A 72089-nucleotide genomic window follows, 5' to 3' on the forward strand; every position below is an offset into this window, starting at 1 on the left:
CCATGAAATGAATGATAGTGATGTTAAGTACGATGGAGCCATGATATTCTTATAAGACGATTCATAATCATAAATCTACAAGATGTAAGATAATGAGTATATGGTATGTATGCACAGACATAAGTTTGATGACGCTAGAGTAAAACAAAGCTACAACAAGACTATGAAACGAGTAATAGTAATGAGCCTATGAAGCATGTACGATATGAGATATATGTAATGTGGTCGAGCCCTCGTGGCCGAATACGATATGCTGTCGAGCCTATGAGGCCGAATACGGATAATGATAAAATGCGTATAAATAAATGCGACATGATGATAAGTTTATGCATGTGTTATGATGATGACTAGCTATGTTAAGGGCACGATACCCCCATGTGATGTATATGTATATATATGTATGTATCGAGCCCAGAGGGGCCGAGTACGTATGCCATCAAGTCTATCGAGCCCATGAGGGCCGAGTACGTATGCCGCTAAGCTCATCGAGCCCATGAGGGCCGAGTACGTATAATCCCACGCCTATCGAGCCCAAGGGGGCCGAGTACGTATACCAGTAATGCCATCGAGCCAAGAGGGCCGAGTACGTATGCTAGCGATCCCATCGAGCCGAAGGGGCCGAGTACGAATGATACTAATCTATATGAATACAAGTACGAATGATGCCAACCGATATGAATACGAGTATGCTACATGTACGATGCCGTTATGAACACGACTATGTTATATGCATGATGCTTGTATGAGCACGATTATGCTTCACGTATGATATCTATATGAGTATGATTGTGTTACATGATTATACCATATGCATCACATTCATGTGAGTACGAATGAGATAAGTATATGATATCGTTACGAGTACGATTATGCTACACATATGACGGCCGATTAAAGTACGAATATACTACTATCATAAGTGCCGAGTAAGGGCTATGTATATGCAAGGCACGTGATACGAGCATGAGTATGACAAGTGAATAGATATGAAAGGCAAGTAAGTAAAAGGTATGAATTTATGTATGCGAGCACGAAATAGAACATGGAACGTCCCCTACGGAAAAGCGGGTAAGTACTATGAAGAGAATGTTAATGTCTTCCATCTTATGTCATTTCATGTATTACCGTTATGTTTCTCCATCTTTACTTGCTCATGCTTTACATACTCGGTACAATATTCGTGCGACGTCCGTTTCTTTGGACGCCGTGTTCATGCCCGCGGGTAGACAAGGAGACGGTGCGGATCTACGGTAGCTAGCGACGAGTTGCGGAAGCCCTCCCCTTATTCCGGAGGTGCTAATTGAGACATTATTTTGTGTACATGTATTTCGGGCACGGCGGGGTCCTGTCCCGTCCATATGTTCAGTGTTCTAGTAGAGGCTCGTAGATACGCAGTGTGGGTAGTCTGGTCCCATGGCTTTTGTGTATGTGCATGTATATTATTATTTTGATAGCCGAAGGGCCTATATTTATAAAAGCAAATGTATTTCAGAAAATGCCAGTTTTACATGATTATGAGCATATAGTATGGATGATAGCAGATAAGCAGTAAAGTGAGAGGTGTTCGGTGGTTAGCCCCGGATATCCGTCGCGACCCGTAGTTCGAGTCGTGACAAAGTTGAACTTGGTGGGATGGTGTATTTATAGTGGAAATGCTGCCGAAATTTCGGTAGACAAGTGTTATCTTGAGATTCTACTTTTGAATGCTCTAATGAAGGTTTGGTAAATGTGACCAAATTGTAGATTTTGGTGAATTTGGGGCTCGAGTTCGGGGTCGTGAAAGAAGCGAGAAAGGTATGTAAGGCTTACCTCTTCTTCCTTTGTCATGTCTTAGATGTGATAGGCTCGAATACGTGTCTCGGGGACCACTCTAATTCTAGAAATCCGAGCTTGAAATTAGTTACTATTCATTCAGTAGAATTGAATCAAATGCTCATGAATAGTTGAAAGAATTTTCTAAACACCTAGAACTTGCATGAATAGGATCCGTTTACCCTAAAACTCTCGTAAGTCATGCCATGAAACGTATTATACGTAAATTGTGAACGCCGCCTCATTTGACCCGAGGTGGGCCCATTGATCCCAGATTTCCCCTTTATTGATCCGTTTATTAAACGATACGTGTTATAACCATTCTAATGAGAATATTTCTATGATGACAATGACGATGATGTTAAGGAAGAGAATATGTCTATGACGAGTATGACAAGAATGATTCCATGACTAAGAGTTTCAAGTTAAGAAATTCAATATCAGTGTGAAAGTGTCAAGCAAGTCCTTGATTTCAATCTTATTTCTTATTATGACTCTATTTTCTAAAGATTCTAAAGGGTAGGAATAAATGTTTTATAAGGCTTATGATTTTATTCCATGTTTTCTCTTAGTGTCATTTTTCCTTGATAGTCTCGCCTTATAAGATTGGTTCCTTCAAGGTGAGGCAGAGCGATCCTGATTATTCCATAATGTAATCGGGGGTTACCGACCTTACGTCACTCCGATAAAATTATAGCTTTTGACTGGGCTCAGATGCATGCTTAGGTTGTGATAATTACACCGCGCCTAGATGGCCGGGCATGTCACCGCTACGGCGGCAGCTATTGGATGATCACACCGCGCCTAGATGGCCGGGCATGTCACCGCTTATGCGGGTTGCGATGTATACACTAGGCCTAGAGGGCCGGGCACGACCACCACTAGTGGGCGGCACGAGATATTTACCCCGGACGCGGGAGGCCCGGACGCGGGCTAATGATGTTATGTGATTCAGACAGGCTATGATGCCTTATGTGACGCAGACAGACTACGTACGTATGTATGTAAAGGTAAAAGTAAGCATGCATGATTCCGCTCTCAGGGGCAGACAGCTATGGTCATGTCCTTATTTATATCCCTTGTATAGTCTTCTTATGCTACTGTTCTTATTCCGTGTTTGCTATCGTATTTATGATTCCTGCCTTACATACTCGGTACATTACCGTACTGACGTCCCTTTTGTGGACGCTGCGTTTCATGCCGCGCAGGTAAGCAGGTTGAGGGACTTGACTCCTAGGAGCCCTCCCATTGTACATTGAAGTGCTCCAGTTGTTCCGGAGACACAGTTTGCGGTACTACTTTGTGTACATATTCGGGCACGGCATAACCCGGCCCTCTCTGTTATCATATGTATGATGTTTAGAGGCTCGTAGACAACGTGTATGGTCGGATGTTTTGTGTTTACGGTTGGTCCCCTCTGATGTATATTAAGTTAGCAAAGCTAATGTATTTTATCACATTGCCGCTATGATAATATTAATTAAAGATATGACAGAAATAGTTGTGATAGTTTAGACGGCCCACTTAGTAAAAAGAGTATGATATGAGATAAGGGGTGCTCGGTACAAGTATCGGGTACCCGTCGCGGCCCTAGTTGGGTCGTGACAGAAGTGGTATCAGAGCAGGCGGTCCTAGGGGTTTGTCTACGAGCCGTGTCCGGCGAGTCACTGTACATGGGTGTGTAGCGCGCCACGTTTATGGCGGGGGGCTGCAGGCATTTAGGAAACTTGACCTTCTTTGTACTCTAGATCGTGCGATAGAGCTATGTTACCGGCTTCCATGTTCTTTTCCTAATCTGTGTTATGGTTTCGGTAAAAAAGCCGGTGAAGAGGACGGCTACGGCGGGGCCCACAAGAGGGCAAGAGGGTGGTGGAACGGGGGTGAACGGAACTACCAGCGGTAGTAGAAGAAGGCGAGTCTCACAACGAGGCTCCTTCTCAGGATTTTCATGCTCCCCGGGTCGGCGAGAGCGGGGAAGAGTTTGACCCCGTCCCCGGCGCCTCCCGGCCCCCGCGGCGGTCGGGCCGGCGGATGGCGGAGGCCGTCCGATTATTGACCCGATTAGTTGCCGCGACGGCTCGGCGGCAAGATACGGACCCGGGAGACAGGGCGGTGAGTGCAAGGGCCCGCGACTTTATCACCCTGAAACCTCCGGAAGTCTATGGCTCAAAACCAGAGGAAGACCCGCAAAATTTCATAGATGAGATGTTAAGGACATTGAGAATAATACACGCTTCAGATACAGAGTCAGTGGAATTAGCATCGTACAGGTTACGGGATGTGGCAGTTTCGTGGTATAATAGTTGGATATTTTTCGAGGGGAGCAAATGCCCCTCCCGGTTTGGCGGGGAATTCACGGAGGCATTTACGCACATTTCTTACCGCCGGAGGTTCGACGAGCTCGGGGGCGATATGTTCACCGAATCTTAAACGGGGGAATATGAGCGTCGGGGAATATAGTCTTCGCTTCAACTCGTTAGCCGGTATGCCCCCCATGATAGGCGATATGGGAGATCATGTATACCGATTCGTGAGTGGGTTGGGGCCACACTTAATCAAGGAGTGTTTGACGGCTTCACTCCGAGATGGGATGACCATTGCCGCATCCAAGCCCGTGCTCAAAACCCGGAGGAGCGACATCGGTTATAGAAAAGGAGCATTATTTGGATAGGAGTTCTAGAAAAAGGGGCCGATCTTTCGGGACCAGAAGTGAGTATGAGGGAGGGCAGGCGCAGCAGTATTCCAGGTATTCAGGCCAATCGGCAACCAAAGACACCTCCTCGGTTTGCAGATGAGGGATTTGACCGTCCTAGTTATTCGAGACAAGACCAGAATTCGGGGATTTTGGGTTCTCGGTTGGAAGGAGCTTCCAGACAGAAGAGACCACCAGTTCCACGATGCCGCCAATGTAGAAAATTACATTCGGGTCCGTGTCATCAAGGCACAGATGCATGTTATTTTTGCGGACAAGTTGGGCACGTAATGCGTGATTGTCCGTCAAGGGTTGGTAGGTACTTGTAGGGGCCGGGCCCGCGGGGACGATGGCGGGTCCGCGCACCCTCCTGGATAGACATCTCCGGCCCCAACAGGCCGTGGCCGAGATAGAGGAGGGCACCATACATATGCATTGACAGGACAGCAGAATCCTGAACCTATCGCAGACACGGCCACAGGTACATTTTTCGCATTTTTCTATGATATATGCGTATTAAGGGATCTAGATTCTACTTTATCACGTACCGTCCCCTGGGTTACTGAATGTATTGGGGAATATGCTGAAAATTTCTTCAATGCAGGAATAAGAGACGAATGTAAAATTAGGTAGCCTAAAGTAAATTAGAGTATGTGAAGTGGTTGGAAGCTCTATAGAAGTCGTGTAGGCTGAGACGGACTAGGCTAATAGGAGGGAGAAAAGACAGGAAGTGTGTCACGCTTCCGAAATTTGGATAGGCTTGAATAGCGTTTGAAGGTATTTTGTGGGCTAGTTGATAGTAGTTATATATATATATGAACGCGTAGGATATCCCACATGTGATTGGATTGGTGGCCGAAGGGAGGACATAAACAGAAAGTACAAAAAAGAACTTGGAATAAGAAGTTCCGACGGAAGGAAGACGAGGGATAAGGTATAAACAGAGATTTCACAAAAGGATTGTTGGCATGTAAGGAAATGGACTCGAGGGAAAAGGAACCCCTCCCGATGTCACACCCTTAATCCGATAGGGTGTGATGGGCACCCGACCCTTATTTAGGGCCGAGCGAACCCGCTGACTCTCGTAATACCCATAATCATGCTGGCCCTCAAATCATGACACAAATACATAATGAAAGTTTTTCGAAGAACAATATGCTTTTTACCTTTCTCGAATCAATTAAAATCTATAACATATAAAACTTATAATACAATGCGTAATAATACATCGGCTTACATAGCCGCTTACATAACCGACATCTTATACCCACGACACTGTTCTCTAACGGAATATGAAACCATAACATAGTACCCCGGGCGGAACTCGGGAAAATGGAGCTCGCCAATCCCGCTGGAACGTCTTTTGCTAATATCTTCTTGTACCTGCGCGGCATGAAACGCGGGGGTCGGTAAATATGTGCGAGTATGCAAAGCATGAAATGTAATAAGCGGGATCATACTGAAGTGAAGAGTATAGAAAATCGTAATACTTGCCTTTTGAAAGCATATGTCATGCATGTCAATGTCATAAAATCATCGTAAAAACATATAACGTGCCCCGGCCCTCTAATGAGGGACGCGGTGAGTAAAATCATAATATACATATATAAAGTGTACATATAACGTGCCCCGGCCCTTTAATGAGGTGCGCGGTGAGTAAAATCATGTCATCATCATGCATGCATATACACATATATATATATATAGATAGGCCTCTAATGAATAGCGTGTCCCGGCCCCGCTAGCAAGGGACTCGGTATGCCATCCTGGCCGCCTCCTCCATATCATCACATCATCATCATACATATATATAACGTGCCCCGGCCCTCTAATGAGGGACGCGGTGAATAATGCAATGAAATTGCACGAATACATGCCCCGGCTATTGAACGAGCGAGTAGCATATAAATCATTTTCGAGAGACTCAATGAAGTAATCATAAACGAATCGTCATTTGAAAATCGGGACAATAGTTATATCAAAAATCTTTCGGACGGTACTCGGAAACATATCAAATATCATAAGTATATCAAAGTATCGTAGGGACCATATATATCAAATCATTCCGAGCCCGCCTATGAAAATCAAAGTCATTATACGTTACAAAACTTTCTACGAACGTTTCAAAGCAATCCGGTTCTTTTTACGAAAGTTACGGACATTTTTAGACATAGGATTCTTTAGGAACAAAACCGGTTATACGACATTCTAATCCAATCATGTCGGAGACATAAAGACCGTAGCATGACCATATTATGAATACTGACATCAATAGACAATTATAAATCATGAACATACTCGGAATTTAAGAGCGGAGTTACCTCGAAACTCGTATCATAGCCTAATTGCAACTAGGACATGCCAAAAGAAAGAAAGGTTAGGCTTTACATACCTGTTCCGCCTCCTATTAGCTACGCTTATTTGCCCGAGCGTGCAAGTCTACATTTAAGAGGGTTTACATTAACATTAGCCTCTTCATCGCACACTTGTACCAAGTTTCAAATCAAACTACTCTATATTACGCAAAAAATCGGATCTCCCCCGTTTATATGCCTAGCCCGAATTCTCAATTCAACAACCAACAACAATTCCAACAATACCAACATTAACCATAATATTTCCAACTTCAAAATACTTCATAAACATTCCATATGGTGTTTGTCCCATATTCCCATCGACGGAAGGATTTTATAACGATTTTACGGACTTCTCCGTAAATAAACCAATATTAACACAAATAGAAAGGGATTCATGTATAATAATGCTATATATTTACTCCTTCACCTTGAACTTAAGCCACAAAGCCTCAATACGCAACTTTGAAGCCGCAACTATACGCCGTCCGGACCGAAATTTGAGAATTATACCTGCTGGTGGAAGGTTGGGGAATTTTCTAATGTTTGGAATGTTTGTTGGTCTGATTTTTTTGGCTGAAAATGAGGGGTTAAGCCCCTTTATATAGCTGCTCAAGTCACCGTAGCAAGTACCGTAGCACCCCGATTGAACGTTCCGCGGAAATTATTTCGAGACCTAAAACTTTTATACACCGATCTCTTTATTTGCATACTTGGATATGTCCAAAACTCCATACCAATGAAAAGATGAGTATGCAACTTATGCATTGTAACAAAATTATAACCTTGTCCTTAACTTCCCGCCAATAACTCGGAATATTCAAATGTACAAAATGCAAGGTATAACACCCGAAGTGCTACAAGACCCCGTGAGGCCAATTGAACATTCGAGGACGAATGTTCTAAAGAGGGATGTTATATCCCGCATTTGTGCAATCGGAGAATTCAAGACAATCGCGGGAGGACAACAAGCGAGGCCTTATTTTGTTTTGTTTGGCATATGAGTTGCTTACGAAGAATTTAGAAGCGGAATGATTAAGAGAGTCTAAGGGTAAAATGGTAATTTTACAAGTGTTCAAGAAAAATTCTTGGAAAGTTCCAAGTTGGCCGCGTGGCATGTGTAGCATATGTCCACATTTCTATTCATTAGTGGGGGCTAATTACAAATTATGAGGACATGTGGAGTAAATCTTATATAGGAAGACATTTAGTCTTCCTTATTTATTTTTAAAGAAAATCCAAGAAAATGGAAGAGTTTTCTAGAGAGGGAAAGAAAGGGATTATGTGGCCATATTTTTTTATCTTGAGGGACCTATTAATAAATATGGAAAATTGGTGGAAGACTTATATATATATATAGGAAGTCATCCTTATTATTACATAAGTGTCTAGAAATTTCAAGAGAGAAGAGAACAAGAAAAAGAAGGAAAAAAAATGGCCATTCGGCCTTGAAGAAGAGAAAGAAACCGAAGAAAAAAAAAAAGAGAGAGTTCCCAACTTGTTCTTCATAGCCAAACAATTCCTTGAAGGGTGATTAGCAAGGTGAAGTGGTTTTGGAGCAAGAAAAGCTTATATTCTTGCAAGCTACAAAAATATAGCTAAGTGAAGAGTGGAAGCAAGAAGGTAAGAATTCATCTTTTTCTTATATGTTATGGATGTTGTAGTGTGTGTAGAATGAGTGAAATTCATGGAGAACAAGAGTATAAGGGAGAGGCCGTGCATGCCTATGTGTGTGTAGGAGTCATGTTTTAATTATGTTATTTAGTGTTTGGTTGTTATTGTTGTGCATGTTATGTTGATAATGGAAGTTGAATGATTTTGGAAAGGTCGTAGTTGTGTGTGTAGGAAGGTGGCCGTGTGGTGAATATGGTATGTATAGCCGTGTATATGTGTTGAATTATGAAGAAATGGTGAGCAAGTTTTATTGAATTGTATGTTGCAATTAAAAAGTTTAATGAGTTTAGCGAAGTTGTAGTAGTTGGAGGCGTGTGGTGGAAGTTATGTAAATGGAATGTGATGTTCTTGCATGAATGGAATATAATGTTGTTAGTATAATATCGTTAATGTGTAAATTATTAATTTGTTATTGTTCTTATTGGAGTTGGAAGGTCTTGAAGAAAGTAATATGTTGATTAAATTGTTAGAATGTACTTCGGTTTGGTTATTGAGATTGTTAGTATGAATGTTGACATTGTTGTTGATAGTTTGGCCGGGTTGAATTCCCGGGATTGTTGATGATTGAGATTGGCCAAGTTGAACTTGGTGGGATGGTGTATTTATAGTGAAATCTTTACGAAATTTCGGTAGACAAGTGTTATCTTGAGATTCTACTTTTGAATGCTCTAATGAAGGTTTGGTAAATGTGACCAAATTATAGATTTTGGTGAATTTGGGGCTCGAGTTTGGGGTCGTGAAAGAAGCGAGAAAGGTATGTAAGGCTTACCTCTTCTTCCTTTGGCATGTCTTAGATGTAATAGGCTCGAATACGTGTCTCGGGGACCACTCTAATTCTAGAAATCCGAGCTTGAAATTAGTTACTATTCATTCAGTAGAATTGAATCAAATGCTCATGAATAGTTGAAAGAATTGTCTAAACACCTAGAACTTGCATGAATAGGATCCGTTTACCCTAAAACTCTCGTAAGTCATGCCATGAAACGTATTATACGTAAATTGTGTACGCCGCCTCATTTGACCCGAGGTGGGCCCATTGATCCCAGATTTCCCTTTATTGTTTCGTTTATTAAACGATACGTGTTATAACCATTCTAATGAGAATATTTCTATGATGACAATGACGATGATATTAAGGAAGAGAATATGTCTATGACGAGTATGACAAGAATGATTCCATGACTAAGAGTTTCAAGTTAAGAAATTCAATATCAGTGTGAAAGTGTCAAGCAAGTCCTTGATTTCAATCTTATTTCTTATTATGACTTTATTTTCTAAAGATTCTAAAGGTAGGAATAAATGTTTTATAAGGCTTATGATCTTATTCCATGTTTTCTCTTAGTGTCATTTTTCCTTGATAGTCTCGCCTTATAAGATTGGTTCCTTCAAGGCGAGACGAGCGATCTCGATTATTCCATAATGTAATCGGGGGTTACCGACCTTACGTCACTCCAATAAAGTTATAGCTTTTGACTGGGCTCAGATGCATGCTTAGGTTGTGATAATTACACCGCGCCTAGATGGCCGGGCATGTCACCGCTACGGCGGCAGCTATTGGATGATCACACCGCGCCAGATGTCATAGGCATGTCACCGCTTATGCGGGTTGCGATGTATACACTAGGCCTAGAGGGCCGGGCACGACCACCACTAGTGGGCGGCACGAGATATTTACCCCGGACGCGGGAGGCCCGAACGCGGGCTAATGATGTTATGTGATTCAGACAGGCTATGATGCCTTATGTGACGCGGGGAACGAGATTACGTACGTATGTATGTAAAGGTAAAAGTAAGCATGCATGATTCCGCTCTCAGGGGCAGACAGCTATGGTCATGTCCTTATTTATATCCCTTGTATAGTCTTCTTATGCTACTGTTCTTATTCCGTGTTTGCTATCATGTTATGATTCATGCCTTACATACTCGGTACATTACCGTACTGACGTCCCTTTTGTGGACGCTGCGTTTCATGCCGCGCAGGTAAGCAGGTTGAGGGACTTGACTCCTAGGAGCCCTCTAGCGGTACATTGAAGTGCTCCAGTTGTTCCGGAGACACAGTTTGCGGTACTACTTTGTGTACATATTCGGGCACGGCATAACCCGGCCCTCTCTGTTATCATATGTATGATGTTTAGAGGCTCGTAGACAACGTGTATGGTCGGATGTTTTGTGTTTACGGTTGGTCCCCTCTGATGTATATTAAGTTAGCAAAGCTTATGTATTTTATCACATTGCCGCTATGATAATATTAATTAAAGATATGACAGAAATAGTTGTGATAATTTAGACGGCCCACTTAGTAAAAAGAGTATGATATGAGATAAGGGGTGCTCGGTACAAGTATCGGGTACCCGTCGCGGCCCTAGTTGGGTCGTGACAATTTGAACCCTCGATACATTGGGCCATATAGAATTATTCGTACAATGGGTAAGGTAGCATATGAGCTAGAGCTACCTTCTGATCTGGAGCCTGTACATCCAGTGTTCCATGTGTCCATGCTCCGTAAGTGCATAGGAGATCCCTTAAGAGTCGTACCAGTAGATGATATCCGGGAGACTGAGCAATTATCATATGAGGAAATCCCTGTGGCTATATTAGATAGACAAGTTCGTCGGTTACGACCAACGATGTGGTTTCTATTAAAGTACTCTGGAAAAGTAATAACGTCGTGGAGATAACTCGCACATGTTTCCGTGGTCATAGGGGGCCCAGTTTGAGACATCATCATCCCCAGGTATTGGATTTATTTATAGCTATTGTGATTGGTCGTGTGAGGCCATATTGTTGTATATTTTAGCATGTGGCCCTGTGCGGCATTATTTTGGGTTTCTGTGCAGGATGGTAGTGGTATAGTTATAGGGGAAACTCTGGCAAAACTTTTGTTTAATTCCTAAGAGTTTTAACATTCGAGGACGAATGTTTCTAAGAGGGGGAGAATGTTACACCTCGTAGTTTTGTACGTTGAGATTCGCTCGGTGCTAGTTGTACAATTGTGGACACTGGAGTTATTGTCAAAGATATATGAGATTATATGTGCTTATCTTGTGGCTATGAGGGTTTAAGCTCATGCAATAGGTTATGGAAGGATTAGAGAACAAGTGAATTAAGGAGATTAAGTTTTTGGCTTTGGAGAAAAGTTGGGCAAGATTTCGTACGATAATTTTGGCTTAACTTGGGGAAAGAATATCTTTTAGCATATGAAGAGTTTTGAGGTAAAGTAAAAGCCTAAAATGAAGTTCATGAAGTCTAGTTTCCAATGCAACAAACCACACATCTATCCGACATCGGAATCAAACGTTATGAGTATTTTAAGACAGGCTGCCAGAGCAGGGATTAACTCTGCGCGAACGCGCCTGGAGGTGGCGTGAACGAGCAGAGGACCAAGGGATAACTTAGCGCGAACGCACCCAAGGTGGCGCAAACGCGCTGAGCAATTTTTAGTTTGGTGAAGGCAGACTCTAGAACGTTATAAAAGGAGGGTTACCCTCTTATTCTTCATCCAAACACCCCAAAAATCTCTGAAATCTCTCCCCAACTTCCACCCATAAAATTTTAATGCGAATCAAGTGGAATCTCTGGATTTAGGTTCGGACAGCACATAGTTGCGATTATAATATTGTATTGCGGTAAATTTGGGCTTGAAATCAAGGTGAATATTGAAGATATTGTGATTCTAGCGAGAGCAAGGTATGAATCTTTCCTTATTGATATTGATTTAGGTTTATTTACGAAGATAAAGTTATTAAATAATCGTATAACGAATTTGTGGATTGAGAAATTGGATAAACATCGTGTGAGATGTTTTATGCAATATTCTAGTATGGATGATGATATTGTTAACATTAGAGTTGTTGTTGTTGTGTTGGTTGTTAGTATTGTGATTTTGGGCTAGGGATATAAACAGGGGAGACGCTGCCCGAATTTCGGCAGATTCTAAAAGATTTAATTTGCAGGCTTAAGACAAGCATATGAAGATAAGCCTAACAATGGTTTGAATTCTCTTGAATGTAGATTTTCGAGCTTGGGAGGATGAGCGGTAAGTAGTTAAGAAGACCAAAAAGGTATGTTAAGGCTATCCTTTCTTTCATTTTGGCATGATCCTATGATATGAACGAACAAGTGAGTAAACAAGCTTCGATATTACTCTATTCTTAGAAGCACTAAGAGTACCTCAGTCTTTGATGATCCTGTACCCCTGTTATTATGTTTCTTCCTTTCATGGGTCTTGAGATTTCATGTATTAATAATGTTAGCTCAGCAGTTGTCCACCAGAGTTAGTGTGACATCATATTACTCCGAAAGTTCTATGTATTCATTTTATTTATGCATTGCATTCATATTCATATGCATATTGACCCATGACCAGAAGGTGTTATATACGCGTATATTATATGTATATGGGGTATGGGGAAAGGGATAGGCGTTATAGACGTATTACCACCTGATGAGCTGGTGCACCTTGATGATTATATATGGATCGGGACGTACGTTCCTCGGCACTATTCTATATGGATCGGGCCATACGTTCCTCGGCACTATTATATATGGATCGGGCCATACGTTCCTCGGCACTATTATATAATATATGGATCGTGCTGAACGTTCCTCAGCACTATGACCTATATATACACATGAGCATGATTGTCATTGTGAGCATGCATGTTATGCACCCACAGAGGCATTGTCAGTATATAGATTTATGCAAATGCTTTTAGATACTCAGTCACACGGATGCATACAGACAATCAGTTGGTTTTTGCGTTCAGATTCAGTTCATGATTCTTATGGTTATGTTACTTTTATGCCTTACATACTCAGTACATTATCCGTACTGACTACTGACTACCATATCGCTCGGGGGGCTGTATTCATGCCCGTAGGCTCAGGTAGATAGACAGGCGGTCTAGCTCAGTAGGACCTCTATCCAGCGGTGATCAGTGCGCTCCACTTGATCTGGAGCTGCGGTTTGTTTTGGTATGCTATTTTGGCTTGTATATATGGGTATGACGGGAGCCTTGTCCCATCCTCTCTACAGCTTGTACTCCATTAGAGGTCTGTAGACATTTGTACATAGTTGAGATATTATGTAGCCTTGGCGGCTCTTATTTTGTTGCACAACATATGTAGCGGCCTAGTCGGCTTGCATTGTTCTTTCCAGCTCGTATATGTACAGATTATACAGAGTTCATGATGACATCTTTTCATGAGTTAGTATAAGTTCATTTTGAGCTATTTATGGGCCCTTGTTATTTAATGTTATTCAGATACGAGTTTAGGGGTGTTTGGTCACTAGAGATCAGGCACTCGTCACGACTCATTGATTTTGGGTCGTGACAGAGCTCCTATATTACTCTACTCTTAGAAGTATTAGGAGCACTTTATTCTTCGATGGTCCTATACCCTTTGATGATTGCTCCTTCTGTTCTTGGGTCCTGAGATTTCTTATATTGATGATGTTAGTTTAAAAGATGTCCATCGGAGGTAGTACGACCTTATGTCACTCTGAGAGTTCAAGTTACTCATTGTACTTGTGCATTGCATTCAATATACATATGCATATTGACCCATTACCAGAAGGCATTATATACACGTATATTCTATGTATATGGGATATGGGGAAAGGGATACACGTTATATACGCATTACCACCAGATCAGCTAGTGCACTGTGATGATGATGATGATGGCCGCAGAGAGGCCGACTGGATACGATATATGGATCGCGTTGTACATTCCTCAGCACTAACATATATTTGGATCGGGCTGTACGTTCCTCAGAAGTAACAGTTATGTTATGACCTATGCATATCATACGCCCTTTGTGGCACTTTCATGTTATACGGAGTTGTACAGATGTTCCCAGATGTCCAACCCCAGATGCCTTAAGATATTGAGATTCGCTTTCTTGTTTCATATGTCTTTCATGATCATATGTATTTGTTGTTCTTATGACTTACATACTCAGTACATTATCCGTACTGACTCCCCTATTGTTTGGGGTGGGGGGGGGGAGCATGTTCATGCCGCATTCGGAGTAGACAAACGGCGGTCCGGCCGGAGACTTCCACTCGGCGAAGTTGGTGTGCTCCACTTGATCCGGAGCTGAAGTCTATTTTGGCATGCCATTTTGAGATATATATACACATATGGGTATCGCGGGGCCCTGTCTCGTCCTTTCTACAGCTTTCTATTCTAGTAGAGGTCTGTAGACAGTTGTACGTAGTCGGCACATGATGTAGCTTTGTCGGCTCTCATTCTTTTGTTGTACATCATATGTGGCAGCCTAGTCGGCTCGCATATCCCTACTATTTTTCCAAATTAATCCCGCGGATATATATAATTCAGAAGAATATGTGAGTGATTCATACACAACATCTCTTTCCTTTATCAAGGGTTCGACCAATTGATATGTTTCCACAAATAATTGAAATTCAATTTCTTGATCATGTATCTTGATTTTTGGGAACTTAGAAAGTTCTTCCGTCAAACCTTGATCAATGAACCTACAAAATCCTTCAAATTGTATACGATTAAATCGGTATGTAGATATTCCCTCATTTCCATCCCCGAGCATTTTTAATTTCCCATTTATCAAAAAATACCACTATTGGTTCATTCTTCATCTAATTAGATATCTATATATATATATATGCATAGACCGATAGTTGATGGTTCTTAATGCATATCTTATGGTGTTGTTCTTGTATAAGTCAGTAATCGATTATAAGTCGTGTATGGGCCACCCTATCCTTCAGTGAGTTCCAGGTCCGAGTATAGGGGTGCTTGATCATTAGAGGTCAGGCACTCGTCACAACTCATCGATTTGGGTCATGACAATACCAGTCCTTCACAGCATGCCCATTGAGTCACAACAGCAAAGATCCTAAAGAGGGTTTAAGGACGTTGTTTTGGGAAGAGGAGTGCGTGGTCATCATTGAAAAATGCTTCAAAGCATTAGAGATTCGTCGTGCTGAGCCAGTGGAAGCAACAAGTGGATAGACTTCTACCCCTTGTTCACTCTGCGGTAGAAAGAATGCTCACTTTCAGAAAAATGGCGAAAAGTCGGCTTTAAGGCCTGGCTTGACGCCTTTTCATGTTTTCTTATACCATGTTGTTTAATAACGGAAATGGCTTGATGTTCTATTCCGAGTCAGGACCACAGTTTGTATCACTCTTTCAAATCTCAATGAAAATGCCTGAAAGTTTACAACAAGACAAAATCGCTTTACTTTACCTATATAAACACACACACACACACACACACACACACACACACACACACACACACACACACACACACACATATATATATATATATATATATATATATATATATATATATATATATATATATATATATATATAAAATTACTTTTACATGATTGATAACCGTGTTATTTTGTTTTACAATAATAATACAGAGGCCATAAGTAATGTCATGACATGTTATGAAACAAGTAAAAATGACGACGAACAAAACAACAATCAAGAAGAAGAGACAACTGAACCAGAAGGGTTGATAAATGTCGAAGAAGAATACGAGAATAGACCAACGCCAAACCTAGAGGAAACAAAGGCAGTTAATCTAGAAAATGAGGAGTTGGTACGGGAAACTAGAATAAGTGTGCATTTGACAGAAACTGAGAAAGAAGGATATCAGAGCTTGTTGAAAGAATATAAAGATGTTTTCGCTGAGTCATATGCCGATATGCCGGGCTTGAGTACGAACATTATTGCCCATAGGTTGTCGATCCTTGAAGGATTTTCCCCGGTAAAATAGAAAATCAGGCAGCCTAAGCCCGATGTCAGCATCCGAATTAAAGAAGAAGTAGAAAAACAGATTCAGCCGGGAGTTGTGGAAGTGACACCATACCCGACATGGTTGGCAAACATAGTCCCGGTACCAAAGAAATATGGGAAGATAAGGATCTTTGTGGACTATTGTGATCTTAACCACGCTAGCCCAAAGGATAATTTCCCACTCCCAAACATTCACATACTCATTGACAACTGCGCCAAGCATGAGGTGCAATCTTTTGTGGATTGTTGCGTAGGCTATCATCAGATACTGATGGATGAAGAAGATTCTCAAAAGACGGCATTCATCACACCATGGGGAGTATACCATTACCAGGTAATGCCTTTTGGGCTCAAAAATGCCGGCGCTACTTACATGAGGGCAGTAACAGCTATTTTTTATGATATGATGCATAGCGAGAATAAGGTATATGTGGACGATGTCGTCATCAAGTCTCGAGTGGGTGATGATCATCTTGAGCACTTAAGAAAATTCTTGGATAGACTCCCTAAGTACGACTTGAAGTTGAATACTGCAAAATACGCATTTGGAGTGCCTGTCGGAAAATTACTAGGATTCATAGTCATTCTTCGTGGTATTGAGTTGGATCCCACAAAGATCAAAGCAATTCAAGAACTCCCACCTCTAAGAACAAAGAAAGAGGTCATGAGCTGCTTAGGAAGGTTGAATTACATTGGACGCTTCATTGCTTAGTCCACAGTAATAATAGAACCAATTCTCAAACTCCTCAAGAAAGATGCTCCAACTAAATGGACAGAGGACTGTCAGAAAGCCTTTGACACAATCAATAGATACATGTCAAATCCACCCGTTTTGGTCCCGCCAAGCCGGGAAGTCCTTTGCTATTGTACATGTCAGTATCCGAGAATGCTTTTGGGTGCATGTTGGCACAAAATGAAGAAACAGGCAAGAAAGAGAGAGTCATCTATTACATCAGTAAGAAGTTCACACCCTTGTGAATCCAGATATTCCTTAGTGGAAAAGATATGTTGTGCTCTAGCCTGGGTGTCTCAAAAATTAAGACATTATATGGCTACATACACAACTCATCTGATTTTAAGAATGGACCCCTTAAGGTACATCTTTCGCCAGCCAATGCCGATAGGGAAGTTGGCCAAATGGAAAATGCTATTAATCGAGTTCGACATTCAATACGTCGCACAGAAAGCAGTTAAGGGGCAAGCATTAGCAGATTTACTGGAAGGAAGCCTAGTAGATCACAATCTCGTACCTTTGTGGACTTACTTCCAGGATGAAGAAGTAATTAAGGCGAAGAAAATGAAGATGACTTAGGCTGGAAAGTATACTTTTATGGAGAGGTCAACTTTAAAGGACCAGGAATCGGGGCCATCTTGGTTTCAGACTTAGGCCAATATTATCCAGTGGCTGCCAAGTTGAATTTCAGTTGCACCAATAACATAGCAGAATACGAGGCATGTATCTTGGATCTACATTTAGCATGGCTTAATACGAGGCATGTATCTTGGATCTACGTTTAGCCCTTGACATGGATGTGCAAAACCTTCGATGGCGACTCGAGTTTGTTGATTCATCAAGTTCGAGTAGAGTGGGCCACCAAAAACGAGAAGATCATACCGTATGTTGGACTTGTGCAAAGATTGGCAGACCGATTCCAAGAAGTCAAGTTTAAACATATACCAAGAGCCCAAAATGTGTTTGCTGATGCATTGACAACAATAGCATCCACGATTCCGCATCCCAACAGTAGATACATTGATCGAGTCAAGTTAAATCGAGAGTTCAACCGACCATCGCGCTTTTGTAGAAGCATCGATGGAAAACCTTAGTGCGTTGACATTAAAATGTTCTTGGAGAAAGAAGAATATCCTGAAGGAATCGCCATCAATTAGAAGAAGACCATCAGGAAATTAGCGAATAGTTTCTTTCTTAACAAGAATGTTATGTACAAAAGAACCCTGAATTTGGGATTGCTTAGATGCGTTGACTCTATCGAAGCCACAAGATTAATTGAAGAAGTGCATGCTGGAACCTGTGGGCCTCACATGAATGGGTTCGTGCTAGCAAAGAAAATCTTAAGAACAGGTTATTACTAGATGACCATGGAGAACGATTGTAGCAAATTCTTCCAGAAATGCCACAAGTGTCAAATTCATAGAGACTTGATAAGGGTCTCTCTAACATAACTGAATGCTATGACGTTGCCTTGGCCATTCACCGCTTGGGGCATAGATGTCATAGGACCAATTGAGCCAGCTGCGTCAAGCAAACACCGTTTCATTTTGGTTGCCATAGAATACTTCACCAAGTGGGCGGAAGCAACATCTTATGCATCAGTAACAAAGAACGTAGTCGCAGATTTTGTGCGTAACAACATCATATGCCGATTCGGCATCCCAGAATCAATCATAACGGACAATGGGGCTAATCTGAATAGCCACTTGATGAAAGAAATGTGTGCGCAAATCCGAGTCACTCACCGGAATTCGACCGCATACCGGCCACAAATGAATAGGGCTGTGGAACACTACAAGAAACTGGCTTATTTGTGTCCAACAATTAGCAATGGGTTAGTAATCTGGTCCCTCAAAATGTACTTATAGGGACATATTTTTTCTGGTCGCTCTTTCCCCTTTTAGTGGTTTTAGTTAGTGAAGGGATAAAATTCGGTCTCTAAATTAGTGAATATGTAGTCCCTAATGCTGAAAGTTGAGCGGGACAAGAGGCGCCACTTTTTTTTTCCTCTTAAAAGAATCAAAAAATTTTAAAAATAAAACACATAAACATTTATTTCTCACATTCATGGACGGCAAAAAGATCTCTCAAATTCCCAAACCCTCATCTCCCAAAACCTAACATTCATCTCTCAAAAGGTAATTTACATTTGCTGCTAGTACTAACTTCCGATTCCCTTCTCTATTGTTGTTTGGCTTCGCTCCTTTGAGCTCCAATCCTTTTGTTTCCCAACCCTATTGCTCGGTTGTTCGCCCCCTTTTATATACATGTGGTTTGCTGTTCATTTCGTTGATGGATTCCGTGTTTGGGTGTTCTTTTTTGCTATTTTCTTTTTGATTTAGTGATGGCTACATTTTTTTTCTCTATTTCTATTGATTTTAGTGTGTTTATTTCTCAGATTCCCTTAGTTTTTGAGGTATGTATGTGAACTCTTTCATTTAAAGATGCTCATGCGTTATACTTTTTCTTTCATTTTATCTTTCAACTATTGAATTTCTTCTTGCTCACATGTTGTCAGATTCAAGACTGATGAGTTCATCCTGAAATAATTTGGGTTATACCCCTGAATACATGATGCAAATTATGCAATTTTGCTTAATGAACCCTACTCTTATTGAGTGTTGTTAGTATTAGAGATTTTCTTGAAATCCCTATGTATATATGCCTAACATATTGTTGTGTTCCATGAGACATAGAAAATATTCTCTCCAAAATTGAAGTTTTTAGGCCCTTAAGTGTGTTGAGCCAGAAGTCAAATTACCTTTCGATTTATAATAATATCTGGATTTTGCATAGCGTTCAAAGCCTTGGATTTTACTGTAATATAGGTTGTTTAAGAAAATTTTTGTTTGTTCATTGCTAGATCTGTGGACCATTTCACAAATGAGGACTTGATATAATGACATTATTGTGACTAATTTTAGATAAAATGGCCGTCTATGTACTCAAATTCTATGAAATTTGAAGTTATTGTTGGAAATCTCGAATGTTGCATCCCTATTATATCTTTGCATTCATACTTTAATGGTCAACTACAAGGAAACAAAAACTGGAGTGGGTGAGTTTCTGCTTAGTTGTTGAAAATTCAAAAAAAAAAAAATTGCTCTATTTCCTTTCTGAGTGAGGCTGGGTGTCAGGGAACTGGAAGAACATGGATATTTACAGTTGAGGAGTGATGAGTTGGTCTCTAAACTACAACAATATGTTTAGATCAAACTTTATTCTGATGCTAACAACAGTAAATCCTGCATTCTTTGTTATATAGGGTTGTCCATGGCATTGATAACTATCATAGAACCTTTGCACTATTCAGTAATTTTTCAGCCTTGAGCACATATATTGCTACTCAAATGAATTTGAAGGGTTTGTATATTCTTTTCAGATTACCTCGCAAATGAAAGAAGTAGGACTAGAATTTAATACTTCTTATTGTCTCCCCTTCTTAAACTTTTGGCTTGCTAAAACTTGTTTTTCTAATTATGTACTTTTCCCATGATTCTAACGGCTGGTCCCAACTGGTTCTGGTTTGATGCATATTTTATTGATTAATATATACTTCCCTATTCTCTCTGCAAGAGGACCATTTGATGCTAAACTATTCCCTTTTATTTCTTGCTTTTCTTTCTTCTTTTTTAAATACTGTGAAGGCGTTTATTTATGCATGTCTTCGACTTAATATGTTCCTATGTATTGTCTTTATATTTGATTTATTAAGTATATTTCTGATTTGGAACACTCTTAATATTCAAATTTAACATACGTCTTCTATGTGCAGAAATTGTGGTGTCACTCTGCCAATAATTAACTCATTGTACTCATCCAAATTTGACTACATGTATTTTCTTTTCTTTATTTATTCATAGTGTTGGGAAACCTGTTTATTGAGATGCATTATATCATTAATCTCCCGTTTTAGATCGGGGAAGAAGGGTAGTAATGAAAATTTAAAGCAAAAAAATATGGTTGATGTCCATCTAATCTTCTCTTGTATTTAATCTTCTTGAGGTTTCAGTAGAATGTTTCACCATTGAACATGATTTAGGTCTTTTTTCCTTCTAGAGTACTTAAGTAAATAGTGATTTTTCTTATTTCTCTCGTTGTTCATTATGGAAATCCTTTCATAGGATCCTTTTATTACACGTCGCAGAATGACACTAGTTAAAATAGTTTTAACATATTAATTTGATGTTCAATCAGTTTATTCCAATTGGATGAGATGTTATAAAAACTAAAATTGTACATATCCACATGAACATAATAGTAGAGAGCATTTGTAGCTTTGAATTGCAATAACACACCATGTCTAATTTCTGGACAACTGTATCAAGGTCTTGCACATGAAAGATCCCTTATGCAACTTAGGAGAGATTTATATTAATTGATGCATCCGTGTAAGCTGCACTTCACTTTAGTTCTAAAGTTGAGATCTTTTTGGGTGCTTCTGTTTTGCAGGCGACAAACTCTAGGAGAGGTGAACGGTGAATACAGGTGATCATGTTACCTAATCTCACCATCAGAGTATTAATTTAGTAGATTTAGCTGATCATAATTCTTTTTCTTCCTATGATGAGGTCATAGGAAAGTACAGACACGTGAATTTTATAAATTTTGAATACTCTGGAGTAAATTGACATATTTCTCATGCTTGTTTGAGCAAGCTGTTTCGACTTGCTCCCTCCAGTCCCTTTTATGAATACTTTAAATTGTATTTGGATATCAAGGAGCTAGCTTGACTACAATTACATTTGTTTTAATAGAAAAAAACAGGTTAAATTAATTGCTAAGTATCCGCAAGGTTAATCTGGATGAGAAAGCATCACAATAACATGTATTAAATTTGCCTTATCTAATGAAGTTTACTTTTGAATTCTGGTAAATGGTGCATAGATTAGCATCATCGGTACAGATAATGCAAACAAACTGGAATGTTTCTTTTGTAGAAAGCTTAATATGAATCTTAGTTAAAAAGAGTTTAAAAATTTGTATTAGGCTATTAAACAATGGGAATTTGAGAAGTAAATCTCAGGGTCCTATGGTTTTCCCTTCGTACTGTTGATGGACAGTAGTAACGGGCTAAGATACCATATATTAGGCACTTACTGTACAAGCTCGTTTGTCATTTGCCTTTTCATTTATTACTTTACTCTATGTATCCATACGGATATTGATTCTAAATTTTCTTAATAGCCAGTTTCGTAAACAAGGGAATGGTTTCTGGAATCAGTACTGTGCTTAACGGGAAATTTAGTGCTATTGTTGTATGGATGCTGGTTCTTACTGCTGCATTTTGTGAATCTATCTTTTACTTGGTGCAAAGATTTCTAATTCATAAGCATTTGGTTTGTTCTCCCGATGTGCTTGCATATAGACTTTATTTTTTGTGAGAAGTACATAAGCTTGAATGCTAATAAGGATTCATATGCTTGGGTAGGAATGGTGAAGATGACTCCCCATCTAAAATGAAGGAAGCTTAGGAGGCCTCACAAGCTAAAAATACAGTATTATTTCTTATCAATTACCTTGAGTTTCATTCCCTTAATTTAGACCTGCGGTTCCCTTTATTTTTGTCATAAATTATGAACAAAAAAAGTGCACTTCCTGATGCTAGGGTGAGGATCATCCGTGTTTATTCTCACTTTAACTGATTGTTATTATGCAGATAGGTGGATCTTATTGCTTCTTATTAGTAGCTTTATTAGATGATTGCAGTAACATTATTTGTTGGTTCTGTGATGTTAGGAAAATATTTCGTTTGAACTCTCTGGAAAGGTTGCAACATAAACTAATCGAGTAAGAGGTGATGACTAGTGACTTAAGTTGGTGTATGCTTAAACTTGATGACTAAGTTGACATTCCTATCCTGCACACTCTTGTTTTTGGGAAATATTATAATCGCTACAACTTCAACTGATGAGAAGTATCATGTAGTAAGGATACTGGTCAGTTTATATGTTCATCTTAAGTGTCTTTGCAAATAGAATATGCGGGATTATTGACATTCTTAAGTGTGTCTCTTATCAAAATCTGTTAGAATCTTTTGATTTTGATTATGTTAAAATCTGAAGTTATTGCAGTTATACTTGAAACAACAAAGTACTGGTAATTATAGTTTTCCTAAATAGAACTTATTTTATGCTTTCTGCAAGATTTGAAGACTATAATTTACAAGTCCAGATACCCAAGTTTTGAAGACTTCAAACAAGCTGATAAATTGGCTTTCATATTAGTAGGACTCTTCGGCCAAAATTATATTAGGATGTTTAATTTTTTATCTCTAAAGGATTGTGTATCGCAATGTGACTTTATATCATGGCTATACAGTACAATTAATGGGTTGTTAATCCATCTTTTGTAATTACGTAAAAATAATATATATGACAGTGAAGTATTATTGTTAATTCTGTTGACAGGCAGCAAAAGATCACCTTTAGGGACTGCAGAAATATTGGTTCTAAAGTTGGATTTACAAGTTGATTAACGACCAGATTTCCAGTCACAAAAGGTTATTAGGACCAGTTAAGCTTATCTTGAAATGTATGTTTTAGGACCAGAAATGTGGTCCCTAAAATTTTTTTAGGGATCAGAACTTTAGCGGTCGCAATATCCCTTTAAGGACCAATATCAAAATCTCATCCCTATTGATCTTTAGCAGCGAAGCCTCTAGGGATGGGCTTTTCCCATCGCTATTGACTTTTAAGGACTGGAATTAGACTTTTAGGGACCATTTTTCTCGTCCATAATAGCCATTTTTCTTGTAGCGAAAGCCGCCAACAAAAACATCATGAAGATCCTCAGAAAGATGATTGATAACTACAAAGACTGGCATGAACAACTGCCATATGCATTACTGGGGTATCGCACTACTGCCAGAACTTTAACTGGGGTCACTCCGTACCTGTTGGTGTATGGAACTGAAGCAGTAATAACCACCGAAGTAGAAATCCCTTCACTTCGAATCATACAAGAAGCTGAGTTAGACAATGCAGAATGGATCCGCAAGAGGTATGAACAACTGGCTTTGATCGATGAAAAGCTAATGATTGTTGTTTGCCATGGTCAATTGTACCAAAAAAGAATGGCGTGAGCTTTCACAAGCATGTGAGAACCAGGGTTTTTCAAATTGGGCAATTGGTGCTCAAACAAATATTCCCAAGCCAAGAAGAATATAAAGGAAAGTTTGCACCAAACTGGCAAGGGCCCTATATGGTGCGAAAAGTACTATCAGGAGGAATCGTGGTACTTGCTGAGATGGATGGTCAGGAGTGGCCAAGAGCAATAAATTCAGATGCCATCAAGAGATACTATGTGTGAAGAAGAAGACGACTACGAAGATTCAAAGTTTTTATAGTTTATGTTGCTTTAATTGCGTTTCCTTTGCTTGTAATCTTGCATTTTTAGAAAAAACCAAATCCAAAACCATGTACGAACTACGCGAGGACTGATTCCCTTATAAGGGGATACGTAGGCGCTTTTCCAAGCTCGGTTGCTTTAATCCAAAAATCCAAAATTATGTATTTTGAACTACGTTATGACCTGATTCCCATTTGGGATACGTAGGCGCTCTTTTGAGTTCGCTCTCACAAAATATTCCACTATATTTTACCCTGAGCTACGTTTCAACCTGATTCCCGAAATAGGATATGTAGGTGCTCTTTTGAGCTTGGTCATTCCAAACAAAATTTCCAATAAACCTTAGGAAACCTCAGAATTGATTTAGCAAGAGAAAGATAAAGGTAACCCCACAAGGAACTGGGGCATAATTTTTGAGAGGACCTAAAAAATGCTTTAAATACATCAGTTCAAAAGAATGAATTGATTAAAACTTCTACATTGGGGCAGAATTTTTGAGAAGAATGTCAAAAATTCCTCAAGCACAGTAAAATTCAGAATCGACAAGTACACACTTACACTGGGGTAGAATTTTTTAGTGGGTCTCAAAAATTCCTTTGATATAGCGAAATTCGAGTTGGTACAAAGATGTATACGAACTGGGACAAATTTTTTGAAAGAGATTCAAAAAATTTACAAGTCGAGATCAAGAAGAAGAAGAAGAGACGGAAGGCCTTGTTTGAGTAACTAATGTCATGACATTAAAAGGGCGTGTATAAAATGTATCATTTTCGAAACATATATAATATACCAAAAATACATATATTTCCCAAAATCATCGCCCAAAAACTTTTCAGCTCTGCTCGAAAATAATTTTTTTTAAGGAAAATGAGCATCCTTTCCTGCCAAAGTGTGAACGGAAGAAGTCCATGCGCAGGAAGAGCAGTCGACCGTATAGGAAACTAACAAATTTTTCTGTGGATGCAGGAACACACAAGCATGGATGTTTCTACACTAACTTGTTTGCTAAGATGTTTAAAACAGGATAACAACAACAAGCTAAGCGAAGAAGAAGCTTCAAGGAATAGTGGCACAGAAGAGTATACAAAAGAGTAACAAAGCCCTCCCTAAGTAAAGTTTGCTTTACGCTGATAAGTTTGTTCATTTTGCAGAGAACAAAGATTTACAAAAAGAAAATTTTAAGACTAGTGAAAGATATGATCCCGGTTTACCAAAAGCTTGGTCTCTACTAAATAGTATTGTGTCAAGGTATTGAGACCTCGGACTAGACGTCGTATGGCTTGCCTTGATACATTGACTGATTAGAAGTCTTAAAAATCTACAATTTGAAGACGACGCGTTGATATCGGTATTGAAATGCCGTGTTCACAATCGAGTCTAGTCCTTTCGGAAAATGTGAACCCTGTCGACGGGCGGGTATTCTTCCTTGGAGGTAAGCTTCATTCCTCAAGATGATGATATGGATTAAATGACTACGTGCCGAAGGGGCTGAGTCCTCATCCATATATATATATAGCCAGAAATAGGTAGCATAATTCCGAGGTTGATGTCCACAATCATTGAAATACGAATGTGATTCCTACATCAAGATTTGCGGTCGCTACTGCAGTTTATTTCAAGTTAACGTAATCCTAGTTTAGGGATAGTGGTAGTCATGAGAAAGGGCTCCTCACTTGAGTATGCAGTAGTTAACTTGAATATTCTGACTAAATGTTGTAATTCTGGACACAGAGGTTAGTAGTCATCATGAAAGGAATATGATACTGCACTCTGATGTGCAGTCTACATTTTTGTATTTTTGACAATAAGTGATGTAGTCCCGAACTGGTATACCACAGACTTCGTATGGGAATCACGATGCAGTCGACACCAGATTTGCGATAGTCACCGCAAAGATGTGAAAATTATGTAAGTTCAAATTTTCAGGGGTGGCGGATGTCATAAGAAACAAAAATGATCCCGCACTTGAAAATATGGTTTTCATTAGTAGCATCATGCTTTCGAAAATGACAACCGGACTGGGGTGTGTAGGTTTCGCAAAAATACGGTATAGTCCGACCCAGATCCCAACGGAAGTTATCATTAAACAATGAAAACATCTGAAAATGACGGAAAAGAGCGGGTCAAAGTATCATGATTATTATCCAGAGTAGATCATTTTTTCAAAAATACACGAAAAAAACACACGCTTACAGGAAAAAAGAAAGAAGACGGACAAGCATTTTCGAAAAGACTGACATAATATTGGAGGATGACTTCAAAGTCAACAAAACGGCAAAATGCCACTCAGGTATGACTACATTAAAATTAAAATTTTCAAAAAAGACTAACACACAGGATTCAAAAGATTTGAAAACGAGCTAGAAGCTACCGAAGATGGAAGAAAAAGCCAAATTCAAAACATGTAGAGCATACGTGGAACTTTTTCTTGGGCAGCCAGTCCAAAACTATGTACGAGGGTCAAGCTTTCTACACCAGGAATTGGAGATCACTTCAAGCATCAACACTAATAAATCCTTTCCAAAAATCGCCTCCGATTCAGATTTCCAACCGGAAATAGCTAAAGGGATTCCAACATAAAGGGATATTCCTTTTCGGGCTATCGAGTCGAACTACAATTGTCCTGATTCCCAAATCCAGGGATATGTAGGCTACTCAAGTTTCAAGGATCGGCCATATTCCTATAATTATCTCGAGACACCTCGAGATGGTTTGAAGAAAACTCTTTGTCTTCATAGTCCTCATAGAGTCAGAATCATAAATGGCCTGAATTCTCATGTAGCCTGAGATATGTAGGAAGCCTACAAATCTAGGTCCGGCCATACTTTCGAAATTTTGCTCGAAAAGAGCTGTAATTTCTATTATTCGGTAAAAATTAGGTTTGTCAAATTCGTAGCTCAAGGATGGCCTTGCCATCCTCGAACTCCGAAGGGGCAATTGTTGACACCTAATTTTCACCTCATAAGACGCGTATTTTAATTTTCAAAATTCCCGAGTCAAAGACGGAGCAAGGATGCACCTCAAAAAATTAAAATCCCAAGAAAATTAAAAAATTGATGTTTAATTATTATTCTGTAAAAATTGGTAATTGCAAGAAAATTACGAGTTATTTACTTTCATAAATATAATTCAAAAAGGAAATACATATCCCGCTCTGTTTAACTCGGAAAAGTTGTCAATTAAGACGACGTATGAATTACAGCTCATTTTGACCGCATTTCTCACATTTTTAAATATTCTCCGGAACTATATCAATATTAGGCTTGTTTTGAAGCTAATATTTTAAATCTACGAGTTTTAAATTTTAATTAGCCTAAATAACTATTTTATTTAGTTATATGTGTATTTATAATACTTAGTCTTTATTTAATTCAAATTGGATAGGGAGGGGGAGGGGGGTCTTTTGATATTTTAATTAAAAAAATTGGGGGGGGGGCGTTATATATGATTTTTCTTTTAACAAAAGGAGGGGGGAAGTTTAATAAAATAAACTTTACCCCCCCCCCCACCACCATATTTTCATTTTGTTCAGCCATCTCTCTCTTTCTTCGTCAAAGGCAATTCAATCGACTTTCTAGGGTTCTGCCCATGGCGGTCAATCCACGACAATTTATGGACATTTTTGACCAGATTTGACGGCACATTCATGCCCAGTCATGACTTATCATGATTGCCAGGTTCAATTTCATATAATTTTTCATTTGTTAGTCTCGAATTTGATTTGTTTTGGGATGTTGCTCGGGTTTTCTCATGTACATAGTTGACATGGGCGGGGCCTCAAGCCCTTAGCCAACTTGTGCCCTATGTACACTAAATGAGGGACCTAGGGTAATTTCCCATAATTTGAGTACTATGCTTTGGGGATTCTATCTTGTTTTGTACGATTTTGGTACTATTATACCGTTAGGATGAGGTGAATTTGGTTTATTTTTGACAAGGTGTACTATCCTACATTTTTTTTTTATTGGAATTTTTTAGGTATAATTAGTTGGATTCTTAGTTGTATTATGGGATTTATCTAAAATTGTGATTGAAAATAATACGAATTGGTACAATTTTGAAAAATTCCTTTGTCCTATCTGATTTTGGAATTTTGGGGGGGGGGGGGGGGGGAGGGGAGGGAGCACCTAGAACTTTCTATTTTGGTCTTTAGGATTTCCACTATTGTCCTATAAATATCTAGTGTTCGTGACTAAAAAGGATCCCAATTTTTTTCTCCCATGGCTAAGGTTGAAATTCTCACTAAGTTTCTACACTAGCTTTACATATATTAATATACTACCCCCTAAATACCTATACAAAATATAATAGAACTTAATAGACACTATAATCATATCAATATACTACAAGACCATAGAAAAATACTACTATTTTTTGAAAAATCTAAGAATTACTCTTTGATCTTTGGGTTGCCCTACAAAAAGGTAATACTCTATTTTTAGTTCATTTTATTCCTATCTGTAGCTTATTCTATGTATTAGCTTGTGTATGGTTGTTTAAAAGTTGTTTTAAAGTCACTATCTTTTGAGTCTAGTTTGTACATATATGCTAACATTGTTTATGTTAGTATAATGGTTGTTGGTTTGTTATTTCATTAATATTATCATGTTATTGTGTTATAATGCTAGCACAATGAAGTTTAAAATATTTTAATCATTAGTCACTAAGTATTAAGACTAAAGTAAAAGTTAAAAAGTAGATGTTGGTTTTTGGTTTTTGTTTACTGTTTTATTTATTCTTGAGGCAGTTGTGTTATAATACTAACGTAATGAAGTTTTAATGTGTTGTAATTACCATTTACTAGGTTAAAATGAGTTAGGTGTTAGCTTTGGATCTTTTTTACTGTCTCATTTGTTAGTTTTAAGAGGCTAGGATAATATCTTTCCATTTTTTGAGACTGTTTGGTTGCTGTTCTGTAGTTTCTGAGTACCCTTAGTCCTGTTATGGTTATTTAGTTCACTTTCTAGTTTGTTGGATGGTCCTTAATGAAGTGTAGATCATTTGGTTTGTTTTATAGATGTTTGCCATATGTTTATCATCTAAAAACTGTTTAGAGTTTTTAAAGTAAGCCTATCTTCTTGTATTCACTTATTAGTAGTTGAGTTTTAGTCTAAATGATATCTTGAAGTGATATAAACACCTTTGAAATGGTTAAGTGACCACTAAATAGGAACTGGCCTTAAAAATTAACTTAAGATTTTATTCTCTTTTGAAAAAGTGATTTGTTTATGTATACCTTTGAGATTTTGTTTGAATCTTCCTTGTGTGTTAATTTTAAGTGATCTTCTAGGATTATTTAGGTTAAGAAAATGACTTTAAAACTTCGTAATGTGATGCTCATACCTTTATTTTTACATATTTGAACTTGAAGACATTTAAATCTCTGCTTGCTTAGTATTATGTATACTAGAACTTGTTTTCATTCTTTTGAGATTATTTTCTTTCCAAATCTGTAAGGAATGACTTCCCAACCCTTGATTCTCCTTTACTTGATTTAAGTGACATGTTAAGATCATAAGAAAGGAATTCTTGCTTGTCTTTATGATTGTTTTGCCTTATTTGGTATGCATTTATCATTTTAAAACTTGGCTAGACATCTGAGAGGTGGAAATGATCCTATCTACTTGATTTAGGAACATTGAAATGGTTAATTGTGGATTAGAGACTCTAAAAATGGAAGAATTTGTCTAAGAATAGGAGTTGGATAAGTCCATGACTTGTCTAGTTGATCCATCAAAATAACTTGAGTCTTATTGGGTCTTTTGTGTGTACCAATCATTTATCTAAGTCACTATTGATATATTCTGTGAGTTTGCTTTGATTAGATAAGTTCTAAATACCTTTTTGCTTGCCAAACCATGTTGAAACTAATGAAGACTAGAATTTAACCTTAAAATAGGATTCTGAAACTGAGTATAGTGATAGTTCATGACTTTCCTTCTTTATTTTCTTATGTTTGATCCTGCAACTTGCATATGCTATCCTTTATACACTGTTGACTGTAATACTCTTGAGCATACTATTTTGTGACCTAGGACAGTGGCATGAACCTCATTTGAGACTTGTAATTGTTTCCATATGAATTTTCCATCACTTGTGACTTGCTCTGATCACATTTGGCTCATGTTTACTCCTAAGGATAGTTTCATATTCCCTCCAATTCTTGTGGATTTGTTGGTTCTGACTTGACTATCTCTTACATCTTAGCTAAACTCTATTTTGATCCTAGATTTGTGATTGAATCTGTTTGTTCAAACCCTGAAGTAAAGAAGTGAGAATAACAGCTTAAGGCCCTCTTAATGTTCTCTATAAGACTGCTTGTATGCTGAGACAATCTTTTGTAATTAGCTGAGCCATTATGACCTATGAATGAACTTAAACTAGGATATAGGGACCTAAGGGATTATGGTAAATTTGCACCCTGTAACACTGGATATTTGGACTTGCTTAAGCTTGAAATTGGTGCAAAGTGACTTTGGATCCTAAAACATGCTTCTGTGACCCTTTGATCAGCAGTAAACAGGTTCAAAAAATGGGTTTTTGGCATTAGTTTAGCTTCCCATTCACTAAAATGAGATCTTGATTAGATAATTTAGCACTCTGTCTCTTTTAATTGTTGATTCCCCTCTAAAAATTTAAGAACTAAGATCATGAGTGTGTGATTATGGTCTTAGCCTGTTTTCTTTCTTCTACACCTCTTAAACCTGTGTTGCTTTGCTTCCTTACCCCTCCATTGTCAATCTGTTTGCTTTATCACCTAAAAGTGTGTCATGCTCCCCTTGATTATGCTATGACTAATTCTGAATTTTGACACTTGATGTGCCTTGCATTACCAAGCCTCTGCATTGCCTAAGACGGCTTGATTTCCTTGTTTTTGTGATTAGTTGAATTTTTCTATGACATTCTTGCCTTATATGTGTTGTGATTTGGCATTGAAGTTGCACATTATAGAACTCTTGCTTGTTTATTAGCCTTGACTGATAGTTAAATGCTTGGCTTTGAAAAATGTGGAATGTCTTTTAAGAGATTTGAACTTGTTAAGTGACTTGAATGTGGTGGTTTAGAGTTAATGTTAATGGAATATGTAACGTATATCAAGTGTATATGGAGAGTATGCCCTTTAAAAGGTTTTGCTCTTCAATGGTATACTAATAGTATATCGTGTATATCATAGTTTTGCCATTTAGAAAAAATTTGAGAAGAAATTGAGTAGTATATCACTGGTATATTATGTATATCACACTTTGACACTTAGAAGACTTGAGAAGAAAATGAGCTTAGGTCTGTTTCTTGGGCCTATTACTTGTGATTTTCATACCTGAGCTATTATCACTGTTTTGGGCCTTCCTTTGCGACATTTGTGACAGTTTTGAGTTATATTCATACGGGCTTGGCCCAATAAAGTTGTAATTCATTTTTGGCATTATAATAATTATTATAGCCTTTTACTTTTGTACTTAGTTTAATTTGTGGGCGTATACTAAAGTTATGTATATCCGTTTGTATCCTTGTCCACCCAAACCCCGTTGGTTTGGGCCCAACGAGAGCAACTAATGTATCTAGATCGAGTCAACCCAACTTGGAGCAAAAAAATGGAGCATAACTTGGAGCGGATAAATTTTATATGCATTTATTCTGTTGGGCTTGGTAGGCCCAACTCCCTATCTTTTATTATTTATTTGGCAAATTGATGAAATGTGTTTATTGGGACCCTTAAAAGATTATCCCATGATTAAAGTTGCCAAACTCAATTTTTATACTATGCAAAACTGATTTTGGGAAATTAATACAACTTGCAATCTTTAAAACGATAATGGACTGATTTAGTAGAATTCGGACTAAAAATGATCAATTTCATAAATTATGGGACTGATTTGGACATTTTTTAAACCTGTGGACTTATAGGAACTTGTGGACTATATGGACTGATTTAAAGACTTTATGGACTATTTTGACCATCTCAATAACTTGGACTAAAATTGGATTAAAATTGATGAAAAATGTGAATATAGTTGACAAATGGACAATAATAGTATGACTTGAACAATTTTCTAAACTTAAATAAAACTCTTTAAAAACTTGAAACTTAACGGGTGTACTTACGTCGTGTTCTACCTATGTTAAAGGCCTTCAGGAGTTAACCTAGGTGTTCTAGTCCGAAACCCAAAAGCCCAATTTTGGGCAAAATTTTACCATTTTCGTTTCTTGAAATGTGATATATTTTGTATGAATGACTAAACTTTTTGTTGCGGAAATATAAGCTGAAACAATTTTTCACTATAAACAATTCATATCTATAAAGGCATACCATTAGAACCCGTAGGTCAATCGTATTTTACGGATCTCTAATACCGGGGTGCCTAACACCTTCCCCGGGGATCACCAGAACCCTTACCCATACTTTAGTTAGATTAGGTTTGTTTTAAAATTTAATCGTTTTAAATGAACCCTTTTCGAACTGGTTTTCCTAATTTCCTAAAAATTAGGTGGCGACTCTAAACAATATCCATTTAGAGCACCATCACGTAGATGTATATTTTTCTTTTTTCTCGTTACGATTGACAACCGTACTTCCCTGGGACACTTTCCTTTTTAAATAAGGCAAGTGCAAATACGAATTGAAAAAAATATCGACCCGCTACAGTAAACACATGCTGAAGGCTACGGCGATCGATGAAAACCTCACAATGGACACCGTACAAATAATGCCTCCAAATCTTCAATGAGAAGACCACGGCCAACAACTCCAAATCATGGGTAGGGTAATTCTTCTCATGAATCTTCAACTGACGAGAAGCATAAGTTATCACTCTACCCTCCTGCATCAACACAGTACCCAAACCCATACAGGATGCATCAAAATATACCGCGAAATCCTTACCCTACACGGGTAATGCAAAGATCGGGGCTGAAGTTAAAAGAAGCTTGAGCTTTTGAAGCTCTCCTCACAATCATTGGACCACTGGAAGGGAACATCTTTCTGAGTCAATCTGGATAAAGACGAAGCAATAGCAGCAAAACCCTTCACAAAACGACGATAGTAGCTGGCCAAACCCACAAAACTACGAACCTCATAGCGTAGCGGGCCTCGCCACCCCCCACACCAATCTTTGTAGTCAACCATAATCCCATCCTTAGACACAATATGGCCCAAGAATGCCACAGACTCCAACCAAAACTCACACTTCGAAAACTTAGCAAACAAGCTATGCTTCTTCAACAACCCAAGAATATTACGAAGATGGCTCTCATGCTCCTTCCTACTCTTGGAATACACCAAGATATCATCAATAAACACAATCACGAAGGAGTCAAGGAATGGCCTAAAGATGCCATTCGTCAAAGTCATAAAAGTAGATGGGGCATGGGTAAGCCCAAAAGACATCACCAGGAACTCATAGTGTCCATATCTCATCCGAAAGGCTTTCTTCAGAATATCCTCAGCCCGGATCTTTAACTGGTGGTAGCCTGAGCATAAGTCAATCTTCGAAAACACTGAAGCACCCTGAAGCTGGTCAAATAAGTCATCAATACGAGGCATAGGACACTTGTTCCGAATAGTAACCTTGTTCAGCTGGCGATAATCAATGCACATCCTCATGGTTCCATCTTTCTTCTTCACAAATAATACAGGTTCACCCCAAGGGGAGACACTCGGTCTAATGAACCCCTTGCTCAATAAATCCTCGCAACCGCCCTCTCAACTCTCTGCAAAGGCAAGTCCGATATGGCGGAATAGAAATAGGGCGAATGCCCAGATCCAAGCCAATGCAGAAATCAATGTTGTGATCGGGTGGCATATCTGGTAGATCAGACGGGAATACCTCCGCGAACTCGCTCATAATAGGAATGGACTCAAGGGGTGGAGATGCAAATGTGTCTCGCACATGAGCCGCATAAGCTAAACACCCCCTTATTGACTAATTTCTTCCCCCGAAGGATGAATGATCTTCTTGGAGGCGGACTGGAGTACCCCCTCCACTCAAGCCTGGAATGCCCGCATGGCTAAGGCGATTTGTCTTGCATGACAGTCCAGTATCATGTGATAAGCAGAAAGGCAGGACATCCCCAAGATAATATCAAAGTCCACCATATCGAAAATTATCAAATCTACCCAAGTGTCATACCCCATAAAAGTAACCAAACATGACCGATAAACTCGATCTACGGTAACAGAATCTCTAACCGGAGTAGACACATGAACAGGTATATCTATGCTATCACAAGGAAAATCCCAACCAATGGCATGATATACAGACACATATGAATAAGTGGATCCAGGATCAAATAACAAAGATGTTGCTCTATGAAGGACAGAAATGGTACCTGAAATAACAACATCTGAGGCCTCTGCCTCGGGCCTACCCAAAAATGAGTAAAAATGGGCCTCACCATGTCCAGTCTGAGATTCCCCTCTGGCACTCTGGGACCCACTTCTAACTTCCTGGGATCCACCTCTAGAACCTTGAGAACCACCACGGCCTGACTGAGTACCGCCTCTCTGAGAAGCACCACCTCAACCACCAGATGATGTTGGAGTCCTCTGCAGCTGATAATCCCGTCTGGGCCAAGAAAATCTCCTAGAAATATGCCCAACCTCTCCACATGAAAAACAGATCAGAGGGGACAAAGGCTGATAAACTGGAGTTGAGGACCCGGATGAAACAACCTTGTCTATCAGTCGAGAAAACAAAATCTCGGGAGCTCTCTATCTGGGTGGCTCACTGGGGGGAGCCTCTGAAAAGCTGAATGCATAGGGCGGTCAGGATATGGCTGATACGGCCTAGAAGACTGACTGGCGCCCCTCGAACTAGAACCACAATAACTCCCAGTTTGACGCGATCTCTTGTCACCACCACCTCCAAATGCATGGGCCTTAGCGCCCTCCACAAAAGAAGCATGCTAAACGTTGGATTGGAAGGAAGCCCCCATAGCCTCTATCTGAAGGCAAGGAATCTGAAGTGAGCCGACTAGCCCACCAACAAAATGCCTAATCTTGTCACGCTCGGTAGGGATCAAAAGAGTGGAATAACAAGCCAGATATAGATCGCGAGTTACATAGGCCTCCACAGACATACCCCTCTGCTGAAGATGTAGGAACTCCTCCCTATGCGCCTTTCGCAAAGGCTGGGGCACATACTTCTCAAGGAAGGTTCGGTAGAATTGAGTCCAAGATTGGGGAGGGGAACCCTAAGGTCTGCAAGCCACAAAATACCTCCACTAAGTCTTCGCGTCACTACGAAACTGGTAGGACACATAGTCAACTCCATGGGTCTTCACAATGTGGCACGTCCTACCGCAGGAGCCATGCCCCTGGCTGGGGCAGCTTTGCGGCCTCTAACTCTGCCGCATCCTCGGACTATCGCTCTCCTTCTTGTACCAGCCGCAACCGCGGGCTCTGACACCTGACCTCGGGCTATAGTAGCTCGAGTGCTCACCATCTACTAGAGAAGAGATAAAAGTCAGATACCAATTTGATTTTTCAGATACCAATTAGCATAATGTAGCACGAAAGAATGAAAGAAAGTGAGATTTCCTAAATGTCCTATAGCCTCTCGTCGATAAGTACGAAGCTCATCATACCGATCCACGAGACTCTACTACACATGCTCTTGTATTATAGATCGGGTAACCTAGGGCTCTGATACCAACTTATCATGACCCAATTTGGCTAAGCCATGCGGGCACTTACCTTTCCCATCTCAATAAGCGAACCCTCAACCCAACGATAATAAAGGCATAAACAAAAAAATCAATTATTCGAAAGATAATAAATCACGTAAGCTTTACGTTAATAGTATAGAAGAAAGTACGGAAATAAGAAAATACACCCAGGGTTTGGTCAAAGCCATACAAGAGCATCTAGATCCGAAATACACAATTCTAGAATTATAATAATACATCAAATCTGTATATGTTTTAGAATGGGAAAGTAAGAGATAAATAAGAAGAGTCTTCAAGGCAGCAGATATCTCGTGCTCACCCTGTAGACTCAAGCAATCCTGAGAGAAACTATCAGCCACGGGAGACGGAAGAAGATCCAACCTGGAACTCTACACTCATAAAAGAATACAAAGAAGTGCAGGTCAGTACAAAACCACAGTACTGGTAGGTATTATAGGCTGACTAAGTATAGCTAATATGATTCAGACAATAAAGCAAGATAAGTAGATAAATCAACAAGTATAAGTCAACCACAAACAGAACCAAGTACACGTCATCACCCAAGTTGTAGCATCTAAACCCAAGTGTGCCAAGTCATAATATATCCAATCCGAATTCGATCAACACAAGTAAATCACCAGATCATCACAAAACAACCATAATGCAATGCAATGCAATAATGTATGAATACAAATGCAATGTTGTGTATACATTTACTCCGGATGGAAGTATTGACGTCTCGGTAGCACAACCCAAGGTGACTCGCGAAGTATAAGTGCTACTCGTCCCGGATCTTTGCCCAACAGACAGACGAGACTTTGAATCTTTTCCCACGGAGGATTTCCATCAGCACCAGCCCGGGGGACCCACGGAGTCCATGCACTCACTCAATCTACGATTTCGGGATAAACATCGGATATCGGACTCTCACGTCACTCTCATCCAAACCGAGCCCAGCTCATCACAGTATTTCATCAAGTATCAACAATGTATCAACAATAGATTATGAAGGATGAGAATGCATGCAATGTATGTGTCAAAATCAATAATCAGATCAATATCACAAGTACCACACATGGGTACACCAATAATATCATAAAAGACTACACAAGTCATATAGAACACTATCCTCGTATCAACATCAACAAGTAAGGCACTGCAATATCATAATCAAAATGTAACAACAGTCCTCAATATCTACTATCATCATGTGGCATCAAGCCAATAACAATAGAACAATCAAGTCACAACACAACGGGGTGGCTAACTCCTTTCCTTAGAGGTTCCAAATTCAATCACACAATAGGGCCCAACCTAAACAGTATCCAACCGAACTTCATACCTGAAGGTTTATATGTTGTCTCCGACAATATTATCTAAATATATGCTTCGCTACAAGAAGTCTCGCCAAAGGTAAGCCATAACCTACCTGGATGGCCGAACAAAGAATACACCAACAATCACTCCATAGCCTTGCCCTTCCGCTGAGCCTCAAGATCAAGAAAGTCTAGGCATATTTGAAATCAAGATTATAAATCATGAAGATCGACACCTATATTGCTATCATTAAAATAGGTCAAAACCCAACCTTAGAATTTAGGGAAATGGGACCCACAAGGTCAAAACGGGAAATTCAAGGGTAAGATATCCAATTCAATACTAAGTGATCAAAACCTATCAACTAATTGCTAAATTAACTCAAGGATTCACCCAATTTCGAAATTCAAGCAAAACCCCTAATTTTGAGTATAAACCCTAACTCTTATATTCAAGAATTCAACACTAATAATGTGAGATATATGATAAACAACCTTAGATATATCATAATCTAGCATAAACCTAATCAATTTCATCATTAAAAAGCCTAGATAAAAAAATTCATCAAACCCACCTTTAATCTTCCATTACTAAGGAACTAATAAGGAAAGAGGGATTCTAAGATGATTAGGAATAATGAATTAGCTAGAAGGTTAGGAGGACTTACCACCAAGAATCTCCTCCAAGAATCCACTACAATAGTTCTCAAGAGCACAATTTTCAGAATGGTATTAAATGATAGACTAAGGGCTTTTAACACTTCATTTAATTAACTAACTGCCCGTCACCCATTTCCACAACACTACTATCGCTCCAGCAGTCCTATGACCGCTACAACAGTCATGCCCAATTGGCAAAGACCACTCCAGTGGCATGGTGACCATTTTAGCGGTACCGCTGCCGTGGTGCTGGAGCCGCCAAAGCGGGCACCAGACACCAGAAACTTTCCCAAGTTTCTCACTTCAACTCGAATTTTTGACTAATTCCCGAGGACATTTGTTCACAAACCACATACACAGACACACATAAAAACACGCTACGAATCAGCTCATGGCCTCAGAATTCCCAACGGAGGTCTCGTTGATCGAGTCAACCCCCGATACCTCAATCCCAACTTCACAACTCAAGTCTCAAAATGCATCTGAGTGCATTGGGAACTGAATCAAATATACACACACGTTCTAAACGACCATCCGGACCTCTCGAAATCGACGAATTTTCGAAAAAGGTCCGTCTACCCAAAATTAAACTTTGAGTCAACTCTTTTTCGCTTTAAGCCCAAATTTCACAAAAGGTTGCCCGAATCAAATCTAGACACCTCGGGAAGCATGCTAATGGTCCCCTGGGGAAAAAGTGAACTAGCTAAGCTCGGAAAGGGGCGAAAGTGCCGGGAAGACTATAACGACCAAACAGGTCATTACACGTATAAGGTTGTTTATTTATCCATGCTTATGAGTCATGACAACCATAAATACCTAGCTAATTACAGGGTGATGTTATAAGATGATCAAGTAATAAACAGAGAGAGTCGAAAATCTGAAATTGCATCCAGTATACTACATCAGCAAGAATAAAAGGAGGCCATGGTAAAAGTTACTCTCAAGACTGGAATACTCATTTTTACGGCAACTCATTCATCTACCAGTATGTATTTTTCTTTTGCAAGAGATCCAAAATTAAATGCCAGCACTTAAAATGCTGCAATCCTAATATAACCTAAAAACAATAGGCTAGTAATGCCCAGAAGTCCAACAGATCATATTTTTTCGCACTAAAAGCGTAGCTCAAAATAGCTACAAATTCATACTCTAGCACAAGTGTTATACTGAGGGATACTTCTACAACTTACATTAGCTCCTTATCACTAAAAAATCAACTGCTATAGAGGAAGTTATACAAAATTTTTACCTGATCTTGTGTTTTTACGTTTAAATTTCTAATACCATTCTCATAATGCATCAGCATGAAGGGCAGAAATTTTAAAATGAAAATAAGCATGACGTAACGTTATTCTTAACGACACAAGAGGGAGAGAAACCGAAAAGAAAAGATCAACTTCTGAACATGCAAACACATGCTAACCTAAACTTTTAGATCAACAACTCTTTTATCATCACAAACTTCACTAATCTGAGCCTGATGAAAAGCTGTAAAAAGGAGAATAAGGTTTCTTAGAGTCACAATAATCCAAGAGCTAAGTTCAAAATCAACGAATTTTGTATATTAGATTTATGAGGCTGCGGAGCACAAACCTATAAATTGGAGTAAAAACAAATTTATCTTCCATCAGTCGATCCATTATCTTACTAACCAATGGAACAGCAAACTTGATACCTCAATAACTCATCAAAACCTTGTTTCAGATTGCTCCAGATCAACTACATCCCCACGGCCCAGTAGCCTCCTTGAATATTCAAGCTGATAGTTGTGAGCAATATGCAGGCTATAGATTCACGATTTTACTTCTGCACAAAAGATCCAATAGTTGTCATAAGATTAGTGCATGTCTTTACAGCTAATATTAATAGTACTACAAATCTACAGTCGTTTGTACCTTTATCTTATTTGTAGTTTCACCTAGCAAAACCTAAAATGTGGCATTATGGGCATGAGAAATAGATTTTTCTTCTACAACAAGCAGATTATTAGAGATCCCATAAGCTAACCTTGCTTATTCTCAACACTCAACCCTTCCATAAAGTAAAAGTAAGTAAACATGTACATATCGACAACTCAAATGTGCTAAATAAAGAAAGACAAAATCAAACTTTCTGAACACCCAAGATTTTGCATGTTTATTAGAAAACATATCAAACCTATAGGACTAAATTCTTTACACCTGGCATGAGTCTACTTCAAAGAAACCATGTCAAATTGTCTTGATATTTATTATTAATAAATTGTTAATACTCTAAATATGAAGTAATGAGATATTTTCATGATTCCCATATTAGACCTGCTCTGGTTACCTCAACCTAAACCCAAGATTTGACTCCATTTATCATTTTTGTAGACCTAAAATGAAAAATAAAAATTTCACCTATCCATCAATTTAAGCTTTTGCAACTATCATTCCATTTGGCATGCATGAAAGCACGTAGAAATCCTTGAGCTTATTGCCAAATTTCTAGAAACATCCAGGAAATCTACAAATAAAACAAGCTTAAGCTCAAAATAATTACTCATACAACATCATCTTGCATCATATAATTTTCACCTCTAAGCACAACTGAACCTTACTGGTTCAAGAATATGATTTAGTGAGCTCAAAAACAATGCAGAGGAAAAGATTGTATGAAAAGAACTTCGCACTGCAAAATAAGAACTTTTTTTTCTTTTCAAAACTTACAACTTGAGAAACACTTAAAACTTTGAGTGCCAAAGGGAAATTTCTTATATGATGAGTTTTATGGATAAATTTGCAAGAAAGAGGCCACTCCACAAGAGATATGCTAAACAAACCTTAGAAAGCAGACAAAAGAATCTTATAGGCCAAAGATCTACAATTCTAAAACCTCAGAAAGAGGAAGCAAATTCCGATAATGTCAGCAGAGATCCTGCAGTACTAACAGTTTGATAGTGCATTTCTCTATTTTCAGAAATCATAAGAGAACAATTAAAATAGCAGATGCATTACTCTATTTTAAGAAACACTCATGCATGAAATAGTAGCAACTCATTGAGTTAACAAATCTCAGAGTATTCACAGAAGTGTAATAAGATTTTTGTAAAATCTTTACATAAACTGTCAAGGGACATGTCGTCTTCGTTCATCTGACATGGCAACATGGGACCTTCCCAACATTTGACGATACCTTCTTCATTCTCTAGAGGTATGTTGATGTCTTCTCAATTTTCCACTTATGCATATGAAGTAGAATTCCAGGATCAATTGGAATGGAGAATGAAGAATAACAAAGTGTCTGAACTTGGTGCTTGAAAACTAAGGGTGATGTTTCAGCACTATAATTATGTACAAAACATATAAGAATAGAGGAATTATATTACTCTCTAGAATACAGAACCATGAGTATTCTATAAATGTAGCACTTCAAAACTTCAGATGCCGAGTCATGACTTTGAACGATACACGACTGAAATATTATTTACTTCTTGTATCAGTTAACCAGGCTTGATAAAACATCAGTATACAGGAGTAGCATTCTTCATTTAAGATGTAACACTACGTTAGAAATATGGTACACGCACAAAGACAAACAACTATTTTTTCACAAGGATGGCTAAGCATTGAAATAGCAATGTACTCTCGCTGCTTGAAAGTACAACTACTTTTGCCAATCTCACATTATGAATTCCCATCCTTCAACATATTTGCCGACAAAAGATTATTGATAAGATATTTTTGATTTATATGGAAAAAGTAAATTTGAGTGTAAAATGTTAAATATGCCTATATAACATTTTGTCGGGGAAGAGATAACACGCCTGAAGGCTTAAAAGATTCATGTTATGAACACACAAAATATTTTTTTCATATAAAAAGTTGCAAAGGAAACATTAGATTTAGCACCATCACTAATCAATACAGTATGTATTGAGGTCAATGGAAAATAATTTGCATAAAGGTATCTAAAAAGAATAGTATGTTAGTAAATTATATCACACTTGATTAAGACATTAAATAACATAGGTAAACCCAAAAAAAAAAGGAGTTGTTGCAGTGCTCTGAACTCATACCTTTTACGACATTCAGATAATAACCCAATTTTTTTTCATCTCCAACTTCGTTTGACAAAAAATTGACAATCTAAATGAGTAAACTAGAATGAGCCAAGAAAAATTCACAGAAGTACACCTGTGTTGGAAAAAACTCGCATGCATACCAAAGGAGGAAGAACGGTAAGCTTTAAAAATAAAAGGAATATCATTTGATCTCACCTTAAAATTATAGAATGTCAGAGCAGGGGTTAATCTTTTAAGAACTTTTGTTCTATAAAGGGTTGGCATCTCTGTAATGGTGGATAGAAATCCAGGTTGTAGGATTCAGTGCTTAGAAATAGAATTGGTGGTTATTTGATTTTGGATTTTTGGGTGAAATCTGCATGGAGGGACGGAGGAGACGGCAATGGTAAAGAGTCAAAATAAGCTGGAAGAGAGAAGACTGCGTAGAAGGACGAAAAGTTTTACTACGTGTGAGGCATGCCAAGTCATACTTGTATGAGGCATTTGCTTGATTAACAAGTGGATCCACTTTCCAAGCAATCAAAGACCCATAGTCCTTTCTTATTTATTTGCAGTTCAGTATTTGTTCTCCATTCTTTTTTGCAACATCTTTTCTTTATTTTATCTCAGCTCTTTCTCTCTCACACTTATATTTCACAGCTATTTTTTATAGTCCTATAAAAAAGATTTATCACTATTATTTATTTATCTACCCTTGTTTATTCATATACTCATCTGTGTTGCTACAATTCATTTGGTTGGCTCTTTCTTTTGCCATTAATCATTGTACCCCTCGACCAAATCAACAGGAAAAAAAATTCGTTGTACTTGGAAAAAGAAAAATTAAAATTTGTGAAAGTTCTCATTGCACATCTCAAAAAATTGAACTCAAAAAGATAAATCTTGGATAAGAAACAAAATTTATATTTGCAGTAATGAGAAAATTAACAAATATGAAAAAGAAAAAATTGCTCGGTAAATTCTTCTTCTAATCTCTAATAGTTTCACCAAAATATCTCCTTCTTATCCATGAGCAAATGAAAGCACACCTGTAAATACTCTAAAACCTCAATTGTCATTGTCTAGCTTCAATTTCTTTTCTTTTTTCTTAAATATTTTGAAATTCTATAGCAGTGTTGTGCTTATTATTAAAATTCTTTTAGTTATGAAGTCTAAGAATCAATCAAAAAAAAATATAAATAAGCAAAAAAGACTGCAACCTTTATAGCTGTAATGACCCGTTTGGTCGTTATAGTATCTTTGGTGTTTTCGTCCATTTCTAAGCATTGATTAGCTTGCTTTTGACACAGAGGACCGTTGATATGCTCCACGAGGTGTCTAGACCGAATTCGGGCAAATTAGGTGAAAATATAGGCTCTAAGTGAAAAATAGTTGACCCAAAGTTGACTTTTGGGCAAACAGACCTTTTCGGGAATTCCGTCAATTCTGAGAGGCCCGTATGGTCATTTAGAACCTGTATGTGTAATTTCTTCGGTTCCCAAAGCTTTCGGATGCATTTCGGGACTTGGGATGGGAAATTAGAATTAAGGCATTGGGGGTTGGCTCGGTCAACGAGACCTCCGTTGGAAATTTTGAGACCACGAACGTGTTTGCAGCATAATTTTGTATGGGTTTAGGTGGTCGGGTTGTAACCAGATGGCCTCCGGAATAACCCAGAATTTCAATTTAAGATTTAGAAAATTCGGGGGGGGGGGATGGGGGATTCGGGTGTGCGGTGCCGAAATGGCGACACCAGAGCCCGGCTGTGGCAACCAATATGTGATGTGATGACCACTGGGGCGGCCATGTGTAATATTGGCCATACCGTTGTGGCGGTATTTCAGCCGTCATAGCGTGTAACGACCCATTTGGTCATTATAGTTCTTTTGGCACTTTCACCTGCTCCCTAGCATTGATTAGCTCTCTTTTGACCCAAGGGGACCGTTGACACACTTCCCTAGGTGTCTAGACCGGATTCGGGTAACTTTGGTGAAAATATAGGCTTAAAAGTGAAACTGGTTGACCCGAAGTTGACTTTTGGGCAAGCGAACCTTTTTCGAAATTTCGTCAATGTCGAAAGGTCCGGTTAGTCGTTTAGAACTTGTGTCTGCATTTGGTTCGGGACATTGGATGGGAAAATGGAATTAAGGCATCGGTGGTTGACTTGGTCAATGAGACCTCCATTGGGAATTCCGAGGCCACAAGCGCGTTCGTAGTGCATTTTTATATGGGACTAGGTATCTGTTATGTGAGCAGATGGCCTCGGGAGTTTGTCAAAAAATCGGATCTAAAGGAAAAAACCTTAGGCCAAGTTACGTGTCTAGTGTCCGTCCGCTTTGGGGGCACCAACACCGCAGCAGCGGCACTGCTGGGGCGGTAGCCCTGCCGCTGAACCATATTTTGACTGAGATATGGTTGATATACCGTTGTTGGTATTTGCATTTTTATACATTGTTGACGTAACCGTTATTGGTACTAGTAATATTGATACATCGTTGGCATACCCTTTGTTATATCCGGCATTTTTGCATATTTGGAAAACTGGAACATAATTTTGGTTTGTGAGAAATAAGGCCAAATTTGGATTTTTCTTAGTAAGTGTATGCCGGTTATGGAAATTTGAACGTGAAAACGCTCGAATAAGGCCTAAGGGCAAAATTGGAATTTTGGAAATTTATTTCGGAAATTTGCAAAACATGATTTATGAAGATTTGGGCTTGGAAAAAAATAAGAAATGAGGCCCAAATTTAAGAGGCCCAACCGGCCATGTTAGGCCCAAGGCCATGTTTTAAAAATTTGTCATGTGCCAATTAATATTAAAAGGATCACTAGCCTAGAAACTTCAAGAGAAAAACAAGATAAATCAAAAAAAAAGAGAAGAGCAATTCGGCTCCAAGAGAAAAGAAAGAAGAGAAAGAAAGAAAAAATTTTGGAGCCTTAGTTCTTGGTTCAAAAATTGTGTCTTCTTGAATTCTTACTAAGTGGAAGGTGCTCTACAAGTTGGCATAAGCTTCAAGTTAAGGGAGTGCTTGATTTGGCAAGTAGAAGGAAGTTGGAAAGGTAAGAATCTTTATTCTTCTACATGTTATGGAAGATTTATATGTGTTGAAGTATGTAGAATGGAATGAAAATTATGGAAGTGCCATGAATTGGATGTAGCCGTGTGTGTGTGAATATATAAGGCCGTGTGTGTGTGCATGGTGCGTGGCTATGGTTAGTTGAATTTTATGTTGTATTATGATTGTAGTTGTTGTGGAATTCATGTTGTAAATGGAAGTTAAAAGAATTTGGTTGAAGTTGGTAAAAATGAGGAAATTTTGGCACGTGAGTTGTAGTAGATTGAAATGGACATGAATTGATTTTGTTTAGTATGTTAATTATGTTGTTATGGTGTTATGAAGTAAATAGAAGGTTTAATGAGTTAAGTTGGTTGTATGTTTGTTATGAGAAATGTATGTGATTTTATTATAGTTATGTAATTATGGAAATGAATTGTAAGATGTAAGTTATGATGGTTGTTAATGGAATTGAAAGGCGAAAATATGTTATGGAAGGTTATGTTGGAAGTTGGAAGCTTTAAACGAATTATGGCTTCGGTGAAACGTTGGTATAATCGGTGAAATAATGTGAAATGCTCTTGAATTGCATTTGATGGTTTTGAATGAGTAAATGAGTATGAAAATATTGATATTAGTTTGAAAATGTGAAGTTAGTTGGAAGCTATTGCTTTATGAAGAAAGTAGATTAATTATGTCATATTGCGATTTGTAGCGATTGTTGTAATTGTTGATGTTGTTGTTGACTTGTTGTTGGTTATTACGAAAGCAGAGATAAATTCTCGGGCGTCTTATTTATAGGGGAGGTGTGTTAAATTTAGGTAGTCAAATTCCTAACCAAGTTAGATGTTAGCCTACATGAATAGTAATTGGTAAGAATGACCATTTGCGATTTTTTGGACGAAATTGAAGTGAAATAAGCGAGCATAAGGCGTAATTGAGGTATGTAAAGCCCCCGCCCTTTATTCTTTGGCATGTTACCAGAGCCTATCGGGCTTGAAAAACGAGCTTTGATTGTACTTCGCCTCGAATTCAAGATTGAAAATAGCGCCAAACCATTCAGTAAAATCCAGACCAATTTTCTCTTGGATTGACCTATAAGTATGTAACTTCCATAAATGGAGTCGAAATACTTTAAGATGATCATGAACGACTCCCTAAGGTCTATTATCCATGATTTATGTACTTTACTATGATTGGGTCCGAGGTGGGCCCACAATACCCCGAAACTCCCGTAAGGTCTAAATTGATACGTTTCTATCTCGTTCTTCGTAGGTAATTTTTAATTACGTTACGTATTCGCGCTAACTGATGAGCATTATGACTGTCTTTCTGAATCGGAATATTATTCTGACCTCTGGAACGATTCTGGATACTCTGTTCTGATATGATCCGTCTATTCCGATCTGACTTATCTTCTGAACTACTTCAGTTGATTACGTCTGTATGTCGGTCCGTATATGTATATGGTTTCTCATGGATACGTTCGTGGATGTCTCAATGCTTCCTTGTTGCGCGCCCGGCCAGGTTCTACGTGATTCGTGCGCCCTCACCGCATTGTTCACCGCGTCCCCGGATTGTGCGGGCCGGGTTACGTACGTATACGATATGACCCGACGATGGTCGATTATGTGATATTATGGGGATGGCGGCCGGGATGGCATTTGATGCGATTCGTACGTCCACCGCGTCCCCGTATACGAGGGCCGGGTTACGTTACCGCGTCCCGCGTTGCGGCGGCCGATGCATGGCTCGTACGTGAAAGAAATGCATGTGCGTACGTACGTGCTATGACTCGCATGCATGATTACGTACATTTAGTGCAACATGTCCGATTTGGACTACGACTCTGGTCCGTCACACTTCCGACATCCGATTTGGACTCGATTCCGTCGACACACCCCGTGCGTCCGATCGAATTCGATTCTCGGTCGCCATACATCGAGATCCGGCTCCGTCCGGGAATCACCCATACGCCCGTAAGTTTGATTATTGCGGCGACTCCGTCCGTCCGCCTCCGTAAGTCCCGACCTGTATGAATCCGGCTAATCCCCGCCCGCTTCGTACTTAAATGCTACGATTTTACATCATCTCGACTCCGGTTATTTTAATTATATATGTTATGTTTCGCTTTACATACTCGGCACATCTTGATTCGCATCGACCCCGTTCGGGCGGGGGCCGTGTTACATGCCCGCGAGCACGGACGCATCGGCATAGGATATCGGTCTATTTGGACGAGCTCCCGATCAGCCGATATTTTTGGTATATATTTTCTCGTTGTTCATATGTTAAGTATATACATGAATATTTGGGTACTGCGGGGCCCATCCCGTCTTCGGTCGATTACGTATGTTGGGGTCCGCGTACATATACGTGAGTGTGGGTTGTCACCGTCCGAGTAGGTATGTGCGATATGTGATTTTACTCGATATAATGGCCCTAGCCGGGGCTTCGTACAAGTTTGAGTATGTATATGTGTATATGTATGTTCATGCGACGTATGTTATATCTGTATGGGCTTATGTATGTCCGAGCGGATTAGCCATTTGGTATGTCGGATTTGTTAGGTAGGTACGTATGGGTGTCCAAGTAGGACACCAGTCACGGCCCACGGGATTGGGTCGTGACACCCTTGATGGTATTGTGATATGATACATTGATGGCGTACCTGTCACGCCTCAAAACCTACCCTAGACGTGACCGACATCCGACGTCATGAACAACATCGGAAGAACCTAAACGACACAATAATAGCACTTGAACCCGCCAGGTTCAATATTTGCCTCCAACCGTTTATAAAATAAATGTAACAAATCATGAATATATGAATTAAATCAGCGAAAGTCTTTATAATTTAAATAATTCAACCAAAACATGATAGTGTGCCCGAAAGAGTTAAATAACAATTCTTCTTCTACCCACATTCGAATGTATACTAAGGAGATTCTAAGAATAAAGAATAAATGTCTAACTCATCGGGACGTAGCCCGGAAACTAATATAAATAAATGGAATTAAATAAATAGGGTGTTCCACGAATGAATGTGTGTGGGCTTACCAAATCAAGAACAACCCGCGAGGTCCTTTCTAAACGCCGGAGTATCAAGAACACCTTTCTTCCTTTACCTAACATACCGTCAAAAACGGTAATGGTATGCTGAGTACATCGTACTCGGTGAGCGCCTCGGGGGACAACAAGTAATATGAAAATAAAGTACAATAATACATAAAGAAATCGATCCCGAACATCATGTGAAACCAATGTAAGAACAGTTATTCGGTTGTGTATCTCAATAAAATTGTCAAAACCGATTATAAGGCCTCTTGTCAAGGTACAACTTCAAATATGCCTACAACAACAATTCCATGAGAAAATAAGAATATCACACATGCCAATACAGGCCCAAGAATCAAGCACATCGAAGGGGTGACCGTAGAGGCTCCCTTGTCACAGCGCACCATACCGGAGTATGAAATTCAACGGTGGCTATCCTTTCTCCCGAATAGCTAGGCATAATCACACCCTAGGTAGCGAACCCGAAAGTGGCCACTCTTCCTCCCGAATGGCTAGGCATTATCATACTAGGATCCATAGTGGCTACCTTTCCTCCCAAGCAGCTAGGCCAAACACAACAACAAAGTTCATAGTATAGAAGCCGATTCACAATTTATCTCAAAGTAGTCACACCATCAAATGGCATTAAAGTTCATTATGCCATTACGAAAATCCATAGTTTCATAGATAATCTTGAAAACGTTTCCACTTCTTTAAACAAGATTCCTTTGTCTTAGTTTCTTTGTAAAATTATCAATACCAACAATTAACCATCATCACTGATCATCTCTTATAGAAGAAAACAATTATGATTTCATATACGTATATAGAGGATAATACAATCAAGGTTTAATGTGGGCTTGTCCCCTCACGCACACCAACCACAAGCAAAGACATGAATTAGAGTTTTGCATGAGAAGTTCACCTTTTATTCAATAAAGAACCTTTGAGAAGAAAACATATATACATGATAAGGTTTTAAAACATATATTCAATAAAGAAAATTTGTTTAACAATTCACTTTTCTAGTGAAGAACACCCAAACCCTAGCTTGAATCACTTTAGGAAGAATTATGTTGCAAACCCTAGGTTTTAGTCACAAGAATCATGGGTTTGATGTTAGGATTGATAATCAATGATTAAGATGTTCTTACCTTAGTGTTGGAGCCCTAGAGAGATATTTTCGGCCTTAGGGTTTTTGAGATTGAAAAGAATGGAAGAAAAACTAAAATTTTGCATCTTATATAATTTCAGCCCGTCAGGCACAATCGAAGGTACAAACGACAGAGCGTCGAACAGATCGACGGAGCGCCAATCTGCTCCGTCGAATAGTCTTTGTGATAGGTCAATTCGACGGTACAAACGACAGAGCGTCGATCTGCTCCGTCAAAGTCATGAAATTTTCAGTAAGCAACTTTCTCTTTCTTACATTCTACGGTGCAAAGGAAGGAGTGTCGAACAGATCGACGGTACAAAGGAAGACCGTCAAACCTCCTTTTCGTGAAAATGCAGTGAATTTTCATTTTAACCATCTCCTCTTGGGTCTTTAGCCTAAAGTCATGCACGTAACCCAACATATAAGGTTCCAAAGGACTCATACAATGCTTTCACACTCTATACGGATTTACGGAATGTTACATTATCCCTCCTTAAGATTCATTCGTCCTCGAATGAGAATAATAGTCTAGAAAAAAATTCACTAAACCACAAGTTTCTTCGAACAAACACAACTATTAATCCATGAGTAATTTAAAACACTAGCTCATACCTGCCATAGGGAACAAGTGGAGATATCTCTTCTTCAGGTCCTCCTCTGCTTCCCAAGTAGCTTCCTCAGTATTATGGCTTCGCCACAACACGTTAACCGATGCCACATCCTTCGTCCTCAACCTTATAACTTGACGATCTAGAATCTGAACCGATTTTTCTTCATAGGTTAACCCTTCATTAATTTCAATCTCTTCATGGTTAAAGACATGGGAAGGATCAGGTTTGTACAACCTCAACATCAAAACGCGAAACACAGGGTGCACCATGGCCGTATCGGATGGCAACTTCAATTCATAAGCCACCGTCCCAATTTTCCTAACAATCTCGTAAGGGCCAATGAAACGGGGACTAAGTTTCCCCTTTTTACCAAACCGCATTACTCCCTTCATCGGCGACACTTTCAAGAACACCTTGTCACCGACAGAAAACTCTAGCTTATGCCGCCTCATATCGGTATAGGACTTCTGTCAACTCTGAGATGTCTTACGTTGCACAATAAGATTAACCTTCTCAATTTCTTCATGAACTAAATTCGAACCCAACAACTCCACTTCAGTTAGTTCAAACCAATCAATTGGAGACCGACAACGCCTCCCATAAAGAGCCTCATAAGGAGCCATCTAAATACTCGCTTGATAGCTATTGTTGTAAGAGAATTCCACCAGAGGTAGGTGTTCATCCCAACTTCCTCCAAAATCTATTGCACAAGCTCGTAGCATGTCTTCCAAAGTTTGAATAGTTCTCTCCGCTTGCCCGTCAGTTTGATGATGAAAGGTAGTGCTCAATTTCACTATAGTTCCTAACCCTTCCTGAAAGATGTCCAAAAATGAGCAGTAAATTGGATACCTCTGTCAGATATAATCGATGTTGGAACACCATGCAATCTAACTATCGCTTTTAGATATAACTTGGCGTACTCCGCTGCGGTATATGACATCTTCACAGGGAGAAAATGGGCAGACTTTGTAAGTCTATCCACGATAACCCAAATCAAGTCAAACTTGGCCTTTGTGCGGGGTAGACCCACAACGAAATCAATATTGATCTCCTCCCACTTCCACTGCGGAATCTCGATATTCCGATCCGGCCTCCGTGCCTTTGATGTTCACCACCTATTAACAGTTTAAACACTTAGCCACAAAGTTAGAAATATCAACCTTCATGCTCTTCCACCAATAATGTCGTTTCAAATCCTTATATATTTTGGTGGATGTCGGATAAATCGAATACTTGGAACTATGAGCTTCCATCATTAATTCTTATCGAAGACCATCAACATCAGGAACACACAATCATCTTTGCAACCGCATAACACTATCACCAACAGTAAATGAAGTGTACTTTGCCAAAAGTTCATCATCATATTGCTTGGATTTTATCCTTTCCACCATGTTACACCGTGATGGCATGATTCCCACTAACTCTCCATCTTTGGTTTCATCAAGTCTGACCCCAAGACTAGCAAGTATTCGAATTTCCTTCCCTATGGGCATGTCATGTGCATGCAAATAAGCCAACGTGCCCATAGATTTTCTACTCAAAGCATCAGCAACCATATTAGCCTTACCAGGGTGATACAAAATATTCAAGTTGTAGTCTTTTAACAACTCTCCGCTGTCTGAGATTCAACTCTCGCTGCTTAAAGATATATTGCAAGCTTTTATGGTTAGTAAAACATCGTAATGCTCAACATACAAATAATGACGCCAAATTTTCAATGCAAATACCATAGCAGCCAACTCCAAGTCATGAGTCGAATAGTTCTTCTCATACTTCTTCAACTGACGCGAAGCATAAGCAATTACCTTACCGTTCTGCATCAATACACAACTCAAACTAATTTTAGAAGCATCATCGCGTTCACCACATATCTACCAGACCCAGAAGGTAACACTACTGGAAATTGAGCCTAAAGCAACGGACTTTTTTGCAATGGTTTCAAAACCATTGCCATATATATCTATTGCAACGGATATAACCGTGGCTTAAGGGTCTCAGTGCTATTGAAACACTTTTGCAATTACACCGTCGCAATAGAGTACGAACCGTTGCTATAGGGGTACTCTTTGCAACAATTTTGGTAACCGTGGCAATAAACACCCCTATGGTAATGGTTTCATGGTTAAAAATATATATTACAATGGTTTTGATTTCCCTCTTTAATTTTCCCTGTCTAATTTCCCCAGAATATAGCCTCCATTTAAGTAGTTTTGCTATATTATATTTTCATTTTTTTTGTTATCAAAACCTAACCCAGTACACCTTAGACATCTCTCTTAAGAACACAAATTTCTTCTGAATCGAACACATCGAAGGTCTGCAAAACTAACAAATTTGCAGTCGAATCTTTTAATATGAAGGGCTCCAAAAGTTTCTCTCAACTGTGAGGAACACAAAAATTATTTCTACGGATGAAAATCTGAACTATTTATCTGTGAAGAACAGAGAAACGAAGCTATGAGCTTTCATGTCCAAAGCTCAAAAGAACAGCGAACTAAGCTATATACTTGAACTCCGTTTCTTGATTCTCAACCTTTTCAGGTATTTCTTGAATCTCTTGTTATGTAAATGATTATTCCATGTAAAAATTTCTCGAGTTTTAGGGTTTCAAATTTCTACAAAAATTTACTGTTTCAATAACTTTAATTTCAATCTTCTTCAAGTTTTTCTCTTTCTCTTGTAGTTAGGGTTTTGAATTACATCTTTTTTGCTGTGATTTTCTCTTAGATGTTGCTTGTGAGTTACTATTTCTTTTACCTTCTACATTGTGTTTCATATGCTTATTTTGTATCCACAGATTTGTGCAATCTCTGTTTCCATATTAATACAATGAATTTCATAGTATTTTTTATGTTCATTTTACATGAAAACAAATGTTGTCATTGCCTTTGATTTTCCTCTCTGATAAAGCCATAGTTAGAACTGAAAGAAGCTCTTTTTTAAGGAGTAAAATGCATTATTTACCAACAGAAGTCTTCAATTTTCAAAAAGTGTCTCGTTCTCATTTATATTTTTCATATAACTAAAGTTAGTACCAATTTACTTGCTTTTAAAGTTGATACCAATCTTTAATTTAAGGGCGATAGAGGTGGTAGATGATAACGTATTGTATAGTAGTTAGGAATTGATCTCAGAATATATTTTTTAATTCTTTTATCTCAGAATATATTTTTTAATTTGCAGGTATGATTCAACTGTAAAGTTGAAAATTTTAAATGTTCATTGTTCCTGACCAATGAAATGGTGGATGAAAAAGAGATGAGTGCTGTAACAGAGAGTGGATTGAATGAACTCAATAGATTTTTTAATTTAAAAAAGTACATTTGCTGGCTATTTGATCTTAATATGTCGTAATTGGACTGCCAAGAACTCAAGCGGAAATAACCAATATGTTGTAGAATATTATCTCAAGAAGCAGTGAAGAAGCTAAGTTCCTTCCCTATTAGATTTTGAAGAACTTTTGGAGAGTGATTGAAAGCGCCCAACTTTAGCAACCATTATGGACTATTAGAGTTCGAGGTGAAAGAATAAAGATGAGTTTAAGTCCAAAACTAAAGATAGTAAACTGTTAAGTGTCTTTTCTCTAGTCCAACATGTAAATATTTGGTGCCTCCATATGAATTGTTATACACTACACTTGCACTCATAATTTGGGGGATGCTCCATCTTGATGATCATGTGTTGTAATGCTAAGGATGCGTATGAACAATGCTTACTGTAAAATCTGCATCTTTTCCTCTGTTGTAATGTGGTCTTTTGAAGACAAATGCAGCTCTTAAGTGTATTCTTAATTCTCTCGAAGAGAGTTAAAATTTACCCATCAATCCACTCACATGTTGTTTCCTTTTATATCTATTGGCGATTTATCTTATATATTAGCTGCCAAGTCTATTGATGCGCTCTTTTCTACAAAATCTTTTGCTTTATTTAGGAGATGGAATTTGGTGGAATGTGGAATCTTAAACAGGAGAATATGTACAGATTAGTTGTTTAAGAAGTGAGACCTTCAAGTTAATTTACTTAAAACTCATTGACTTTCTAAGCATGGTTCTTGTGATGAATTTATTTTTAGTACTTTTATATAGATTTTAGATAAAAAAAATGTGATGATATGTGGAGCACAACCATAGTGTTAAAACCTTCTACATAGACATAATGCTCTGATTTGACCAACTCTTATTTTCAATAGCATTTGAAGGTCAACCAATTGGAGAAAAATATATAGAGTGCGTGAAACAAATATTAGAACTAAACTTGGGGTAAGGCAGCATTACGGTGAAAAGAGCACTTTTTATCATTCTTGTCGATTGTTTAACTCATTTGCAACAATCCAAAGTTGCAAGAGGAAAAATATTGATTAAAAAGATAGCCTTACATACATTTCTGGAGCTAACTCCCCTTCCACCACACACACAAAAAAAGGTTTCTCATTTTATTTTCACTCATTTTTTGAAATATTTAAAGAAAAAATGAAGTTTCTTTAGCATACCCTTGCTCCCTTTATTTCAGAAAGTGTCAATGTGTTGTTAGTATGTGAACTTGTTTCAAACTAGTTGTCTAATTGTATGTGATTAATGCCACATCACTGAGGTGGCACATCTTTTTACTAATAATTTTTCTTCTTTTGCGAGATGTTTCCTATTAAATTCACTAGAGCTGATTGGACAACGGAAATGAAGACATTCCCGTCTAAGTGACCAGCTTCTCTTATATTCTTGAATGTACATAAAATCTACAAGTACAGTAGCTATATTTGCTTTGGGGTTGGAGTGAGTTACTTATCTGTGACTTGACTTGCAGATAGTCCTGATTTCTTATTTAATTGTCTTGTGTTAAAAAAATAAGCAGACCCTGCTTGTTAAATGTAATTAATTGAGTAGCATAATAGAATAGTTAATGCATGCTAACAATTGGATTAAATAGGTTAGGCTCAAATATGTTGAAAACATTAGGTATCCTTCCAAATTGTTTAATATTTGATAAATAGTTAAGTAGTGTTTTAAGAGGCCATCGAATTGTCATATGTGCTGACTTAGGAAAACCTAGCTCATTTGATATCTCTCTTTTCTGCATTTTGTCATTTTCATAAATATGTAGGAATTTGAAGTTTGCTTTAGTAATTGTACTCTTAAATATTTTCTAACAAAGCCTTGGAGAATTAACTGAAGTTTGGAACGGAATCGCATGTTATGCGAATTTTGAAGGGTGCCTTACACCTTTTCCTCAATTTATTTGAGCCTATAAAGTTGAAAAATACTATGATACTGCTATAGAAGTCAGATATGGCTGTAAACTTCTAATTCCGTTGCACCAACTTCTTATATTTTCCATTGCTACAAGTTTCATGGCAATTTTGGTGCTTTACTTTGGAGTTTTGGGAAACTTTGGTCCTCTTTTAGTTGTATTTTGTTGCTGATTTGGACTTTCATTTCAGCAAGTTTATTCTAGACGAACTCTACTCTATAGAACCACATCTGAGCTCCCCTTTTGGTGACATTACTGCTGCATTAGTTTGTCCTCTAATTTTGATTTGAAACTGTCTAACCATCTTGGTTTATGTTCAACTGAAGTTCATTTCAACCAAAATTATTAATTTGAATTGGCATGTTTAAAGTGATGTGCTCTATTGATGTTCATGATAAAGTTTAATTCTTTAATAACTTCAATGAATTTCTAGTTTAGGAGAAGCTAATGAGAGTACTGCTTTTTGGTTATTGGACTCTAATTTGTTCTTAAAAACTAATAACACACATGTTATATTCAATTTAGTTACGTTTGTAGTGTTGGTGCATTTTGTTGTAAACTGCACTCTAGAGGATTGAGAAACATGTTTTATTTGCACATCAAGAATATATACTATGTTAAAAATAAATTATTTAGAGAAAATTTTGCTTAATCATTGATTTATAATATTTTGTAGGTGGAGCAAAATGGATAAAGGGTAGAAGAAATTAGTGGAGTTCTTTGTATTGGTTGATTGCTGCTAGAACTTAGATATTTTAGGAATCTTTTATTTTTGAATATTTGCAAACTCATGTATGCTAACTCTTGAGTTGGCAAACAATACTGTAATCTTGTTTTTATAAATACAAAAACAGCTTGATATTTTGACTCACTTGTTTTTTTAATGTATTCATTATTTATATAAATTTTAGTGCATTATATATACATTATCTATATTATGTTAAAAGCATGAACTCTCTAACTTAAAGTTAAATTACGAAAATACCCTTATATTAATTTTTAATTTTTTTATAAAAGACTACAGATGCACGCATCAAACACCTCTTTGAAGAGATTCTTGCCTAACTTCCTCTCGCTAACTACTTAAACAAGAAAAAGAAACGCTACCTCATATGAAGTGATGCGTTAAAAACCAAATGACTAAAGGCAAATAACTTACTGTTGTGATTGTCTAGATATAGTGCCAATCAATGTAGGACCATTTTATGGTAATTGTAGTTTAGAACGTGCACTACAGTTGAGACTGCGCTCTGCACTTTTTTCTTTGTTGATGTTTTAACTCAGTTTTGAACTGAATTCAGAAATTATGGGTGAAATGAAGAACGCGAGGATGATTATATATCAGATCGTTGGAAAAAGTATACAGAGTGTTTGATCAAGAAGAGGGAATTGAAGTGGCATGAAACCAGGTCCAATTCCACACTTCTTGTGTGGAACCAAGTCAAATTGCATAACGTTATGGACTATCAATCACTAATCAATTGGCCTATTGAAGACACTGATGCACAAGAACATAATTGCATTGTAATCTCCCACGAAAACCGAATCGCGTTAGTTTGCAATGGAGTAGACCATCAAAAATCTTAAACAATGAAGAGCACGGTTGCCGAAAAAATTTTGGTGCAAAATCTCAACACTACTTTCATTGTATGCTTTATTGGAGAAAATAGTTTTTTATGGGGCAAACATTTTAAACAAGTCTTCCATAGTAATTATATTTATGGTTATGTTCAATCTCATCAAACTTTGCCTCTTGGAAAGTTGAAATTTTAAAATATGTCTTTTTGTCTTAAATTTCTTTTATTGTTTTTTTTTACTCAAAATAGGGAGTACTTACTATACTCTTCGTAAACAAATACAACACTATGTCATTAGAAAAAAAAAATAAGTCGTGAATCTAAAGATGTTGTAGCACAAGAATAACATAGTGCTGTAGGTAATTTGAGAGAGTAGAGAAAAACGCAAACATGTTTTAATGAAAGCGCTAAAGAAAGGTTACAACGTAGATTCTCAAAGTGTTGTGTTATTTGTATACACATGAACCTTGTGTTATTCACAGGGATCTAAATTGCAAAAGAACGTCTACATTATCGATAATATGGGTCATGTGTATTATTAATCATCACTTTTGATGCATTTGCTTGATAAGAAAGAGGTACAAAATGGTTGCAGATAACGAAACCGCAGTAATCGATAAATGTTACTTCTGTTTCCTCTTTAGGAGAAGTTGATCAAATTATTTACTTCCAATATTTTTTTTACTGTCATATTTATTTTGGTCAACCCCCATAAAGACAATGTTTGTTATACTTTTGATACAATATTTGTTATATGTGCAAATTAAATGTAAGAGACTCACAGCATTATTGTTGTTCTCAGAGCTTATTGTTGTTCTCAGAGCATTCATATCATGAATGTTATTTTTTCCTTTTATTTTATTTTTATTGTATGACATAGCCTTTGAATTGGAAAGGAAAATACTTGATTTTTATTAGAAACGTGTGTTTTAAAAATTGTAACCCTGGATTACCGTACAGTGAGTGTGTTGGTGTGGTTAGATATAAAAAAAGGTACACCCTTGGTCCCAATTTATATGAAGGTGTTTGACTTGGCCAGGAGTTTTAAAAAGAAAGGAAGACTTTTAAAATTTGTGGTTCAAAACAAGCTTTAGATATTTGTATGGTTGTAAATCATCTCACAAAGTTAAACTTTTTCTAAATATAGAAAGGTGACTTTTTTTTTTTAGACTTATTAAAATGGAAATATTGTCATATAAATTGGAGTGGAGGGAGCACTAATATATATGTGCAGTGAGGTCTAAAGCCATGGACGAAGGTTGAAGATTGTGAGGTCAAGGACTTCATTGAGAAGTGCCTTTGCTACTTCCTTTGCTCAATTTTATGTGATATTTTTTCGCTTTTTGAGATTCAAACTATGTAAACTTTAATCAAAATTCTAAAGTATACTTTTTAATCATATTGACATGAGAAGAATTGCAATTTATAGTATTTTTTCTAAATTTTTTAATATATAAATTTAATTTTAAATTGTGTAGTTGATCTAATTCAATTTAACTTCAAAGATTACTCAAATTGACTCTCAAAAAGCGAAAAGTGTCACATAATTTGTGTTATATCCCGTATTTTGTACATTGGGATAATCCGAGCTAACCATGATAAGTTAAGGACAAGACTATTCCGGGATACGAGGTAGAGACTTTTGACCTCCGATTTTATTTTAAGGCATAAGTTGCTTATGATTTTATTGGTATGGAATATTAAGGAAAATTTGGGGTTAAAAGTTAATTAAGGAAAGTTATTATTTCATGAAACCAAGCCAAGTTGGCCGTGTGGCTTGGGGTGGGCTCCCACCCATGGCTTGGCCAAATTTAATTGATCCAAGCCATGTGTGGGGCATGGTCCACTTGGATGATTCATATATGTACACATTAGATGACTAGCAAGACAATTATTCATCATCTTTTCACACTTAGAAACTTGGAGAAACATGGAGAAAAAGAGAGGAACATATTCGGCCATGGCTGGCCGAATTTGATGCCCTTGAAAGTGATCAAAAAAAATAATTTTCTTCTAGTATTCCAACCATTGGAAGGTCCTTATTAACGTGGAGTAGTTGTTGGAGCAAGCAAAACGTTTATTCTTGCAAAACACAAACCCTAGCCAAGTTGAGAAGTTAAGTGGAAAAAGTAAGGATTAATCTTCTTTTACATGTGTTATGGATGGTTTGTACATGTTGTAGTGTGTAGAAATGGATGAAATTCATGAAATCATGTATGTTGATATTGAGCCGTGTGTATGGGCTGTTTTGTGTAGAAGGAATGAACAAATTTTACTTAGTATTTTGGTTGTTGTTGTTATGGATTCTATGATGAAAATGAAGGTTTAATGGTTCAAGTTGAGGTTGTAATCGTTTGTGGGCTGTTTTAGAAGCTAATGTGATTTTAATACAGTTTCTTGTATTTATGAGAATGATGTTGTCAACGTGTGAATTGTTGGTGTGGTTCATGAATTTGGAAGAGAGAAATGTGTTGTTGTTGTCCTATTGAAGTTGGGAGGTTTCGGGTGGTGTTGCATGTTGGTTGGGTTGTTTTGAATATTGTACGGATTGTTGGAAGTGTTCTTAAGTCTTGTTTGACTGGTTTCGGATTAGTACTTGAATGTGTGAGCATTGGCGTTGGCTTGATTGTATGTGGTTGATTTGAATATAAATGAAACGCCGTCGAATTATGTAGAAGAGAGTTACTAACGTTAGAATGCGTTTTGAATTAATTGTTGATGTTGTTAATATGGTTGTTGGTATTGTTGTTGATGATTTTGCCGAGTTGAATTCTCGGGGTTGTTGAATTTATAGGGGAAATGCTGCCCGAATTTCTGTAAATAAAGTGCTAACTTGGGATTGAATTCCTAAGTGCCTATAGCTAAGGTTAGTATCTAATGACGTTGTTGTAGATCTTGGGAAGCCCGAGACTTAAGTTCGGATTAGCTTAGGAAGCGGACGAGGTATGTAAAGCTTACCCTTTCTTTCTTTTGGCATGTCTTAGATGTAAGTAAGATATGATACGAGCCTTGGGGTAACTCTATTCAGAAGATCCGAGCATGTCTACAATTATTATTCACTTCTTGATGTTAGTAGTCTTAATATAGTCGAACTATGGTCCTTGTGTCTTTTGTATGATTGGAAAATAAATGTTGCATAAAGAGTTTTGTTCCTAAAGGATTCTATGTCGAATAATGTCCGTAACTTTCATAGACGGGCTCGGATCGCTTCGATATGTTCGTAGAAAGTCCTAAAGTGAATAATGTCCGTAACTTTCAGGGGCGGGCTCGGATTGGGTTGACACATGTCTACGATCCCTAAGATTCTCCTCAACATAGTTTTGGTGACATTTAGAACGATCTTAATATGGCTATCATCCCGACCCCCGAGTGTTGGTTAGTCTACTTATCTGTTGAGTCTGAAATGATGATTTATATGCATATGGTTACTCACTACTCTGCTCGTGCATCTTGTTACATCTTTCGCCGAGTCCCGGGCCGGTTGTGTCATCGTGCGCACTATGCTATATTCTCGAGCATGATGTGTTATGGTTCACCGAGTCCCCGTTAGAGGGCGGGAACCGTATATATATATATATATATTCTGGAGTATGATGTGTTTTCTGGAGTATGATGTGTTTTTCGGAGTATGATGTGTTCTGGAGGATGATGTGTTTTCCGAAGTATGATGCGTTCTGGAGTATGATGTGTTACGGAGTTATGCTACATTCTGGAGTATGATGTGTTATGGCGCCAAAGACGGGGTGGCGACCATGTTCTGTTCACCGAGTCCCATAATGGGCCGGATATGATATGTGATATTGACATGCATGATTTGTGTTTCAAAAGTAAGCATTTTGATATTCTGGATATTGTACGCATTTTCTGTACTTCTTACTTTGGTTATGCCCCGTCTACTGTATTTCATGCTTTGCATACTCGAAGACATATTTACGTCTTGACCCCTCTCTTCGGGGGCGCGTTTCATGCCCGCGGTACGGGGCCGCTCGATTTGGTGATCCACCGCCTAGGACACCTACTCTTGCTACTTTGGAGTGCTCCCTTGTTCCGAGCCTACATTTTGGTACGGAACTCTTTCGTTGTATATGTACACGTCGATTCGAAGGTACGGCGGGGCCCTGTCCCGTCATATGATTCTATGATTGCTCTTAGAGGTCTGTAGACATATGTGTGGGTTGTGAATAGCACTGTTCGGTATGTCTGTGTGATTTATGTTTTGGGCGGTCCCATCCGCCGTGGCAGCCTTCTCGGCTTGCGTGTGTATATATTTTGGAGATGATGTGTTTCATGACAGCCTTGCCGGCTTGTGTGCGGTATATATGTTGATACGCGATAGTTTGAGACGACGTCTGACCTTTGTATATGTATATGTTATTTGTATGCTGATTCTGGTTAATGGGTGTATACGAGTGTCTAGCTTGGGCATTAGTCACGGCCTACGGGGTTGGGTCGTGACAAAAGTGGTATCAGAGCGGTTCGTCCTCGGAGTGTCTACAGACCGTGTCTAGTAGAGTCTTGTTTATCGGTGTGTTGTGCACCACATCTATAAACAGGAGGCTACAAGACATTTAGGATGTTATCTTTCCTTCTGATCCTAGATCGTGCGATAGAGCTGTATTATCAGGATGACTCCTCCCTAACGAATTGTTATGTTTTCAGCGATGCCTCCAAAGAGAAGCGGCGGCTACCCGTAAGGGCAAGTGCGATGGGCGGAGAGACTAGCCGGAGAGTTACCGGGAGCCGGTGCTCAGCCTGTGCCTTAGGTTGTGCCACCGTCAGCTAGCTCTGCTACACCGCTACTACCAGAGGAGCTCGGAGCAGTAGCAGCTGCAGGTCAGGAGGCGGCTCCACCGCCTGTCCCCGAGGTTCCAATACCCGAGCCTCCAGCTCCTCAGCCAGGGGCAGAGGATAGGGCTATGAGAGATGCAGTCCAGTTGCTGACTAGATTAGTGGCGGGGCAGGTTCGCAGGCACGGATTAGGGGGTGATTATGCAGACAGACATGATAGTTTGAGGGCTCGTGATTTCTTGACTTGTAATCCTCCAGAGTTCTACGGGTCAAAGCCCGCAAAGGATCCCCAGGAGTTTATTCGACAGATGCAGCGCACACTGAGGATGATTAGAGCTTCTGAGACTGAGTCTGTCGAGCTGGCTTCATATCGGTTGCATGATGTAGCCGTTAATTGGTATGAGTCTTGGGAGTTGTCTAGGGGAGAGGATGCTCCTCCAGCAGTGTGGAACGAGTTTACAGAGGCCTTTCTCGGCCACTTTCTGCCTCCAGAGATGCGGCGAGCTAGGGTTGACAGATTCCAACAGTTAAGACAGAGGGGCAGGAGTGTTCGAGAGTATAATCTAGAGTTCGACTCGTTGGCTGAACATGCGCCCACTATTGTGGGCGGTATAGGACGATAGGATGCATCGATATGTGGTGGGGTTGGATCGTTATTTGGTTGATAGTTGTATGGTGATGGCTTTCCAGCCAGGGATGGATATTGCTCGAGTACAGGCGTATGCCCAGGGGATGGAGGATCGACATCGGGGCGTCGGCCGACGAGAGATCGCCGACAGAGCCGGGCCGAAGGGCTAGATCGGCGGCTATTCTCGGAGAGTTCCGGGCGGGCGGCCTCGGCGGCAGATAGTAGATATCCTTCCCGGCCCCAAAGAGTACACCCCCCACGGTTACGGGTAGGAGACCGAGATAATCTGTCACGACCCGACCCCGTAGGCCGTGACTAGTGCCGGCCCCGGGCACCATACGCACCTGTTAACCATAATCAATGTACAAACAGATTATACATATACAAAGGTCAGACGTCAGATCATAGCTGGCATAACCAGATCTTATACATACAGAAAAGTGAAACGTCGCCCCAAGTCTGTCACAAATATATATATGCATAGCGCACACACACCGGCGCATGATATCACACATAGCGGTAAGGCTATCACAATATAGGGGGGACGTCCAAATCACAAAGCACACAGACACAACCGAACAAAGGATTACCACAACCCACACATATGTGTCTACAGACCTCTAAGAGTAATAACAGAATCATATGACGGGACAGGGCCCCGCCGTACCCATGAATAGTCATATACATATACATATATAACAAAGGTGTCTGTACCCAAAATGTAGGCCCCAGAACAAGGGAGCTCTCCCAAAGTAGCTGAATGGAAATCCTAAGCTGGTGGATCACCAAAATGAGTATCTGTACCTGCGGGCATGAAACGCAGCCCCCGAAGAAAGGGGGTCAGTACGGAATATGTACTGAGTATGCAAAGCAAGAAATACAATAAACAGGATCATAATCAGAATAAGAGGTACAGAAAGTAAATGCAATATCCAGAATACCAAAGTGCTTACTTATTAAAACACAAATCATGCATGGGGGCTCAGGAATATGGTCGCCCTCCCGTCATTGGCGCCATAACACAGCATAACACCAGAAGATTTCATATCTCCGTATCCCCGTTACACATCATAACACATCATAACGCCATGACACAGCATAACACCAAATATAAACGGAACCCGGCCCTCTAGCGAGGAGCTCGGTGAACCGTAACACAGCATAACACCGGAATATAACATAGTGCGCACGATAACATAACCGGCCCGGGACTCGGCGAAGGATGTAATAACAGAATGCACGAGCAGAGTCGTGAGTAACCATATGCAATTTAAAACATTTTCAAAAACTCCAGAGAATAGTCAAAACGAACTATCATTCAAAACCAAGAGAAATAGTCAAATCAAGTTTCCCCCGAATGTCACTCGGGGACATATCAAATAGAAATTTGAAAATCATAGATACGTATCAAAATCATATGAGGTAGCTTATGCAAGTCAAGCACATAATCGTCATTACAGACTCGATAGGTAAGTAAGTAATCGACGCACGAGGGTTAAGACGATAGTCATGCTAAGTTCTTTCAAAAGTCGTTAGAACTACACAAAGGAAAGTCTCGGGGCCACGGGCAAGTAACAAACCAATCCGAGCCCGCCTATAAAAAGTTAGAGTCATTATACGTTACAAAAATCTTCTACGAGCATATCGAGGTGATCCGGTTTACGTCTCTACGAAAGTTACGGCCCTTTTTCGACATAGAACCCTTTAGGAACAAAACTTTTTATGCAAACTTTGAAATCCAACCATACCAAAGACATAAGGACCATTATTCTAGTACATTACAAATGCCAACATTAAGAAGTGAATAAGAATCGTAGACATGCTCGGATCGCAAGAATAGAGTAACCCCGAGGCTCGTAGCGTAGCCTACTTACAACTAAGACATGTCAAAAGAAGGAAAGGTTAGGCTTTACATATCCCGTCCGCTTCCTAAGCTAGTCCAAACTTAAGTCTCGGCTTCCCAAGATCTACAACAACGTCGTTAGACACCAAACATTAGTCATAAGCACTTAGGAATCCAGTTCTAGGCTAGTACTTTATTTACGAAATTTGGGCGAAATTTCCCCAGGAAATTCAACAATCCTGAGAATTCAACTCGGCCAATATCATCAACAACAATACCAACAATCATATTAGCAATATCAACAATCAATTCAAAACGCATTTTAACATTAGTAGCTTATTTCTATATAATTCGACAACATTCCATTTACATTCAATCAAACTACATACATTCAAGCCAACATCAATGCTCACACGTTCAAGTACTAATCCGAAACCTTCCAAACAAGATTCAAGAACATTTCAAACAACCCGCACAATATTCAAAACAACCCAACCAATATACAATGCCACCCGAAACCTCCCAAACTCGATAAAAGCAACACAACACATTCTTTTCTTCCAAATTCATGAACTACACCAACAATCCACACGTTAACAACATTATCTTCATAAATACAAGAAACTACATTTGATTCACATTAGCTTCCAAAACAAGCACACACGATTTTAACTTCAACTTGAACCATTAAACCTTCATTTTACATCATAGAATCCACAACAACAACAACCAAAACACTAAGTAAATTTAGTTCATTCCTTGTCACAAAACAGCCCATACTCACGGCTCAAAATCAACATACAAAGTTTCACGAATTTCATCCATTTCTACACACTATTCCCTCCGTTCTAATCCGTTAAAACTCTGAATAAACTTGTTAACAATGAAAAGGAACCTTAATCTTACCTCAAGTGTGTAGCCACCACATCCACCCTCTTCTTCTTGGTTGATTTTTAGCTCAAATTGAAGGCAACGCGACGTACGACACTTTTCTCTTCATGGGCTTCGGAATTCGGGGCGCGGATTTTGGTCAAAATTAGTTTTTCTCTCTAGGCTCTCCTCTCTCTTTTTCTCCAGAATTTTCTGGGTGTTTTGGTATGAAAAATGAGGAGAAAAGGATGATATTTCATTTAAAAAGGTGTGGGTAATGGGCCTGACCCGGTTGGGCTCGGGTTGGGCCTGGCCCACTGACCTTTCTGCCTTAAAACGTCCATATCTCCTTATCCCGATGTCACCTATGAACCCACGACCTATGGTTGGAAAGATATTTCAATTATATAAAACTTTCATTCTGGGAGTTTTTCCAAATTCCAAACTCATAATACCGTTTTGGCCCCTCGAATTCAGATCACCCGAAGACGTTTTCTTAAATCGTCCTTTTGGAGGGCTTACACTCATTTTTAGCTTATGGGTCCTTCTTAGGACTTGCTCAACTTCACATGTACTACCCATATATCTCTTCATATGTCCTTTATTAAATCCCGACATGTGGGTCCCACCTTAACACACGGTCACTTTGGCCTTTTCATGAAATTTTTATTTCAACTTCTAGCCCCTAATTTCCCTTAATATTCCATACCAATAAAATTCATAAACAACTTATGCATTACACCAAATCGAAAAATAGCCTTGTCCTTAACTTGTCGCAACTAACTTAAATATTCCAACGTACAAAATACGGGATATAACATCCTTCCCCCTTTAGAACATTCGTCCTCGAATGTTAAACTAGTCTCATAAGGTCTTACAAGGATCTCGGAGGGTTTTCCTTTATTACTATAACACGTAGTCTCATCTACCAACCATATGTCACGACCCAACCCCGTAGGCCGTGACTAGTGCCCGAATTGGGCACCCAAACACATTCATAAATCCGAGTCGCAAACAGATGGCTTGTACAGACACAAATATCAAACGTTGTCTCAGATTATATCAAACTGTCGCAAACATATCTCAAACACAGCCATATATATATATATATCAAAAGCCGACAAGGCTATCAAATGGCGCAACGGCCCAAAACATATACAAATGCAAGCCGACGAGACTGCCACGGCGAATGAGATCGCCCAGAACATACGACATACAAACACAATCGTACGTAATGGGCATAACCCACATACATGTCCACGGACACTCTAAACGGACAAACGAATCATATGACGGGACGGGGCCCGCCGTACCCTTGAACCAATATATACAAATGCAACGAACGAATATATACCAAAATGTGGCTCGAGAATAAGGGAGCACTCCAATCGACGGAAGAGGGTGTCCTAAACGGTGGATCACCAAGCGTGCGTACGTACTGCGGGCATGAAACGCGCCCCCGAAGAAAGGGGGTCAGTACGAAATATGTACTGAGTATGCAAAGCAGAAGATATAGTATACAAATGAATCATACTCGAACAGAAGTACAGAAAGTAAATGCGTTTCCAAAATATCAAAATGTTTACTTTCAAAAATACATGTCATGCATAAGGCTCGGAAAATATGGTCGCCGCCCGTCGATGGCGCCATAACACAAAGATAACACCGAAAAAGTTTCAAATCTCCGTATTCCCGTCACATATCATACACGAGATAACGCCATACACAGCATAACACCAAATATACGAGGAACCGGCCCTCGAGCGAGGGCTCGGTGAATCATAAACACGAGATAACACCGGAGTATATCATAGTGCGCACGATAACGAAACCGGCCGGGACTTGGCGAAAGATATAACAGAATGCACGAACGGAGTCGTGAGTAACCATATGCATAAAATCATTATCATAGACTCAAATGATAGGTAAAACGACCATACTTAAAATTGGGATATTAGTCATATCATATTTGTCCAAAGTCTTTAGAATTACAAAAAAGAAGAGTCGCGGGGCCCACGGACGGGTGTTGACCCGAGTCGGGCCCGCCTATGAAAAACATACTTATTATACATCATACAATCTCCTACGAGCGTATCGAGGCAATCCGAGCCTTTCTGTGAAAGATACGGGCGTTCGTAGTTACAGAACTTTTTAAAGGCCAAACTTTTTATGCAAAAGTTGAAAATCAAATATTTCAAAGACATAAAAGCCAATACTTTATCATATCAACATACGAATTCCAAGAAACAGATAAGAGTCATAAACATGCTCGGATTGCGAGAATCGAATTTCCTCGAAGCTCGTGTCATAGCCTACTTGAAGCTAAGGCATGCCAAAGGAAGAAAGGATTGGGCTTTACATACCTCGTACGCACTCAACGCTAGCTCAAACTCAAGATAAATCCCACCTACGTCTCGGACTTCCCAAGGTCTACAAACAAGTCATAATATGCCAAACATTAGCTAGAGACATTTGGGCATTTAATTCCAATTTAGCCCTAAATTCTACAGAAATTTGGGCAGCATTTCTCCTGTAAATAGGCCAACCCCGAGAATTTAACTCGGCCAAATCAACAACAACAACAACAACAACCAACCTAGCAACATTAATAATCAATCCGAAAGGCAATACAACATTAATAACTCTCTTTTTCATCATTCAACAACTTTCAATATATTCAATTTAACGGCTTACCTTCAAGCCAACATCAACGCTTATACCTTCGAATACTAACCCGAACCCATACCAACAATATTCAAAGACATTTCAAGCAATTCATACAACATTTCAAACAATCCAACAATTTCTCCAAGTCACCCGAAACCAATCCCCAACCCGAGAACACAACTATAACACCTCTCTCACTTCCAAATCATGATTTGTATCAACAATCCACACTATAACGATATCATTCTCATAAATATACAAATTACATCAAATGTACAATAACCTCCAAATCAGTCCGCAACAATTACAATATCAATTTGAGTCATTAAACTCTCATTTCCAACATAGAATTCATAAGGACAACAACTAAAACACTAAGCGATATTAATTCATTTCTTGTCACATAAATGGCCTACATTAGGCCAACACCTCCTACAAACATATATAGATGATCCTCATTCATTTCTTCACCCTACAATGATCACAACATGCTAACTAGACTTCAATTCATTACTTCAATACAACACAACACACACACCTCACACGGCTATGCACTACACACACGACCTTCACTCCAACATGCCATATTTCATGATTTTCGTCCATTTTAGCATACTACAACATGCATACAACCTTTATAACACATAAAACATAATCAATTCTTACCTTTCTTCTTCAACTCCACACTTTGCCTAGGGTTTGCAATTGACACAACGAATGGTTGGATGACCCGAACAATGCTTCCACGCTACTTAGGGACCTCAAATTAGTGTGTTTGTATCAACAAAATAATTTTGGAATGGCTAGAATTGATCTTCAATTTTTGGTCTCCTTGGCCGAGAGCCTCTCTTGAGGAGTTCTTCAACTTCTATTTTTTTTTGCTAAGTGTTGTAATGAATAAGGATGAAGTAGTAGTCATCTTTTAAGCTAATGCAAGACTTATACAAGTGTATCTTGGCCCACACAAGTGTTGGACCAATTAAAATTGTCCACAAATGTGTGGGCCTTCTTCAAGGCCACACGGCCAAGACAAGGAAATTATGCATGATTTCCAACTTTCATTAATTCCAATTTTGGTCACAAATTTTCTAAGTGTTCCATGCCAACAAATTCATGCACAACTTATATCTTAAAAATGAAATCGAAGGTCAAAAGTCTCGACTTTGCATCCCGGAATGGTTTTGACCCTAACTTACCATAGTTAATCCGGACTGTTCCAATGTACAAAAATGCGGGATATAACACCATATTTCTTCTTCATCTTCTTTTCAGCTTCCCAAGTCATCTTCTCCCTGTTATCGCTCCGCCACCATACCTTAACAGAAGCTACGTCCTTAGTACGCGATCTTCTTACCTGACGATCCGGTAGCTATAGGGTTCTCCTTTTTGTCAACCTCATTACACTTTTTATGGGTGATATCTTCAAGAATGCTCACTCGCCAACCTGGAACCCTAAGTGTCGACGTCGATTATCTGCATATGACTTCGTCGACTCGAGTGTTAGTAACCTTTCCCCGAACAAGTGTTACCTTATCAATGGCTTCTTCGAGTCATATACGGGGCTGATTAACTTAGTGTTCCTCAACATCAAACTAGCCCGTAGGTGATCCGCACTTTCTGCCATACCGAGCCTCATGTATTTCTTCTCAACTCCTTAAAAGGCTTTAATTATCACTCTATCTTTTGCTCTTAGTCTCTGTCTTTGGAGTTAGTTATCAAGTAGCGACGAAGTCCCCTCATATAATAACTTTACATAGCCGCTCCTGGCTTTAACTATCATCAGCTGGTATACTTTTAAAAGAATTTGACGTCTAAATTCACCCTCTTTTAGTGACCAGCTAGTTCTGATCATCTTGCTTAAATCGTCTTATAATCGTCTCAACTTGTAACATTCTAGGCACGTTATCTCGTGTCGTCTCTTTATCTTTAATTCAAACTCTTCTATTGTCCCTTTGCTTAGATTTTGCTCTCAACTTTCTGTCACATGATGTTGCAATCTTTACGCGAATATACGAAGGTGCTCAAATTAGCCCAAGAAATACCTTAGCGTGGCTTCACTAATCCTTATGTTTTACTTCGTCTTCGCCTCTCTTATCTTGGTATCGGGATAGGTCTTTGGTTCAACCATAGCCATGTCCTGTTTGTCCTCAGTACAAATTCTATCTCGGTAATTGGCTTAAACCATCTTTACATCTTTCCTTAATGCACCCAAAAATCTCGTAACCATATTGTTATTACTGAATCCAAACTTTTCCTCATTAAGTATTTGCTTGGTCTCATCCCTAGCATATAATGCTCATGGGTAACATAACTACTCTTGTACGACTTGTATAAAGTGTACTCAATCTTAGTCACGATCTTTCCTTCTTCCTGTTCATGCTTTTCACATCTCCCCTCCGTACTAACATTCGCTGGTAGCCTATCTTGTCATACTCCTTTCCCTTCCTTTTCTCACTTCCTACTATAGGAGGTTTTCTATCTTTCTCCCTTGCTACTTATAGGTCACCGTATCATTAGCGAACAACTCTATTGCCCACATCTTAACCTCTAATCCAGCATAGCAGTGTTGCCTTTCACAATGTCTCCGTAACTTACTCGTTATCATTCTCTTATCGTATTCTCTCCCTTGTTTTTTTTTAGCACCCACTTTCCAATGTCATATCATTTAGGATCTCTACAATTAATTCTCAGCACTGTCTCAATTATCATCCTAACTTCTACCCCTTTATTCTTTGGCTTTTTTAGATCTTACTAACTTGTCTCGGCGGGGATCTTACCTGTAGCCCAAGCATCCGTATCAAATATATTGTAGTGTCGATTGTCCCCATCTTACACTTGCATCTCTCGCACTCGCTTCCCCCCTTAAGGGCGTACTTATACTATTATCCGTTTATACTTTGCCCTATGTCCGTATTTCCAATCTCAATTAGGCGTCACTTTTATTCCTTGCCTTTCCATCTACTCACTTCCTTTCTTTTCCAAATATCATTGTATTAGAACTTTCCTAGCTTAACCTGTAGTGAAAACAACATCAGCTTGCCTTGTAACATTTGTGCCATTTATATATATATTTTTTCCACTTGAACCTCGTTGCCCTGTCCGATCAATGCCTTCCATATACCGCCACGTTGGTTGGCGGAATACACGTATCCGCTGATATAGCCATGCGCGGGATATCATGTGCACCTATATATATACATAGTTACCAGCATCTCGATTAAAAAATATTCGCAAACGCTACTCAAACTCACCCTAATTCTAGAACTGTGGTGCACTTTCTTTCTCTTCACCGGTCTAATCCACCCCGTTCTACGTGACCTCTTAAGGTTTACTGCTTGCTTTCTATGGACTCTAATTTTTCCTTAGATTACTCTAGCTTCTCATTTGCTTCTTATGTCTGAATTTATAAAACTTTCAGAACATTTCCCAGGGGGTCACCCATCCTAAAATTTCTCTCACCGCAGCACGCTTAACCTTGGAACTCTAATGAATACGATGCTTTAATGCTAGTATGATCGCGTCCACCTCACCGCATGACCTTCATCACATAATGCGGGTAAGTTGAAGTCTTAACGATTCCAAAATGTTCTCATAACACATCTCCTTCCGCATTAGAAAAGGTCTCTTTTCTTCGACTCCACAATTACTATTTTAGCCCTTTTTTTTTTCAATCCTCAATACTCACTTTTTCACCTATGGATATGACTACTTTCCGTCCTAGACTTCCAGATTCCCAATGGTGAGGAACATACCTCGATCGCCGTTACTTATAAATACTTAGTTATCGGCAATCACTTCCTTCTGTCGATGTCGTCCTTTCCGCTCGAAATCAAAAGTTAGTATAAAGAATCTCATTTCCTAGGACTTGGCTCTGTCGCACGATCTAAGACGAAGGGTCACCGATTCCTAAATGCCCCGCGACCTCACGTTTATAAGTGTGGCCGGCTTCACACCATAAATAAGACTCTGCGCTGGACACGATGCCGTAGATAATCCGAGGACGAACGCTCACGATACCACTTCATCACGACCCGACCCCATGGCCGTAACTAGTGCTCGGCCGGGCACCCGTACGCACTCAGTAACCATAATCAGTGTACAAACAGATTATACATATACAAAGGTCAGACGTCAGATCATAGCTGGCATAACCAGATCTTATACATACAGAAAAGTGAAACGTCGCCCCAAGTCTGTCACAAATATATATATGCATAGCGCTGTCACACTGTCAGCAGATGATATCACACATAAGCCGGTAAGGCTATCACAATATAGGGGGGACGTCCAAATCACAAAGCACACAGACACAACTGAACAGTGATTACCCACAACCCACACATATGTGTGCTGGACCTCACAGAGTAATAACGGGAATCATATGACGGGACGGGGGCCCCGCCATACCCATGAATAGTCATATACATATACATATATAACAAAGGTGTCTGTACCCAAAATGTAGGCCCCGGAACAAGGGAGCTCTCCCAAAGTAGCTAAATGGAAATCCT

General features: G+C 38.9%; 2 protein-coding genes and 2 long non-coding RNA genes across 7 annotated transcripts; 3 read left to right on the forward strand and 1 right to left on the reverse strand.

The window, feature by feature from the left end:
* The first annotated feature begins 19001 nt into the window (after positions 1–19001).
* LOC132054182 (uncharacterized) lies at positions 19002–22745 on the forward strand. 3 transcript variants are annotated; one of them, XR_009414232.1, is made up of 5 exons: positions 19002–19202; positions 19463–19480; positions 20330–20427; positions 21517–21552; positions 22256–22745. It is a non-coding gene; the product is annotated as an uncharacterized LOC132054182 (long non-coding RNA). The 3 variants fall into 3 exon arrangements; XR_009414230.1 differs by lacking the exon at positions 19463–19480 and having other exon boundaries at positions 19010–19202; XR_009414229.1 differs by lacking the exons at positions 19463–19480; positions 20330–20427 and having other exon boundaries at positions 19013–19202.
* A 1118-nt stretch (positions 22746–23863) lies between these two features.
* On the forward strand, positions 23864–24375 carry LOC132064135 (uncharacterized). The gene is made up of 2 exons (XM_059457030.1): positions 23864–24066; positions 24174–24375. Exons 1-2 carry the CDS (start codon positions 23864–23866, stop codon positions 24373–24375), a joined length of 405 nt encoding a protein of 134 aa, XP_059313013.1.
* A 15102-nt stretch (positions 24376–39477) lies between these two features.
* LOC132064143 (uncharacterized) lies at positions 39478–50338 on the reverse strand. Its single transcript, XM_059457042.1, has 2 exons — positions 49960–50338; positions 39478–39542 (listed from the first exon to the last, which is right to left on the reverse strand). The coding sequence occupies exons 1-2, from the start codon at positions 50336–50338 to the stop codon at positions 39478–39480; spliced, it is 444 nt and encodes a 147-aa protein (XP_059313025.1).
* A 1796-nt stretch (positions 50339–52134) lies between these two features.
* On the forward strand, positions 52135–56074 carry LOC132054194 (uncharacterized). 2 transcript variants are annotated; one of them, XR_009414234.1, is made up of 3 exons: positions 52135–52502; positions 53145–54730; positions 55882–56074. It is a non-coding gene; the product is annotated as an uncharacterized LOC132054194 (long non-coding RNA). The 2 variants fall into 2 exon arrangements; XR_009414233.1 differs by lacking the exon at positions 52135–52502 and having other exon boundaries at positions 52510–54730.
* Positions 56075–72089: the final 16015 nt, after the last annotated feature.

This window comes from Lycium ferocissimum, chromosome 1 (assembly GCF_029784015.1).
Source record: "Lycium ferocissimum isolate CSIRO_LF1 chromosome 1, AGI_CSIRO_Lferr_CH_V1, whole genome shotgun sequence".
Lineage (NCBI taxonomy): Eukaryota > Viridiplantae > Streptophyta > Magnoliopsida > Solanales > Solanaceae > Lycium > Lycium ferocissimum.

Bases quoted from the DNA above. Each gene is read 5' to 3' on its own strand.
- LOC132064135 (XM_059457030.1), top strand. From the start codon at position 23,864: ATGATTGATAACTACAAAGACTGGCATGAACAACTGCCATATGCATTA. The intron at 24,067-24,173 runs GTATGAACAACT...TGTGAGAACCAG, and splicing joins GCAGAATGGATCCGCAAGAG to GGTTTTTCAAATTGGGCAAT.
- LOC132064143 (XM_059457042.1), bottom strand. From the start codon at position 50,338: ATGCGGTTTGGTAAAAAGGGGAAACTTAGTCCCCGTTTCATTGGCCCT. The intron at 39,543-49,959 runs GTATGAGCTAGT...TCCTTTTTACAG, and splicing joins CCACTTGTTCCCTATGGCAG to CTTTTCATCAGGCTCAGATT.